This window comes from Rhinolophus sinicus, linkage group LG04 (assembly GCF_036562045.2).
Source record: "Rhinolophus sinicus isolate RSC01 linkage group LG04, ASM3656204v1, whole genome shotgun sequence".
NCBI classification, from domain to species: Eukaryota; Metazoa; Chordata; class Mammalia; order Chiroptera; family Rhinolophidae; genus Rhinolophus; species Rhinolophus sinicus.
Window position 1 is genome coordinate 144,163,275 of NC_133754.1, and position 72,089 is coordinate 144,235,363.

A 72,089-nucleotide genomic window follows, 5' to 3' on the forward strand; every position below is an offset into this window, starting at 1 on the left:
GTGACCATGCTTCCTCTGACTCTTTTGTTAGTGAAGATTGACTGAGCCCTTACTGTAGGACAGACATCATATTAAACACTTGACATGAGTAACTCGAGGCTCAGCCTTTCTATCTTTCAAGAATCATCTTTCTCTAATTTATTTTTTGAGGTAATGGGGATGTGTCATATTCTGCTCTTGAGCTGGTCTGTGCTACTGCCTGCTTCACCTTTCCCACCAGCACCTAAAGGTAGTGAAATCTGAGTACAGCTAGATCCCACTTTGGTGGGTCCCAAAATTTGTAAATCAGTTATTTGGAGATTTTTTGGGGGGTTGGGGTGGGTAATGGATGTGGGAAATGGTAGCCAGGTCCTTATAATTGCACACAAAAGACAATTTCACTTATAACAAAATCGATCCATAATACTGTAGAGTCCAGCCACACTTAAAACAGCTTCCCTGTGAAAACTCATTTATAAAGATTTGAGGGATGTACGGATGAGTATGTAGAGTTTATTCTTACATGTTAAGATGTTGTCCTTTCTTCATTGAATTTCTGCTTAGAGACAAAAAAGCAAAAAAAAACAAAACAAAAAAGCCCCCCTCTCCTCATGTTACAAGGACAAGCTCTTTTCTTAATGGGGAACCAGGTAATGAAAGCTTAGGTGGGAGGTTTGAGTAGCCCGTCTTGGGTCACTACACTACCCAGAAAGGGAGAGGACACAAATGCCCTTAGGGATGTGCTCAGTCCATGGGAGAAAATCCCATGCTGTAGGTGTTAGAACCCCTTCTACTCCCCCCACTCAATTCTTATTATTCTTTGTTACCTCAACTGTCCTCTTTAACAATGATTCCAATGTACCCCAGGCCTCGGATAAAGTGTCTGTTCCTTTGGAGCAGAAGAAGTAATTATGCCGTCATAGAAATGGGGGGTGATGTGAGAGAACCAGGTTTTGACACTGGTCTCCTCTCCTTCCAGCTTCTCCGTCCTTTCATTCCTTGCAAAGAGATTATTCTTGCTTTTCAATGTCTCTAGAGTCAGACTTTAAATGTAAGGGAGCAGTTGGGGAGAGATTGTTAACATGCTCAGAAATGGCTTACCCCTGGTCAGAATTCTAATGGAATCCCTATATATATATATATATCAATGTAGGGAATCTGGATTCCATGGAATATACAGAGGGTGCCAAAAAAATGTATACAGGGGCAGCCAGATGGCTCAGTTGGTTAGAGCGTGAGCTCTGAACAACAGGGTTGCTGGTTCGATTCTCACATGGGCCAGTGAGCTGCACCCTCCACAACTAGATTGAAGACAACAAGCTGCTGCTGAGCTTCCAGAGGGGCGGCCAGATGGTTCAGTTGGTTAGAGCGTGAGCTCTCAACAAGGTTGCCAGTTCAATTCCTGCATGGGATGGTGGGCTGTGCCCCCTGCAACTAAGATTGGAAATGGCGACTGGACTTGGAGTTGAGCTGCACCCTCCACTACTAGATTGAAGGACAATGACTTGGAGCTGATGTGCCCTGGAAAAACACACTGTTCCCCAAAATTCCCAGTAAAATTTTTTTAAAAAGGATACACTTTTAAGAAAGGAAAAACCTCTATTAAAATTGTAATATTCGATATATACCGATAACAAAAGATGAATACAAGTCATGTTTGACTTCTGCAATTATAGGAGGTGCTCAAAGTGGTTACCATCAACGTCCAGACACTTCTGATTATGGCAAACTATTGCTTGAGCAATGTTGATCGAAGTGTCCACTTGTATACATTTTTTGGCACCCCCGGTATATATTTTCCATCATTACCATTATGCAAAGCCACATGAAGGAGAACCGGTGTCACTATTATTCAAAGCCAAATAAAAGCTCATTCTCCTCTATTTGGTCTTTTACAACTCTTCTCCCACCTCATCCCAGCCCCCAAATTCAAATGTGAGGGCTTTTACCTTAGTGCATTGTGATTTAGTCCAGACATCAACCCAGGTTAAGTGTTTTTCTGCGTTCAAAATTCCTTTCACTCTGAACTAACCACTCTGAGCTAACAATCTGCCTCTGTTCATACTTGGAAACATCTTAACTCTCATTCTCCTTAAATGATTGATGATAAACAACAAATGAAAAAACAAAAACAAAACAGCGTTTTGCCCCATGGATAATTTGTCTTTTGGCTTCTTTGTCATTTATTGATTAAGGCTGGAAGCTACTACTCTCTGCTTTGCTCCAACACCTAGTACAAGTACTCTCACTCATTAAATCACAACCCTCTTTGGCTGAACTTGTTCAAAGAATGAAACAGATGCTTCATCTGGATATAAACCTGTGATTTCTTAGCCAGTGTAAGATTTTAAAAGTTTTTTAGTCACTTGTATAGTGCCTGTTTATCAATGTTAAAAAATTAATTTTAGTGTTGTATTTTATTTAGTCTTTTTCATCTGTAAAAATATCAACAAATTGCCCTAAAGGACAGCTTTTTTGGATTTGTTTACTGGATAAGCCTTAATAGCCCCATTCTCTTATTTATTGCCAGGGCTCAAACACAGTCAAGTTATCATGAAATACAAGGAGCAAGGCACTCACAGAAGCATAAATAAAACAAAACGAAGAGGGCATCCTCAACTTAGTATTTTCCAAGGTGGGTTAGCTTAAAAGGAAAGGCATGTTCTCTATCTTGAAGATCAGAAAGGAGAAGCTTTTTCTACTTGGTTGAATGCGAGGAAATATGAAGCTACCGATTTTACAAGAGAAAGGTCTCTTTCAAGCCTCTCTGAGGATTAACTTCATGACAAAATAAAAGATTATCCTCTGCCATCTGTCACTGAAACCTAGTCTCCATTCTATATCCAAGCCTCAGAGCAGAGAGAACACAAAGGAAATTGAGAGACATAAATGTACTAGGAGCTGTTTCACAACAAGTATATTTCTCATTTGTCTTCATCAGAAGGCTATCAAGATGGGAACATTTAATAGATCTCTCACTGACAGCTGATGGAAGATTCGTGATCAAGGGTTGGAGATATTTGGAAGAGGAATACATTCTGCTGTGGGGACTGATGAGAAAATGAGGAGGAGAGAGAACTCTAGGCCCTGAAATGGAGATTGATTAAACTAAAAGCCCAAGAAGCTGCTGTGGAGGGAGAACAATGGATTCCGCCTCTTTGTGGAGGGAGCATCTGCATCTATCCAGGGAAAGACAGGCGGTTCTGTTCAGAGAAATGTGTAGTAGGCAAGCAGTGTTCTTGAGCAAGCCAATTGTGAGAGGCTTCTCACGTGTTAGGGGCTCAGCGCTGTCTGAGGAGAGAGAACATTTGTCAGTGAAACAGTGTGAGGAAGTCACAGCCCTAATGAAGAAACAGCATATTCAAAATAATGATTCCTCTGTTTCTGTTTCCCAGTTCACTTGGTGGGTATGTTTTTTTCTAGACTCGATGAATCCAGGCACTCCTACAGAATTGCAGTGGAGAAATGGGGACTAGGAAGATTTTTGCTTTTTCAGTTCATGGACTACTTATAAGGTCGATGAAGCTATCGATTCCACTCACATGCATTTACCACTCCCTCCCCTCCTCACAAGCCTCATTCAAAGTTTACGGATTCATTACAGAAACAAAGGTGCAGACATTGTCAGATCACATAGTTGAATTGGAACTGACTCATAGTTAAGCATGAAGCAAAATGAAAGACCCCTTGTTGGTGGCCAATGCAAGGAAGTATAAACAGCCTGTGGCCAGGAAAAAGGCCTTGTGGTGACGCAAGACCAGTAAATGCTCACACAAAAGGAGGAGAGGCTGGCTGGACTTTCTCCTCCACAAGGAGGGTGGACTCCATTATTCTTCCCCCACAGTGGCTTGTTGGGCTTTAGCTTACTCAGGCTCCATTTCAGGACCTAGAGTTCTTCTCCTCCTCATTTTCCCATCAGTCCCCACAGCAGAACACATTCCTTTTCCAAGTACCGTGGTACCTCGGTTTTCTAATGTAATCCATTCCGGAAGACTGTTGGAGTTCTGAAATGTTCAAAAACAGAGGCATGGTTTCCCCATAGAAAGTGATGCAAAATGGACTAATCCATTCCAGACCTTTAAAATCAACCCTTAAAACAACAAATTTAGCATGAATTTTACTATCTAATGATACCCTATGAAATTTACGGCATTCGTAAACCGAAATGTTCAATGTAGATGTTCAAAAATCAAGATGCTACTGTATCTCCAACCCGTGATCACTGATCTTCCATCCACTGTCAGTGAGAGATGAGTCTCTATCTTCCTCCGAATTCTAACTCTGTGCTCCTATTTAAGAGGAAATGAGTCTCTGAAAAAGAGTCTTTCTTTCTCCTCTTCTGGAATCCCCAGATGTTACAGAAGGAAAGGACCTGAATACCATCTAAAGCAGACCATTCATTTTACAGGTGAGGAAAACTGAGGATCCCAGAAATAAAGAGACTTTTCTGTGGTCACAGAGCTGCTTCACAACAGACCCAGAAGCAGCCTGTGATTTTCCTGAGGCCCAGTTCACTTCTGACTGGGGACAAAGATTCTCTCCTTGACCAAACTGACTCAGGTTCCTCTAAACTCTTTTCTCAACTATGCCTTGACTTTTGGGCTTCCGTGTTCACCTCTGCATTTCCCAATTTCAGCAAGAAGTCCTGCTAAGTCAGTTTAGCCAGAAACCTGTACTCTTGATATCTGATTGCTCTCTGTACCTGATCAATCCCTCACCCTCCACCTTCCTCCAGATGAAGTCTGATCACCCTGGCCTAACTTCAGCAGGAATCTTGTTAAGTTGGTTTAGCCAGAATCCTCCCTTACCTCTAATGTTTCCTCTTAGTCATTTTTTATCCACTGACCGCCACCCTGCTTCTTGGCTATAAATTCCCACTTTTCTTGTATTTCAAGTTAAGCCATGGCAATGGTCCCTATACCTAACGTGATGGTTCTGAATAAAGTGTCCCTTAACATTCTTTAATAAGTGTCATGAATAATTTTCTCTTTAACACTTGTCTGGAGAGCCATTTATTTTCTAATCATCATGGAGGGAAAATAAAGATTCTTCACTCTGTTCATACAGTTATGGGGTGGGGGGGGGGAGGAGGAAGAGAACTAAAATCCTTAAATAAAAATGAAGAATTTTAGATTTCTAACAAAAATGTATCTTATTGACTGTGGGTTTCTTTTAAATAAAATCTTCTCTTATTTGTAGAGGATGGCCAGACATGGGACATAAACCTTCAGAGGGTTCACCCCTGGCCCCACTCCCATGATCCACATTATTCTCATTGCCACCCCCAGTTGCCCTCTGAAATTCCCAATTCTCTGGTAACATTACTTTTGAATGCTAGGGACATGCAAATTAATTTTTTTATATTTCTGTACACACTTAGCAAAAAATTAAAACCAAAATTATTAAAAACTCATCAATTTATTTAAATAGAAAAAAGACAACCCTGAATTATAAAATATTTTGAAAAATTAAGTTGACTTTATAGTAACAAATGAGTTTACTAGATTAAAAAAAAGATGATGAGGGGGCTGGATAAGAAGGAACTTTACTTAGCATAGGTGTTATTTTGTATTTTTCCAAAGAAATTTGAAAAATTTGATTGCAGATGGAGCTGTCTTTGAAACCTTTGCTACATTGTCATGCTTAGCAATCACAAACCATTCTCACCTGCCCCAACTCCGGACGTAGACTAGGATGATTTACTGAGCCCTAAAGAAGTACTTTGTGGGCAGAATATGAAAATGAGGTTTTATTTTTATCAGCAATTTATTGAAGCATTTGAAAGTTAAAATATACATAAAACAATCATTTGCTAAATGCATCAACCCCTTGGGGGCTCTAATTAACAGTTGTGCTGCTCTAGATGCAGAAAGCTTTCAATTCGTTGTCACTTTCAAAATTCTTGTCTAAGTTGTCATCAAACTGAAGGTCTGACTCATTTTTAGCTTATTTCAGCAGGCTGTTCAGATCTGTCTCTTATAATTGTTTTTCTTACTCCTCTAGCCATTTTGGTTAAAATTCCTCTGTCTGCACAGCCCACCAAACCTCCTTCCCCAGTTGTTGCACCTGTCCCAACTCGATTTGCTAAGATGTCCAGTTGTAAACTCTCCTTCTGCATTCTGATCAGGCTAGTATAAAATGGCTGTTGCTCTCCATCAGGTGAGAGTGGGGCAGCTGAAGCCTTTCCCTTCTTTTAAGAATATTTTATGAATTGATGAGGTTTCTTCTAGATGATTTTTTTCTGTATATTGCTGAGTTTTTCATGAATAAAATATCTCATAACTGGTGGACAGTGCAGGATGCTTTGCTAACTTTATTCACTAGTTTCCGAAGCCTGGAATGCATTGTCACTATCTTTTCCTCTAACATAAATGTGTTCTACTATTTAACAACAGAGTGTGACACACAGGAGGCAATCATGTTTTTTGCTTTTGTTGTTGTTGTTGCTTATTTTTCTCTTTCTTTTAAGTAGTTAAAAAACCTTAGATATCAAATAATGAGTTTTCATTACAAGTAGTATGACGGCTGAAAAAAAATACGTATACTGATTTTTGAAGGAGATCGATTCCTGATCTAAAGAAAAGCAAATATGATAAACCAGGCACTGTGAAAAATGCTGGAAATATAAAGATGACTATGACACAGTCAGACTGTATTCCAGGGGCTTTCAATACACATAACTCTGTGTATTGAGATGATATAAACTTGCATGATCCATAGCTTGCATTAGCGAGCTAGGGCATGAGGCAGTAGCACAGTACAACTTCATTCATTATTCTCTTGACACTGTGGTATGGCCAGGTAGCCCGCCTCCATCTGACAATTATGCCACTGGAAAATGTGGTCCCAAAGTCATCCTAGCAGGGAAAGGGGAGGAAGGAGGCTCAAGCAGGATGTTTTTAAGGGCCAAACTTAGAAGTGGTTCTACCCACAGTTCATTGGTCAGACTCTGACACACGGCTAAGTGCCAGGAACATGGGGAAAAACTGACCTGTGTGCCAGGGAAGAGTAAGTGGGTAGTGAGCATGCAGCATTTTTTGTTTGTTTGTTTGTTTGTTTGTTGTTGTTTTTTGCCACAGAGATCATTTTAGCCAGAGATCATTTCCCTCTGAATCTTTCAAAATACATATCAACATTGAAAATACATGCCAATATTTCTCACAACCACAAGGAAATAAATGTTTTTAGAATCGTCGTTTTTGAAAGATGATTATTATCTCTTTCAGAATCATTATTTCTGAAAGAGAGCTATTGATTTCTTTATTGAATCTGTCATGTCAAGGAAATGGTATTCCATCAACATAATTTTTATCTGTGGCAAGATGGTAAGTAAAGTCTCGTTAACTAATATTAATGTAAAAACATCTAGATCATAGTCAATATATTTGTTCTGTCTGAATCATATTATAATAGTTAAAGCAAGACTCCTTTGGTATATATTCCAGTCTTCATTATATCTTTTACTTGGTGGGTTGAATTGTGTCTCCCCAAGATACATTCAAGTCCTAATGCCTGGTACCTGTGAATGTGATCTTATTTGGAAACAGGGTCTTTGCAGATGTAATCAAGTCAAGATTAAGCCATACTGGATTAGGATGGGCTCTAAATCTAATGACTATTGTCTTTATGAGAGAAACGAGAGGGAAATTTGGATACAAAAACACACAGACACACAGGATGAAGGGCACGTGGAGTCAGAGGCAGAGATTAGATTGACACAGCTACAAACCAAGAGAAGTCATGGATTTCTGGTAATTACCAGAAACTAGGAGAGAGGCCTGGAATGGGCTGTTCCTCTCAGTGCTTCCAGAAGGAACCAATCCTGCTGACAGTTTGATTTTAGACATCTAGCCTTAAGAACTACAAGAGAATACATTTCTGTTGTTTTAAGGCCCTGACTTGGAGGTTAATTTGTTATGGAAGCCCTAGGAGATTTGTACACTTGATTTACAAAAGAAATCTGGTCTTTGAGAGGTACCATCTTTAGTCTCCTATTATGTACAAGGCATTATTAGTTGTTAGTGATACAAAGGTACAAGAAGCTTGCAAATTAGTGGAGGTGACAGTCATGTAAATAGATATATTTGAATTCAACTGTGGGAAAACATTTTTGTCCTTTAGAATCTCAAACTCAAAAACAGAACATATGCATAATGTCAAAAATTATGTTTTATATTGTGACTTCTTATTCTTTCTCTACTAGTGAAAATATCCAGTTCATTTCAACAAGTACCTAGGCTTAATAATGGTCTTTCAAGACATTAAGTACATTACTGATATTATACAACACTATAGTACAGGAAATGTTCCATTTGTTTTTTCCTGAAGTCTTAAAGAAAAGATCATTGATGTTTTAGTGTTTAAGATCTTTATATTTTATAATGTTGCTATATGCAAAAAAGTACAACGGTCCATAATTCTTGGAAATCATTTAAAAATATTTTTATTAAAATATAGCTAACATACAATATTATATTAGTTTCATGTGTACACCATAGTTATTCAATATTTATATACCTAAAGAAGTGATCACCATGATAAGTCCAGCAACCATCTGAAACTGTACTATGCTATCACAATATTATTGACTGTATTCCCTATGCTGTATATTACATCCCATGACATATTTGTTTTATACTTGAAAATTTGAACCTCTTATTCCCTTCACCTCCTCACCCCCAATTTTTAAATTTTTCAATTACAGTTGACATTCAATATTATTTTATATTAATTTCAGCTGTACAGCATAGTGGTTAGACATTTAGATAATTTAAGAAGTGATTCCCCCTGTCTAGTCTAGTACCCACCTGGCACTATATGTAGTTATTACCATATCATTGACTATATTCCCTGTGCTTTACTTTACATCCCCATGATTATTTTGTAACTACTAATTTGTACTTCTTAATCCCTTCACCTTTTTCACCCTGCTCCCCAACCCCCTTCCATCTATCACCCTGATAAATCTAGTACCCATCTGACTCCATGCGTAGTTATTACAATATTATTGACTACATTCCTTATGCTATGCCCTACATTCCGATGACTACTTTGTAACAACCAATTTGTACTTCTTAATTCCTTACCCTTTTTCACCTATCTCCACCCCCACCCCCCCATCCCTCGCATCTGGCAACCATCAAAATGTTCTCTGCATCTAGGAGTTTGTTTCTGTTTTATTTTGTTCTTTAGATTCCACATATAAATGAAATCACACTGCATCTGTCTTTCTCTGTCTGACATACTTTATTCAGCACAACACCCTCCAGGTCCATCCAATCCACTACACATGGCAAGAACTCATTCCCTTCCATGGCTGAGCAATATTCCATTGTATATATGTACCACCTATTCTTTATCCATTTATCCATTGATGGACACTCAGGCTGCCTCCACATCTTGGCCATTATAAACAGTGCTGCAATGAGCATATGGATGCACATGTCCCCTCAAAGTAGCATTTTGGGTTTCTTCAGATAAATAAATACCCAGGAGTGGGACTACTGGGTCCTTCTTTGTCTCACTACAGCCTCTGTTTTAAAGTCTATTTTATCTGGTATATGTATTGCTATGCCAGCTTTTATTTTTTGTTTCCATTTCCATGAAATATATATTTCCATCCCTTTACTTTCAATCTGTGTGTGTCTTTTGGTGTGAAGTGAGTCTCTTGTAGGTAGCATATAAAAGGGTCTTGTTTTCTTATCCATTCAGCCACCCTATGTGTTGATTGGAGCTTTTAATCCGTTTACACTTAAAGTGATTGTTGATAGATATGTAGTTATTGCCATTTTATTATTCATAAATTTGATTTTTTCTTTTTCTTCTTCTAAAGAAGTCCCTCTAACATTCCTTGTAACACTGCTTTGGTGGTGATGAACTCCTTTAGCTTTTTCTTGTCTGGGAATCTCTTTATCTCTCTTTCAATTTTAAATGACAGCTTTGCTGATAGAGCAATCTTGGTTGTAGGTCCTTGCTTTTCATCACTTTGAATATTTCCTGCCAATCCCTTCTTGCCTGCCAAGTTTCTATTGAGAAATCAGCTGACAGTCTTATGGGATCACCCTTGTAGGTAGCTAACTGCTTTTCTCTTGCTGCTTTTAAGATTCTCTCTTTGTCTTTAACCTTTGGCATTTTAATTATGATGTGTCTTGGTGTGGGCCTCTTTGGGTTCATCCTGTTTGGGACTCTGCACTTCCTGGGCTTGTATGTCCATTTCCTTTACCAGGTTAGGGTAGTTTTCCATGATTATTTCCTCAAATAGGTCTTCAAGTCACTGGTCTTTCTCTTCTCCTTCTGATACCCCTGTGATGCGAATGTTGGTATGTTTGATGTTGTTTCAGAGACCCCTTAAACTATTTTCTTTTTTTTTTGGATTCTTTTTTTACCTGTTCAGTTTGGGTGTTTTCTGATACCTTATCTTCTAAATTGCTGACTCTATTCTCTGCTTCATCTAACCTACTGTTAATTCTTCCTAATGTATTCTTCATTTCAGTTATTATATTCTTTATTTCTCACTGGTTCTGTTTTATGCTTTATATCTCCATTTTTATGTATCCTATATTTTTGTTGAAGTTCCACCTGAGATCACTGAGCATCCTTATATCCAGTGTTTGAAACTCTGCATCTTATAGATTGCTTGTCTCCATTTTGTTTAATTCATTTTCTGGAGCTTTGTTCTGTTCACTTGGGACATGTTTGTCTCCCCATTTTGACTGCCTCCCTGTCCTTGTTTCTATTTCTTAGGTAGGGCTGTTATGCCTTCCAGTCTTAGTAGTGTCCTTATGTGGTAGGTGTCCTGTGGAACCCAGTGGTGCAGTCGCCCTGGTCACCTGAGCTGGGTACTCCTTGTGTGGGTTGTGTGTGCCCTCCTGTTGTAGTTAAGTCTTGGTTGCTGTTTGCACATCAATAGGAGGGATTTACCTGTGGGCCTATTGGTTGTGAGGACTGGGCATGACTGCAGTGGATGAGTGTGCAGGGGCTGACCCTATGGAGCAGGATTCACTTTAGCAGGGCTCTGATGCCTGTTGTTTGCCCTTTGGGTGTGTCTTCCTTGGAGATGGCTGGGGAATGCTCCAGCTCCCTATGAAGCTGACCACTGGGCGTGCCAGCCCTGGGGCCTCATGGGAGGGTCCCTGCCACAGGCCAAGTTGAGTCACAGTCTGTGCCCTGCCCAGGTCCACCTTGCATGAACTGCAAAGAAATCTGCAGATGGCCACCACCATGCTGGGCTTGCAGGTGACTTGAGAGGCCAAGCTGCAAACCAAGGCTGGAAACAACATTTGCTGGGGTTAGGGCTGCTCAGCCAGAGATACAGGACATGTCAAAGCAAGATGCTGCTTGTTTGGGTTTTGTGAACCTTTGAGAGATTTTAGGAAAGTCTGAAACATTAGCCAAAATAGACCATTTGTATGGAAAAGCCACTGGAAGAGGCTTGGGTGTGCCCAAAAATTGGTTGGGGTGGGGGTCTCAGGGAATCATCAAGGTGGGGCAGATGAACAGTGTTAGCCAGGTTTATGGAGACTCAGATATGGTGGCCACTTGCGTTTGCATGTCAGGAGCCAGAGGTCTCAACAAAGAAACAATGGATTCTGCCAGCACTTCTGTCTAGGAGAAAGCTTCCCCTCCAGCCCTTGCTCTGGAGCCACACAACTTAGTTCCTCCCTGTATGTCCCTGGAGCCTTTTTAGCTGCTGCTCCAGTGCTGGAGCTCAGAGTGAGTGAGTTTGTCAGTGAAGAATCCCTGTGTGGGCCCTTTAAGAGTAGTGCCTGGAACTGCAGTTGCTCTCATCTCACTCAGTCACAATCTCCACTGGTTTTCACAGCCAGAAGTTATGGGGACTTATCTCCCAGGCACTAGAACCTTGGGCTGGGAGCATGGTGTGAGGCTGGGACATCTTGCTCCTCTGAGAAAGGGGGACCTCCACAGTTGAGATATCCCTTCCAATATTTAATGGTCACACACGAGTGTAGGACCAGCCTGTTCCATGTCTCTGCCCCTCCTCCCAGGTTCAAGTTGGCTTCTTCTGTATGTCCTTAGTTGTAGGACTTTGGTTCAGCTAGACTTCAGATGATTCTCAATGATGGTTGTTCTGTAGTTTAGTTGTAACTAAATTTTGATGTGGTCATGAGAAGAGGCAAGCACAGCATTTACCTACTCCGCCATCTTGACCAGAAATGGAAATCATTTCATATCAGGAAAACAAGGGCAGTTGAAAAACAATTCTTCATGATGGATGTGGTTTTTCATGGCAAAAAAAAAACACAAACTTTTTTTGTGTTTGACATGAAATGTCTAACTTGGAATACTAGCAATTAGAAGCCATTTCACGAGGAACGTGAGTGTCAGCAAAGCGCTGTGTATGTGCTGGGAAATAATCATATAAATAATAGTACTGATAATCATCTCACTGCTTTTGGAATTATCCTTTTTGTTCCATCTGCTAAATGTGAGACCAGATTAGTGTAAGTTCATTACAGAAGAACAATTATATTATAATTGGGTCCTGACTCCATGATGGTATAACCCATGGGTTTGTAAGGTTTTCTTATCAACCCAACTTTGCAAAAGAAATAATTTACTGCTGGTTTAAAATCTTAGGATTCTCATAATGGACTAAATAAAATGAACTTAATGCATCTCATTGGCTCAATTTTGGTAGTACAGGTAGAAAATGCCACACATTTTTCATCTTCAAATATTTATGTACTGTGGTGCATTTCCCTAAGAGAGAAAAGGTAAAAATTTTAACAAGTTGGGCCTGGTTTGGCACATAAAGTCAATTCCATCCATGGGAGTGTGGGAAGACAGTTACAGATAATTTACAAGAGGTTATACTGAAGTTCATTTGTAGCCCATGTAACTCAGGTCACCATGGAGGTGCTGTAAACCCAAATTATAGGATAGCCCAGCCCACAGCAGATACTCATGTCAAAAGGTACCAAAAGGACAAAACTGCATTGAGCCAATAGGTTACTATCTGCTGGCAGCTACATCAACTTCCCAATAGAGCATCCCCTCCTCCCCTCAGGAGGTCCCTAAAGTCATTCCACTTCTCATCTCAAAGAGGACTCTGTTGCCCTATCATATATGGTCATTCACCCTACTGTCTGCACTTGCCACTATGTGGACTATTTCCCGAAGTCGGCTGCTCTCTGCAGGAGGGTCCTCATGGATCCTTCTAAACACTTTGCTGAGATCTGCATTTCCCCTAGACCCCCTAACTCCACCCATCTTGGGCTATAGTTGATGACCTGTTCTTGCAACACAGGTAATCTGGCTTAGATAAGTATTAATCTGAGAGGCTTCACTACTAGAGTTCATCTCAATGCTTATAGCCCTTACCTTTCCACAGCAGGGAGATGAACCATCCTGCTTTATGCAATAATCAGTGAGAGCTGGACATTAATGTCTCCTCCACTCCTTTCCAGCTCAAGTCTTTCTTAACTCTACCAAGATGGCTTCAGTCCCAGATGGGGGGCAGAGTGAAGGTGAAATGGCAAAAAACATGTGCAAATAGTTTTAAGCACCATCATCAACTCTGTGCCAAACACTGGGCTCACCTCTTTGGAGGTTCTTTCACTTAACTGGAACAAGAATCCTGTAAAGTTGTCTTGTTAGGCCCACTTCCCAGTTCAGGTAACAGAGGCGTTAAATATCTTGCTCCAAACAACATCTCTACTAAGAACTGAAGCAAAGACTTGAGCCCAGGTCTATCCAATTTCAAGGTCTCTGATCTTTTCTACTATATTCCTCTTTGAGACACAGTTTCTCAAGGATGCCCAGCTCTTCACCTAAGGTCACTTCTGCCTCACTCTCGCCTTTGGAGCCCTTCCTCTGTTCCTGGGAAGATCATGAAGCTCACTTCTCTGAATGACTCTGTCCCATCTCTCTTGGGACCAAAAAGCCATCCCAATAATTATGTATTCCTTAAAATACACTCATGTGGCCCTGGATTGCATTTAGAGAAATGAGGGCATGACCATGGTGTTAACCACATATTCACACCTACCTTCTGATTTTGTACTTACATTTAAATAAATGGGTGTCTCCTGTTCTGAAAACACTTTTGAACAAGATCCTGAAGTTGTGCCAGGGAGCCCTGACAGTGGGTACGCTGTGAGCTGTTTAATTTCATCATCCTGGGTTCTTGCTCCCCTTTTCTAGGCAACTCACACAAGGAAGAGGGAAAATGACCCTTTATTTGCATTGCCTTTCCTTAACCCTTCTCTAGAGCTGGGCAAGTAAAACTACAGCTTTAAATAGCTTACTTTCCAGGCTGATAAATAAAAGGGTATCAATGTACAAGTAAAATGGGTGGAGTACCCAGGTAGAGAAGTTGTAGAAAAGTGAGTAGCAAATGCCATCAAAGAATTTGAAAGTGAGATTGGTAGATAGGCTCCAAAACTTAAAGTAACAATATTTATTGTTGAGTTTCACTGAAATTCAAAGAACAAGGTGATTAAGAGATTACTTTTTGGGAATACTTTCTAGGTGAAATGTCTGAGCTACAGACTGAGGAACCATGGGATTAAAACTAAAATGGATTTTCTCCTATATCAGCATTTTGCAAAATACTCTTATGTAGTATTAGAAACCATGGATAAAAAATAAATACAAGAGTTCTAACAAGAGACCACATATACCAGCTCTTCTAAATGGGGATAATAGACACAGAAAGCTACACAGAAAGAGGCACTGGATTGTGCATGATCACCTTTTTATACTGTATGTAGTTTGTGGGAAAGGAGACATAAACATTGTTTTCCAAATCTGGTTAATAGAATCACTTAAGAGAGAGCTGTCAAAAATACAGATTCTGTGATATTGAGTCAGTAGAAATGAATTAAGATCCAAGTATGTGTTGTCTGTTTTGTCTTAATTCTCCAGTTGATTTTGGTGATTCACGGGTTTGGGATTGACCCTACTGAAAGATTTAGGCTACCTTGCTCCTCTTAGGCATGATTTAGGCAAATCTCATCCATTTTCAGTGTCTGGATCAATGAATCAGGAGGGATTATAAGCATTTGAAGAGTTGCAAAGATTGATTCTAAGACATCCCTCCAGCAATAGCATGCTGGGATGCAGAAGAAAAAAAAGTGTACACCAAAGAGGGATCACTCAGTAATTTAAGCTGTTGTCCCGAATTGACTCAGAGTGAATGTCAACTTCTCTACCATTTAGCCTTGGAAATTACAGTATAGAGGTGGTTTAGTTTCTCTCCATCACACAGAATAGTACCCTGAGAATTCTGGCAGGGCTATGAGAGGACATCTGGACTTACAAGGTTTGAGACAACTACTATATAAAACTCTTGAAACACATTTCTTGGCTTGCAAGCACATGTACCACGCAAAGCACCCATGTCTTGGGACTCTTCGTCTGGGTTTGAGAGGAGGAGTAGAAGGTACTAGGGAAAAGCAAACTGAAATAGCAAGGCAAGATTACTGTTAGAAGGACAGGACTACGTCTGCGACCTATCGATTCATTTCCTCCTTCAGTCCATGGAGCCACTGCTGCTGCCTCTAACAAGAGGAGGAAGGTACTACTTTTCTTCTAATATTACCTCAGAGGCAGCAGCTGAATAACGCAGATTCGTATTCCTCGCTTATACAACAGCTAGCTCCCTCTTAAAATACTCAATATCTCCCCAGGAAGGCCGTTTAGATCTTGCCTCTTGAGTCATGGATTAATTTGAAAATGCTACCAAGAAACAGACACCAAATGTTGCATGCAATTTCAGGGACTCATAGATCCCAGCTTTAAGGACTAGGCTTGCAGAGAGAAACTAGTGATGGGATTTTGTTTCCATTCCAGCAAATGAATTTTAGTTGATTGCAAAATGACTGATTCCTACACTATACAGATCAGAATCTGGCCTCTTAAACATCTTGGAAGGTAGCCTTTTCCAGGGGTTATCAGCCACGTTAGTAACGTTAAAACACCTAACCTGTGTCAAGCACTCACAATGTGCTTGCAACTACTGTGCTACATGCAACATCATTTTAACCCTTGAAGTCTGCATAGGTGAAGGCACTCAGGTACTCAAGATTTTAAGTAACTTTTCCACAGTTTTTGAGTCACGAGCCCAAACTGACTTTGAAGCTAGTATCTAACTGCCATCTACTCCACTGCTTTCCCACTCTGGAATGAAAAATTTCCTTACTGCTTATATGTGACAAATTGTGTAAGGTGTATTGTTCCTGGGAGATGAGGCTGGCTTCAAGTAATGATACATATCTGATAATATCGACATTAATTCTGACCACCCAACCTTATACAACTCAAATTTCTGTTCTAGAATCAACGTGGCTAATTGACTAATTCAGGTCATTCTTACGCATTGTACTAGCTCATGATCTTGGAAACTGAAACCACATATGCTTTACTTATCCTGCTCACAGCATGCCTAGGCCCCAGGCAGCTGTGTCACATGCAAGAGTGTTTGCTTCTCTGTTTTCAGAGGAGGATGACAGCCTCTCAGATGCAAACCATGAGAATCCAATTGTAACTTTAAAAGGTCCATTTCCCGTGGTTTCTACTATGTATCATACACCTAGCTCATTTTAAAAATCAACCACTGATCCTGTTTTACTAACGCATGCCACTGAACATTTGAAATGCTATAATTCAATACTATCATCATGTTCAGTCCAAGTTGGGTCTTCTCTGTAATGGCTGTACATCATTGGGGAGATTTGTCACTAGTTAGCTGGGATAATTGTCTAGGGTCCTTAAAGATGCTTAAGAGTCTAGAAAATTCTTGGTCCCAATTTACCAAGTAAAAACTGCTACCCTTAATTCAGTTTAAAAGCCCGTTTCTTTTAATTGAAGATCCAAATAAGCATGCTTATTACTTGAATGCTAAAGGGTCATGTCTGAAGATGAATGCATGCTATTTTGATACCTACAGATTGCACTTTCTTCCAACAGGTATTCCTTTATTAAATCTCTAAAGTCTCATTATATTTGTCATCTGATGTAATGTAGCCATTGAAAAAACTGATTATTCTATCCCAGATATGCAAAACGATCTAATTTTCATACCAACCAAATAAGCCACAGAATAGGTAAAAATGCAACTTGTTTAAACATAGGTAATTTTAGCAGGCATTTTTAACAGAGATGATAAAAGCTAGAGGGTGGGGTTGCAGGTTAACCATTCATATTAAAGTATTATAATTTATACAGAATTACTTTTACAATAGCAATTAGTGCAAGACATTAGAAGCCAAATATGCTTAGTACGTGGGTGATATTTCTAAGCATATGGTGTATGTCTAGGGGAAAGGTTACTAAAGAAGCATTACCCTAGTAAGGTACTACTTTTCTTAGGGTGGACATAACATCAACACCAGAAATGTTTTCTTTGAAGAGATGCTTTAAAAATAGTGTATCAATTCTTGAGGTTCTATAAATGAGCAGATGTAGTGCCACACAACAGAAAATCGAATCTTATTTGTCTGCTTGGTATTCTAATTTGCATGCTTGTGAATACATTTTTAGTGATGGGGAAGGGAGGGCATAAACACATTACATAGCAAGGATCAGATACCATCTTTTAATTTGCAATGGATTATACACGCAGGATCAGAAAAATTTACTGACACTAGTATTTAAATTGAGCTCATATAGGATAGTTTATATGTATTTTTTTTCTGCCTGATTCTTGAGCTCTAAAGGTAGGTGTTTAAGGCTATTTTCTGAACAATTCCTGCACTCAGCAAACATTTAACAATGTGTTAAAAGATTTTCTGTTAACTTCTGAATAGAGCGATAGATTATTCTAATTCCTGAACAACCTTAGTTATGTTATCAGTCATTTCAGATAGATATAATCTAAGGTTCTATGGTGATAGTTTCAATCAAAATTCAAACTCAACAAAATACAAAAATATATTTATCAACTAAAAAAACCTGTAACATCTGTCATCTTGCTGTTGACTTAGGTATCACGTGTGAGATATGACTTAGCAACATCAGTACCTATACTAAAAAGGAAAGTAGTCCTTAGTTGCAGACAAAATGGAGTCCTATTTATGCCACAAAATGGTATTCCTTTTACTTCTAGGACTAGAACAGAAACACACTCTGGGAGAAAACACAAAACAGTGCCCTTTGCTTCTATATGAATTAAAAACCAGTGTCTGTGTGTGCAAATAGCTAAAGTATTAAATGGCACTTTTGTATTAGTTGTCTGTTTTTAAAGCAGATTGTACAAGAAACTACTTTTCATAAACTGCCTGCTGCTTCACCCACGGAAAACCTTCTATGTAGTTTAAGGCTACATAACCTAATTGCTAATCAACCAGCAACCACACCCATCATTCTTTCCAAACTGTAACCTAATATTTATGGACAAAAATCACTATTAACTTTGTAGTAAAACAATTACACAAACTAGAGTCAAATTTCAAACATTTACATGATGTGGAGAGATAAAATAACCTTTCCGAGTCATGGTGCTTACTTAAAATTTATGTGTTTTTGGAGCAGAGGTTATGGGACAGGATGGGAGAGGTTTTGCTTCTCAATGTGTACCAATAATTTTTTGAACCCTGTGAATATTACCACCAACTCAGAAATTTACAACAGTAATATGCTTAACATGTTGCTTTTACATTACTTAGACATTTGCTCATTTTCAGTTACTTGAGAAGAACTTCATTTAACAGACAGGTACAAAGAAAGTCTTACTGAAAATAATGATTCTAATCAATTTAAACTGAAAAATCTTGAGTTACAGATCTTTACCTTTTCACTGTACAACTTAATGTAACCAACCTCATTCATTCTCAAATAATTCTTTCCAAGTTTTGGAAATCATTACTCTAGGACATTAAAATTAATAGCTCAATAGAATGAAGAGACATCACAGACTGGGAGAAAATATCTGCAAAACAAATATGATAAAAGATTATTGTCCAAAGATATAGAAAGCACTCTTAAAATTCAAATAACAAATCCGATTAAAAAATGGGCCAGACTTTTCTAGACACTTCACCAAAGATACACAGATGGCAAATAGGAGTATGAAAAGATGTTCCACATTATGTCATCAGGGGAATATAAATTAACACAAGATACCATTGCACACGTTAGAATGTCCCAAATCCAGAACACTGACAACAAATGCTGGTGAAGATGAGGAGAAATAGGAACTCGCATACATAGCTGGTAGGAATTATTAGTGCAAAATGGTACAGCCATTTGGAAGTTTGGCAGTGTTACAAAACTAAACACATTCTTACCACACAATCAAGCCATCACCCTTGGTATTTACCCTAAGAGCTGCACATTTATGTCCACACAAAACCTACACACTAATGTTTATAGCAATTTTATTCACAACTGCCGAATCTTGGAAGCAACCAAGATGTCCTTCAGTAGGTGAACAATTAAACTCTGGCACATCCAATGGACTCTCGAGCACTAAAAGAGAAATGAGCTATTAAACCATAAAGACATGGAAGAAACTTGAGAATAAGTACTAAGACTCCAGCCTTTAACAGCTACATATCGTGATTCCAACTATATGACATTGTGGAATAGACAAAATTATGGACAATAAAGAGCTGTGGTTGCCAGGAGTCAGGGTGAAGCTGTGGTGTAGGCAGAGCAGATTTTTAAGACAGTGAAAATACTGTATGGTACCTTACTGATGGATACATCACACATTTGTCCAAACCTATAGAATGTGTAACACCAACACTGAAATCTAAAAAGTGGACTTTGGCAGATGATTATGAGTCAATGTAGGTTCATCATTTTTAACGAAAGTACCCCCTTGTGAGGGATGTTGCTAGTAAGGGAGGCTCTATCTCTGTGGGGAGGGAGGGCATATGAGCAATCTGTCCTTTCCTCTCATTTTTGCTGTGAATCTAAAACTGCTCTAGTCTAATAAATTTAATAGGGAATACTTACCATGAGCCAGGCACTGTTACATCCTTTTACAGAAGCCTAGTTCCAGGGTGCATTACCCTCTTAACCACTATGCCACGCTGCTCAACAGTTCTTTCCTTTACAAGTTAATTCACACTGTGGGAAGCCCACCTCATGCTAAAACCTGAGGCTCATTTTACAGATTAAAGCCCATTGTAGAATAGATAAAAGGAGTAGCCCAAAGTCACACAGTGAATTCGTATCACTGTGTCCTGGCAAAACATTTTTGGAGGGTGTGCAAGGATATCTATAAGGACAAACATGGTATATTCTTAAAATGCTTAGTGTATTTCAATGCACATTCCAAAGTTAAAGCCCATTTTTAGTCTTGCCAGAGACACATTCAAGTTTGAATGCAAAAGTCTAGGTAGAATTGAATCTTCCTGCTTCCTTTCTCCCTAGTTGATGCTCCTGACAAATTAAATCCTTTCCAAATCTGTTCTCAATGTTACGTATAGTAAGTGATTACAGAGATATTACAAGCCCATGTTCTCAAAGACATTTACAGACCAATGATCTCCAAGGGCCCATCATCTTCCCATCTGTCTTCTTTATCCCCCACACACCACTGATTTCAAAACCTTAAGATTTAAAATTTATCAAGCAAATGTTTTGACAGAAGCAGCACCTTGAGAAGGGAAGTAAGTCTTATTCTTGAATAAAAATTAAGTTTACTTTCTCAATACTATAATTATCAATTGTGAAGATATTCTTCAATTTCCTTCGTATTTCAGGAGATACTGTCCATATCTCATCATATGGACTTTTACACATACATATTTTCCCCATTTGAAGCAAAAGCAGCAATATCCAAAGACCTGGGACATATGACAGTGAACTAGTGTTAAGTATTTCCATTTCAAACTCTATCACTTGAGAAGCCATAGTTGTGTTCTTGGCTTCAGCTACCCTCTGGGCAAAGTCAGAACGTCACTGTTACTCCTTACTATTTATTCCACATGGCACCTGCCAAGACCAAGCCCGGGCACCCATCTCTACACAACACACAAAAAAACAAAACTATGCCTGTTTTTGTACACAAATTGTCATGCCTAAAGTATCATCTAGACAGCAAAGAAGAAAAAAGGCAGATAAGCCATAATTGTTCAAATTTCATTTTTCTCTTAAGTGCTAAGATTGTCTCGATCCTAAAAGTGTCTATTCATTTATTCAAAAACAAATTACCTAGTATGTACCGTACTTGAAGATGTTTCACGAAACTCACCTCATGGTTCTCACTTGAACACACTTCAGGGATGGCAATGGAAAAAAAAATTACAAAATAGCCATGCAGCCTACATATGCAACTAGAAAGTTTTCTTTGTATCCATTTTCTAATTATCCCCCTGTAGGATTTCTAACTATGGTTTAAAAACCCAATGAACAAGTGGAAGTTTCCCTCTGTACATGGCTTTTATTATTTACATAATACAATATAGCATCAATGCTGGATAGCATGATTATGTGCAATACATAAATATGAACTATCTGTACACATCTGCAGATCTAACTCCGAACTAAGGTACATAAAATTGAAAGCAAAACTGTGAATGCTTTAATAAAAGTAAAAACTAGGACTGAACACTGCAATAAATCAGAAGTAGTGCCTCGTGTACATACTTATTTACAGATGAAAACAGGCATTACCACAACACTAATCTAACTATACTCATTTATATATAAAAAACACAAGTTTCATACAGCACAGAAAACCTTCCATTATAACACAGAAGTGATATTACCAGACAAGCATCAGTGAAGTATACTGCCTCTTCTAGTTGTTATTGTACAATGCTGTAGATAATGCAGCCCATGCAATACACCCAAGAACACTAGAGTCCTACATCCAAGTACAATTAATGATAAAGCAGCCCTCTGCAAGTGGTGCTGGATACCACTAAGAAGTCTACTGCAGCCATGTTGATTATGATTTTCCATGCAGAAGGGTAGTTACATTAAGAACTGAAGTCTTTTAAAAAAAAAAAGCTTTAAACATTCTTTCTTCAACCAAAACATTCAAAAGATGCACATGAAAAATTAACTGTTCAGATACCTTTGCAACTTAAAATTCAGATGCATGTTATTCAATAGAGCCGCTGTATGTGAAAACCAAACGTAGAGTTTTAATTTCTTCTTGTAAACAAATTAATCCTAGTGCAGTTCTGTGCTACACAACATTTTTAGCAATGAGAGTAATGCAGACGTCTTCTGGTGCAGGCCAGCACAATAAGCTTCAATGGTAGCTCAAGACCCTGTTGCTTGATGGTTTTACTCTTATGATAACCAGTTGCGATGTTTACCTTTCATAGAATGTCTTATTTGACAGATTTTAGGAGAGCAATGAGCCAGGCTTACATATGGCACCAAATACTGGTTTCACGGAAAGGTCTGATCCTCTTTATAGCCTTCTTCCTGCTTCCAAAGAACATGTTGTGGAAATTAACAGGGTGAAGTTTAACTATGGTAGAAGTAGACTGCCAGTCCTTTTCTGGTGTACCATTTTTTAAAAAAATACAGGCACATAACACTAGCCAAAGATTATACCTTGATTACATTCCCAAAAGGCAGATATGCTGCAAACATGCAGAGATTTCATGTATTTTGTTTGGCACGTGGGAACTAAATTTTGTCCCATTTATCTGTATAACTCAATTTCCTGTGCAGATTTTCATCCAATTTTATTCAAGGGAGGGCATATACATTTTGTAGGGCTGTATCTATCCAATTCTGCCTGTAACAAACACCCAAACATCCTAAAATATCAATTATAAGACAGACAAGTATAAAGTAAAACTCTGGAGAACATCAAAGGAAAATGGCCATGCATCTGCTCTTTAATGTTTTCCTACGATATATTAAAATAAAAACAAAGTTTCAGTCTCTTCACAAGTAGTAATTTATATTCTCTGGATTTTTTCAGCCACAACAACTGGATTCTCTTTTCTGATTTTTGCTGCAGCTTCTGCTTTGTAATCATATGGACAGTTGTGCTTGTCAGAGTAACGGTGAAGTCCACAAAACAAATTTCCACATCGGCAGTCAAACCCTGCACACACGAGAGGAAGTAGAGTCACTTGGGAACTTGTAGTAGTTAAAACGGAAAAAAAAAAAAGCTTTAGTCACTATAGAAAAGGAACCAGACTTTCATGGCTCTTTGCAACATGAGACAAGAGTCTATCACTTTAAATTGTGAAAGAGCTTTTAAACATCCTCTGACATGTGAGAAATTCAAATAACTGTCCTTCCGTAAACTGCTGCAGATATAATACAGGGCAGAAACTCCAGGCTCTGGAATCAGACTGATCTAGAGTCAAATCCTACTCCTACCATGTTAACTGGGTAATGTTTCCTCAAGTGAAACCCAGGGAAACACAACCGTAAAGTTCTGAGATTTAAAGGAAACAAAAGGTATCTAGATTATTTTGTGCCTGGCTCAAAGTAGGTGCTTACTGTTCAGGTTCAGCTACCTTTTCCCCAGGAGAACAAAGGAAAGAATCAAAAGGGATGAATTTTTATCAGTCCAATAAAGGAAAGGAATTCACAAGGCCTGAAGTTAATAAAGGGTTTCATGTGATTAGGGAGACAAACGGAAATCAAATTCAGCTTCTTCCCCCTATCCCCCTTTCTAGTCCACACTAGAAATAGAAACTTTCTTTTCCTGAAAATCGGGCATGTTTTATGTTTAAGACCCACCAGCCCCTTAGGGAGTAACCAGGAGATCCTTGTTGAACCCTAGCCATAAAACATACATGTATAATGTGTTCTGTAATACCTGTAAGGCCAACTTTCTTTCTGCACATGAAACATCTGTTCTTCTTTGGTTTAGGTAACTCAGGAGCTTTTTCTTCACTTTGAGAAGTACTGGGCTGAGAAACTGAGGGACTGGGCTGAGTGACAACTGAAAAACAAGGGTAAAAATTAGAAATTTGTCAGAGTTCGCTGGCTGACAATTATCTAAGTAAAAAAAAATTTTTTTTTAAGAACAGTAAGAGTCTTTGTGAAAATGTTTAAGAAGCCTTTCTTAAAAACATGTACTTTAAATAGAATCTTATACTTTAATATCAGCACTTTCAAGTCTGAGAATTTCTTGCCAATTAATACCATTCGCTCCTCTAAGTTTTATAAAATGATCACTGTACTCAAATTCCTTTGAACTCATTCTTAACAGATTGTACTGAGAAACAAGATCCTAATTCTAAGTTTTTACAGAGATGTTCATATGCTCAGTTTTTCCATATTGCAAGTACCTAAATGTTAACGTCTTAATTAGGAGGGCTGTTCAAATTCATTACTACTCAGCAAATAAAGTTGCCAACTTATAAGGTACTTGACTATAAAAAAAGAAATCATTTTCGTTTTACACTGACAGAAAAGACTGTTTAGATAAAACCGGCAGATTTTGACAAGTAAAACCCAAATCATTAATCACTAGTTTCAAATCCTAAAAAATTCACAATAATTATTTTGCCATTTTAAAAAGTACTTTATATTGTCTTACATAGAAAATCTAAAAGATTTTTTTAAACAGTGTCTTTTCAAAGATTAGCAAATATCTTTAGGACAATGTAAGTACTTGGGAAGTTTTGATTTTAAACTACTAAGGATTCTAAAGGCAAAACAAGAATTTTTAAAGCACAGCTTTCATTTACTTTGTGATACTTATCTAAAATGGGTATGGAATTCAGAGATATGATTTACATTAAAAAGTCTGTTTCACCTCCTTAGGACTTAAAAGTTTTAGTTCACACAAGACAGCAACAAAATTTATCACTATGAAGGTAAAATTACAGACTACTGGATTAAAACCTATGTTACTACTAGTTATTTAAAAACGAAACACCAAATTTAATTGTTTTTATAAAATTCAGCTATACCAGAAGCACTATAAACTGAGTTTTAATATTAATCCACACCCCAAGAACAGCAAACTAATGTATGCAATGCTAAAATTACTGCCTAAATAGGCCAGCAACATTCACATAAACCCAAACTTTAAAAGCAAGCCAATTTACTCTTAAAATTCTCCCCAAATTTATAACTCATTTGCATTAGTAATATATCCAGACTAACAGAATATTCCACCTATTACTTATGCTAAAAATCTACTATGACAACCTCAATATAATTTTTTCCTGATGGTATAAGGGTAAAGAATAATCTTTGGGAATAGCTGAGGAGCGGGGAGGGGTGACAGCCATTTCCTCGGCCACACCTGAAAACCCAACAGTGGTTCTTAAGAAGGGGTTAAGAAAAGAAAAACGATACAGAAAAGGCAAAGAAGCAGTGAACTACAGAATGCCTACTAAGAAATAATAAATGTGAGGACTAGCTACAGATCTAACCCAAAAGGTACTGTTCCAAGGTCAGAGTAATTTTGTGTAAAAAACAAAGAATAGAACAAAAGTCTCACATACATACATACTAATTTGGTCAGTTTTTTTCAGAAGGATGAACTCATTTCAAAATACCAAAAATGGATTCACCTGCCCAACTTAAAAATTTTCACCTAAACTTCACAAGTTAGGATTGATATAGTTCACCTATGCTTGGCTCTAAGATGTTAGCAAAAGCAAGCCTCCAAAGCAGATGACACTTATTTCCTCACAATAAAGTTTCATATTGTGTTCCATTCAGGAAATAATGAATTGATAAAAAATAAACGATATGCACCACAGAGTACATGGCTCCTTGTTGTAGGCCTAGCACAGGTCATTCAAACAAGTCCATTTTCTGGCACATTAGAGCACCTCTGGTTGCACTGCGTAAGTTAAGCAAAGACTCAAAGTCACTATCTAATGAAAACCAAAAATATCTTCCCATATTGAGTTTTAAGCTCCCATAAAATATGGGTTCCTACAGTTCAACTTGAAAGTTTATTTTAATGTTCAATATGTTCTGTTGCTTGAATATTTTCTGCAATATTGACAACATCAAGACTGAACAGTTACTGCTTTTGATTATAAGATGGTTCTTCATAGCTTTGAAATTTAATCTATAGAATTTCTAAGTTTGTGAACGATAGCTTCTCTAATGATTTAGACACCTTTAACATATGATGGTAAACCTTTTAAGTTCATTGAATTCTTAACACTTCCAGCCTCCAACTTATAAACTTTGTTGATTTGTAGGTGTGGAGTATTGGGGGGCTGGGGAGGGGAGAAAAGAAAGGAGAGAGTAAAGAGTGACTATTTTACACTCTTTAAAGATAGTGGTTCTTTCTTGGCCTGCATTTTATAGCTCTCTCTCTCTCTCTCTCTCTCTGGTCCTTCAATGGGAAGGAAAGAATCCCCCCACCAACCCTTTCTCATACTACCAAGTCCAGAACTGAACTAGTATGAAACAAAAAGCATACCTGGCTCTGACACCTCTGTTTTCGGGGTAGTTATTTTGTCCTCTCTTGAAATGCTCATTTCTGTCATTTGCTGAGTTACAGGCAAGGCAGCCACAGGCACATTTCTATTTGAGTTCAAGCAAACATTTTTAAAGATGTTAAGGGTACTTCTTCGTGAGATAAGTTGTCAGTTCAACTTTATATATTATTTCCAACATGATGAAATGGAGCTAAATAATCTAAAATTTTAAAAAGATATTGGATGCCCAGCACAAATGGTTGAGAATGAAGAAAGCAATGTAATAAATGGCTCATCAATTCAAGGCTGCATATCTGTATAGGTCACTTTTTTTATAGCCAACTAGGATTTTTAAGCTGTGCCTGTAATTTGTTTAAGGGCAAAAGGGGTCAGTTTTGCCAAAATGCCTGTGTGGCATTACAGTACAGTCTGTGGAGCCGCTCTCTTTACAATCCCTAAACCTCAATTATAAGTAAATAAAAGCACAGCATTCTCAACACAGCATCTTTGGGGGTGTTATGGAGCGCATTACGGTATGTATCTTTACTCAATGACCTACAAGATCATATATGAAGATACTGAAATCCCTGACTATGCAACTCATACAAAACCAAGGGCATCTGATATATTAATATCCTTATTATATAGTAACATTCATAATTATAATTGTATAGGTAGCACAGATATTTTTATTTCCTTCTTGTGTTATCATAAAAACCCTGAAATGCTCAATCTTACCTTGATTTTTCAGATGTGCTGCCAGCAGCACCTTCACAGTTGTTTAAACTAGCTTCTGCTCTTTGTACAGATGCAGAATCTGAGGTAGGACTGTTGGAACCACTAGTTGTCCCTATTTAAAAAAAGGATTTGTGAGAAACAAAGCAATACTACACTCAGTATCAAGACCAGTAAGTAACAAATACTTGCATTTAACTAGGTTAGTGATCTAAGCACTTGCACTGTGCTGCAGAATCCTATACTTAAGCGAGTATCCAAACAAAAATATGCATTAAAAAGTCATATCCAGTGAATATAAGTATGAAACAAAACCTCAAAAAGTAAAATGAAAAAGCTAAAAGATGTTTGTAGATAGTCATTCATTTCTGATGTAGTTATGCCAAGTACTTGGGCTGTTGCTTTAATTTCAAGCTTTTCTCAGGTCTTCTCTCCTTGGGCTTTCAGCATTGATTCTCTCAGTCTTAGCCCCCAATTCTTGGCTCTATGTTTTCTGTTCACCAGTTCTTCAAACCGGTTTTTCCTTGGAAACAACTTACCCATTGGGCTCATTCTGCCACTATTCTGCTGCCTCTGAAGATGTTCTTTATAGCAAACAGAACACATTCCATTTGTTCTAGGATTTCCATAAAAGCCACATCCTGTACTACACAGCATGGGCCCTGGGGTCTGGTTAGTCTCCTGAGCCATATTTTTCTGCTATAAAAAAAAACAAAAAACAAAATTTTAGAAACTAACATGCAACGAAAATAAAACCACTAAATTAGTATGATGGTCACCAGCATACCTTTGTTACTCTAAACACCAAGTCTGTTTCTAAACAAAGGCCCATTATGACTATTTCGTTGCCTTTATAAAACAAAGGCGATGAAAGGAATTGTTTTAGCTCGACAAAACATTCTTTAGGACAAAAAATTCTACCATTAAACACTAAAATGTATTATTGCACCTGTCACTATTGTTTTAATTTCTGAACAGGTCACTCTGCCTGATATCAGAATTATGTTTAAATAAATTTGGGCAATTGATATCTTTAAAGTCACTTTCTGCTCTCCTGCACATTAGTTACAAATATATTAAACGGAACTTGCAAATGGAAAAAAACCCTACAATAATCATAATTAGTGACTCTGGAGCTCTATTAGTGGTTCTTTTAACTGAATGTATATTTGATGTAGCTCTAAAACTTTCTTAAAACTAATACCCAAACATACTTGGGTCCCACTAGTAATTCAACAATTCTGTTATGGGGCAGAGCATCTGTGCTTTTAAAACGTTGCAACACCTTTATAGCCCACTGAAGAGAGAGGGCTGGTATAGATCATCTAGCCTTTCCTGTTACCTTGGTACCAACAAGTGAAGCTCTTTAAGAATTCAGGGGTCAGCTGCTTAAGCTTTTATGTTCTACATTTGAGGGGTGAAATCTGGGTCTGAGAACTTTCAAGTCAGTGTCTAGAAACCTGTAAAGCAAAAATTATCAGCCATAGATTTCTCACCCAAAGGCTCTCTCTATTAAACTTTTAACAAGCGCTTCTCTTCCTCATACCAGAAAATGAAACCATTTTAAGCTCTATTTCAATACAAGAAAGCAAAGCAATATAAATCCACAACCTTTAGTAATGGTTAATATTTAATGCTAGGCTACCAGAAAGAACTTCATACAGCAAGAATACTCTTCCTTTTCCAGAGCCTTGTTAAAATTAGCACAAACATAGTAATAGGTTGCTAAATTTCTAAATTTTCCTCTGAGTTAAGAGAAAATACACATTTAAGAAAAATGTGAGGGTTTCCATGTCATCTTAAAATATGTATGAATGTACAAAAGCATATTTGAGAGTATTTTATCAAAATATCATTTGCTCTAACTTGTGGTCACTGTCATTTAAATGTACCTTAATTTTGATAATGGAGGTCAGTTACGATTTATTAAGTTGTTAACATTTCAAGTAAGTGCAGGAAAAGTACTTCAAGCTAGAGCTTGTCATCTTCTGGAATTTTATATAGCCTTTTCCAGCTACCACACATAGAATACACTCTTTAGTGAGTTATTAAAAACAATGTTGTAGCAAGTATTAGCAATTTTTATTAATAAAATTATAAAAAGGATGGAAGAAGACTAATCAATTTTGACCTGGCCAGAATCCTGACAATTATTCCCCAGTTAAATGACAGTAATCTTTACTTTTGTTAGCAAAAAAGGCACCATTTTCAAGCTTATCGAGCTTGTATGGAATGACCAAGATCCACAACCTCAAACAGTACTAATTTAGCTGACACTGTCTCTTTAAATAGTAAGTGGAATTTAGCTGACTCATTTTAGAGCAGAGTAGTGTAAACATTTCAAAATCACTTACAAAGTTTATTAATAAACACTTTCAGCTGGGTTTTTAAAAATTTGAGCATACGTGCAAAAAGCGCTTCAAATAATACATTATGTATTTATTTGCATACCCACAAAGCAAAGTATGTAAATCTTTACCCTGAACAAAAAGTTGGGCCATTCCCTGATTGAACCCTGCTTAAGAATTATGCTAGCTCACACTTTCTATACCAACTTCCAGTGTCATTTGACAGTAACTTTAAAAGCAAATGAGCCAACCAACATTATTAACATTAACCAAATTCTTAAAATCTTGTTTTATGTAAATTAAATGGGCGAGTTCTTTCTCTTCCAATGATTCACCCACTTCGACATGCACAGTACTCCTTCCTTCTTCAGAAAACACATCTACCTTCAAATCACTATCAACAGCCTTCAACTGAGACACCAGGCCTTTATTCTTTTACATCGCTTCTCATCTTGCAGATTGCCTTGCACCCTAGAAAGCCAGCTTTTAAATGCCATTACATGTGCACAGCTTGCCTTAATATTTCTCAGAAGCTTAGATCACATGGGCCAGGGCTTCAGCCTGTCACAAGGCTGCAATGTGACAGGCTGAGCTGGATGGAGGCTCTCACATAAAGCCTAGTCAACAGGGGCCTCTGAAATCAGCTTCTATTTATATCCCAGAGCTTGCCAACTCCTACACAACCACAAGAACGAAGGATGCGGCCTTCATGCATTTAATATATGAAGAAAATAAGACAGAAAGATGCCATTAAAGCTGTTACAGTTTTTTCAAATGTAGGGAGGGTTAGAGAACAATCTCAAATTCAATCTAGAAGATGCAAGCTTCATTAATTACTCATAAAGGCAAAATGGTCAGGGCTGTTTATAAAAACCAAGCACAGTAGAGAGCATCAAGACAGGAAGAATCCTCATGTTTAGTGGCAATTTTTTTTTTTGGGGGGGGGGTACGGGTGGGAGTTGCCTGTAGGTACTGTGGTTCTTTACTACTTGGCAGTATTTTGGAAACATGCAGTACCATTACTATTCAGCACTTTTAAAGTTGATAGAAACTTGAGCATTCAAGTGCCAGCTCTATCAGGTATAGGTGAAATGTTTATTTTTATAGTTTTGGTTTCCTAATTCATAGCTTAAAAAACAAAACCCTGGGCATGCACTGAAAAATTCTCCAGCCTCAAATATAATAAAAAAAGGCTTTTTACGCCTATGGGATTTAGTTATTCCAGGTGTACACAATGTTTAAAGATATTTAGAATGCCCACTCACCTGGAGTTGATACCCGAGTTCTAGCCTCTAATCTACCTCTAACTAAACGAGTGACCTTGGGTAAGTCCTTACTCTCCATATCTCAGTTCCCCCTGCCAAATGGAGATTAGTGTGATTTTTCAAAAGCTCCTTTCCAGGCTTAATAACAGGCCTGATGGAAAATAGGGAAAAACAAAACAACAAATCCCTCTTGGTGTACCTTTAAGAAAAAACTTAAAAGATAAAATTGCAATTATTTTTACTAATTCAAATTGTTCTGAAATCCTACTTTTTAGAAATGAGTAAAATGAAAATCATTTAGTTTTTTTTAAAGCCTGTAAATTACCTGAAAACCAGGTTTAGAAAGAGGGGCTCTGTAACCTATATACTAGTTTACACTAGTGTGTCCTTAGACCAGATTCTCAGGACGTATTCAATCAATAAAGATAACCCGGGCCTTTCCCCCAAACAGCTCCAAGGAATGAGCTGAAAGAGGGCAAAGAATTTCACGTTCATCAGCCTAAATGCACGAAACAAAGGGCAAGGTGTTCCATTTCTTTTATGAAAGAGATCTTGGGCAAGAAAAGCAGCGACATTGGGAAAACTAAAACATGACGACAGAGAAGCACCCCTCACCCACGTCCCAGGTAATTTTAGAACAAGTCCGGGTCCCACTGGTCCCCCAATCCTATTCTCGTGCCCCGCGCCAAGCACAGGCCTCACTCTGGAAAGCCCAACAGGGCCTTCTCCAAAAACCACTGAGTCATGCATAACAGCAGATCCGCAGGACAGGCCAGCCCCTCACTCTGCCGTCCCTGCGTCGACCCCCGGCCCTGAACGGCTCCCGGAGGAGGAGGTGGGAGAGCTGGGGGGTGCGGCAGGCGGGGGCCGGGGGTGCGGCCGCCGCCACCGCCTCTTTGTCTCTATGGGTTGAGCTGCCCACGCCGGGCACCGCCGCCGAGGGCGGGCGGGACCAACGCGAGGCAGACCCGGGGCCCGAAGCCCGGAGGCCGCACGAGGGGTATTGTTTCCCTGACTGTGCTTGAGCGAGTGAGCCGGGGCGCAGGGAGCCGGGCCTCGGGCCACGACGACAGGATGACGCCTCCGTCTTTGTGCTTCCTGAGCTGGCGGGCTGGCTCCCCTCCCCCGGACGCTGCCATCCGCGGCCCGCTCGGGCTTCGCCTAAGTTCCCTGCCGATCAGGTCCCCCCCCCATTCCCACCCCCCGACCCAGCACGAGCAGTCAGGCACCCGCCCCCAGCTTCCCACCACTTACCGTGCGTGGGCTGGAGTGCAGAAGTCAGGCTTGCGCGCGACGCCGGCGCGGTGGGACCGAGCCGAGGCCTGGGGATGAGCTAGCCCGACGCCCTGGAGTCGCCGCCGCGGGCGGGAAGCAGGTAGGAGCCTCGGGCGAGGGTGGTGCTACCTCCGCCGCCGCGGGGTACTTCTTTGTTCCTGCAGCAGCACCAAGCGTGGCCTGGACACGCCGGAGCTCGGGAAGTGGGAGGAGGGAAGCGAGGGGGGGCAGAGGAGGAGGCGGAGGGAGGACCGGAGGCCGCGGAGGCTAACGCTGCTTGGGGCGCTTGCCGTCGTCGCCTCACGTCTCCGCCGGCGGCGGGTAAGGCCGAGTCCGAGGGCAAATGGGGCGCGCGCAGCGAGGGCTGGGCGCCGCGAGGACCCGCTGATGGCGCTCTCCGTCGCTTCTGCCACCGCTGATGAGGCTGCGTGGCTCCCAGGAACGAGCGAGCTCCTAATAGAAAAGCAGACAGGTCCGCGGTCCGCCGACTGACGCTTCCTCTCCGCTCGGCGCCTGGACAGTGAAGGAGGAGAGGGGGCGGGGTCTGTGCGTCAGCGAAAACCCCTACGGCGGCGGTGGGGAGCGCGGTGACGTCCCCTGCCCGACGCCCCGCCCCCGCCCCCAGTCACCAGGTCCGAGAGGCGGGGCGGAGTGTGACCGCGCTGCCATCTCACGGAGCCGAGTCACTGGCCCGGCTCCGGCCCTAGGGTGGAGCTGGAAAGAGCGAGTCTTGCGGAGGATGCGTTTCTATTTTTAACCTGATTGTGGGCCCTCGGCCTCCCTCCTTCCGATTTTCTCACTCATGCTCGCTTTTCGCCATCTGAGTTCTCACGCTTTGTCTGGAGCCCTTTCATCCTTACTCTTCTAACCACCCCGTTCCCACCTCTCAAGAATGACAAGGATTCGCCTCGAGTAGAAGAAAAAGAACTTCCTTATAGCTTCTGGGTGTTTTAGTCTGCTTATGAGGCCTCCCCCTTCCCCGCCCCCCACCCCACTCCCTTCCACCCCGTTTCGGTTCCAAAGTCTAGCCTGAGCATTGCCCTGAAGCCACCCGGAAGGAGCTGGGCAGGCGGCGCTCGCTCAAGGTCACGGGTGGTGATGCAGTCTGGAAACTCTGCTCTAGCTGCTAGTCCCTCGGCCCAGGCGTCGCTGTTCTGAACAAACTGTTTTTTTGGCCAGCCTGTAAAATCCCTAGAAATTGACTATTCCAGCAAAGCGTCGTAAACTGGGAAAGCACCAAATGTTCTACTCAAGAAATGGAGTTAAGGGACAAACAAGCTAGACCTGAGGCGGATATCAGAAAGGAGACGTTGCAGGAGGAAGTTCAACAGAGGGAAGGTATTACTATGTAGGCAGGCAATTCAGAAATGAAGCACAGGGCTCGACTAGTTTGTAATAGTTAACTCGAAACACTGAATCTTTTCAAAGCACCCCGCAAAAAACAACAACAAAAAAAAAACAAACCCACTTCCAGCTGACCTCTCCACGTGATTTTAGTTTAACTCAAACGAACAAAATTACTAAGAAAGGAATTACGAAATTTTCTAGTAAACAATGGCCTAATGAATAAATGGAAATGATATTTAGGGCTTATATTAGCCACCATTAAGAATGGAGTGAGAGGTCCCTTCCGTGTTTCCCAAACTTGCTGATCAGAAAAATCACCTGTGATAATTTAAACGATCCCTAGGCCTCTCCCTTGAAGATGGTTTTTGTATGGGGGTGGAGCTCAGGAACTTGTATTTTAAGTAATGCTTTATAATTTTGTGTATTTGAGAGACCCTGTCCTCATTCCCTGTGCTAAAATTTCCAAATCAAACAGTTCCCTGCCACAGTAAGCAGAATACTTAGAACATAACTGACCATTTAGGGTTATTGCTGTGGTCAATTAATGTATTAGAAATGGTAAGTAGTTTCATTTCTAGGTCCTAGGACCATTGGGATTTATTTCCTTAAATGAGTAGACAAATAGTAAAAACAAAGTAGCTACCTTTGCAGACCATTTTTGGTGCTAAGTATTTTCCATTTAGGGTCTCATTTAATCCTCATAGCAATTCACTGAGATAGGTACTATTATATCCATTTTTACAAATACGGGAATAACGACTAAGGAAGATAAATTACTTGCTTGAGGACTGAAGGACAGGAAAGCTATGGAAGTGATTCTTTCTGAGGACAAAAATAACTTGGAGATTTTCCCCCACAGAATTTTAAAAAGTTATACAAGATAATTCCTGAAGAAGCATAATTGAAAAAAAAAAAAAACAAAAACTAAGAGTAACAAGGCAAGCTGATTATTTAATAATGTACTGCATAAAATATGTTATGTAGCACCTTCTGATACTTTATCTTCTCTACCAACCATTTATAATTTCCTCAATGAGACTGTTACAACCAAGAATGTGGTTGGCAGTGAACCTGGTTTTAGAAAGATTCCAGTCCAGCAACTACCCTAATCATTCTCCAAGGGTAGGCCCCAGACCAGCAACATCAGCATCACCTGGGTACCTGTTAGAAATACAAATTCTCAGTTCCCCACACCAGACATATGGAATCACAAACTCTGAAGGTTGGTCAAGCTATAAGTTTTAATAAGTCTTCCATGTGATTCTGATGCATGCTTATGTTTGAGAACCACTGACTTACCCTTACCATGCCATAAGGCAATCTCTCTCTCAGATGCTCACACCGTGTAAAGTGAAAAGGTTAGGGGCGGCCAGTTAGCTCAGCTGTTAAGAGCGCGGTGCTCTTAACAACAAGGTTGCAGGTCCAATCCCTGTATGGGCTACTATGAGCGGCACTCTCCACAACTAGATTGAAACAACTACTTGACTTGGAGCTGATGGGTCCTGGAAAAAAACACTTTAAAAAAAAGGTGAAAAGGTTAAAAAAAATTTTCTCATATTAATGGTTAACAGATTATGGGATAAGCTTCTATGGAGTTTTTTGTTTTTGTTTTTGTTTTGCTTTTTGGTGTTCTAAATTTTCAGTTGGACTCTAAAGACAAACTATAAAACACAAAATAATACTAGGATGCTTTTAATATAATATGCAAAAGAACTGTCATTCTATGATCATCTGAGAAGGTCGAAACCAGCCTCTGTAAAAAAAAAAAAAATAACGGAAAGTGGGGCATACTTAAATGTGGTGTTCTCAATTAATTGTTCAAAAACACTGTTTGTAGAATTTCATCATGTGGATGAAAAAAAGAGTTCTATGGAAAGTAAAACCACAGGGTGATCTGATCTTAAATTCCTAATGGGGCAGGTTATAGTGGGTAGTCACGTGCCAGGCATGTAACTTTTTAAATAAAAGGTTTATCTTTGCCTTAAAAAAGCTGTCCATTGTTTTTCTGCATCTAGGTTAACACACCTTTGAAATAAGGGTAACCACCCTCAAAAAAGCGTGTAATCTTGTTAACTACTCTATTGTCCAATCCCCGTTTTGCTTTCCCCACCTTCATATAATCTTATGTTCCTTCCTAAATTCAAATGTGTAAAAGAAACTGCAAAAGTGTCATTTTCTGAAGCATTTGAAATCTTATATTCCAGGTATTGTTGTCAGTTTGGCTCAAATAAAATCTTATAAAATTTTTTTACAGGTTTGGATGTTCTTACATCGACAATTCCCTGGGACATACCAAGTAGTTGATACTGATCCATTCCTAAGTACTCCTTGAAAATAATGATAACTCATTATTATTATTATTATTATTATTTTCCATAAAAGTGTTTTGCACACTTAATTACATTCTAGGCACCCACTGAACTGGGTGTTAAAATATACATTGGTGGGAAAAATTGATCTTACCCTTATTCTCATGGATCTTACTGTCGTGTTGGGGAGAAAGACATTAATATTATTGTACAAATATATAATTGTGAACTGGTAAATATTTGAAAGAAAGGTACAGAATGCTATGGAAACATGTACTAATGCTAATGGATACTGAAAACTCACCCAGGTCTGAGTTCCATGACCAGTCATCCCCATTGCCAGTGGAACCAGGCTTGTTTCTTTAAAGCAGTGAACTGTAGTAAACTGGCATGTCTTTTGAGAAAGGTGGAACAGTTTATATTCTGTTTAAGAATTCAGGCAAAGTCATTACAGGTTCACTTACATTTTTCTTTGTAATCTAGGGATGGGCCAAAAAGGGTACTAACGGTTGGAGAAGAACAAATAGAGTTAAATTTCTTAGAAAGTAGAAACTGACATCCTTGAAAAATAGCAATAAAAGTTATTAGTCCACTGTAAAATATAAAAGACCTGGAGTTATTTTAACTTAGCATTTAACTTTCCATTATAGAGACAAGAATTGCTGCTATGGCATTATTGTAATCCCCTGTCATGGGTAACTTCATTTTCTCCAAGTGCTTGAGTAGATCTATGTGAAGCACAAAGTCTTTACTGGGGTTTAAAAAACTATTGGGTGTCATGTGTTGTTCACATACTGCCCTTCCTCCGTTTCCTTCTTCAGTGTCTTCCCCCAGATCAAGGTAAAGAGACTCAACTGTATTTTTTTTTTTTTTTTTTTTTCCTAAGGAGGGCACAGCTATCAGTGGCCCAGGCGAGGATTGAACCCACAACCTTGGTGTTATTAGCACCACGCTCTAACCAACTGAGCTAACCAGCCATCGCTCAACTGTATTTTTATTATTTTCAAAATGACTGACTGAAAGGATTACACTATTGTATTTAAAGCAAATCATAATTAAAAAATTAAAAAATAACATACCATTATTTATTTTTTCTTTTTAATAATTAAATAATAATTAAACTATAAGGGAATCCAATAATAGGTTGTTTATAGTCCCAGATCAAAAAGTGGTTGGCTGAATTTTTTTTCCCCAAAGAATTAATAAAGGAAGTAGCAATTTAATTACTGTGTAAACCTTATGGTAATTCTAAAGCCATACTTGTTTTCAATGAAAACAATTTGGTTAAAGAGTCTTCAAATAAAATGGCATGGATATTTCACCTGATTAGAGAAGACTTTCAGACAAAATCCAGATACTGTCAATATAGCCATAAGCAATTTTTAAGACTATTTAAATGAACAAAAACCTTTATTATTTTATGTAAATCAAATACTTATAAAGTGAAGGAAATTGGTGAATTAATATGTATATATATTTTGCTGTCGATATTACCTTTTAAGACACAAGGTACTATGTGTTCAAGAACTTTAAGAAATCTTTGTGACTGAACAAACCAGGTGTAAATGTTAAGTATGTATTTTCTGAATCCCAGTGATTAGCTCTGGGATTGACTCGGAAACACCACTTTGTAGTATATCATTATTTGGGTGCATGGTGGTGAGCAGGCCAGAAAGAATAAGGAACGAGGTCCGTGATTCGGCAAGAGCCCAGCAACTGAAGTCCAATGCTCTCTTGCGCGGATAGAAGGATGGATGGTCCAAACCAGTCTCCCCCAGTTTTCCCAATATCAGAGAAGAGGAGATAATTGCTTTGTTAGTTGCTGCAGGTGGAGACCTGGAGATCACCTGGTGCAGTGATCCTAATAGAGAGAGGTGCTGATACGCCAGGTGCATCTGGCTTCTCTTCTAGTATAGTTCCTTTCAAAAAGACTTCCCTTTCCCCACTCTTTTCTGGCTAAGAGGTTAAGAAGCAGCCTTCAAAAAGGAGAGGATGCAATAAAGGATTCCTGAAATGGGAGTTACATTCTACTAAACGACTCCTTCAGCCCTGGCAATTGTAAGACCCCATGATTTCTTTGAGTGCTTATCTGAATGAGTAAAGTTTTGCTTAGTTAATGTTTTAAAAAGTTTCATTCTTTTGTTAAGTACTTCACCTTATAGTTATGGTCGAGTTTTTAAAGAGAGTACAAAGCTAGAAATGCATAACAAATTTGCTTTAAAAACTAAAACCAACAGGAGTGCAGAGACACAAGGGTTAAAGGAACTATGGAAGTTTCATGCAAATAATACTTAGTATTTATTTTGTGGTTTGTGCTTTTATATGCCTTATTTCTGATCTTTAAAATAGTTCTTTGAAGTAGTGATGGTTATGCTCTTTGACAGAAATAGAGCTGAAGTACAAGGAGGTAAATAATATACCTAAAATTATACAGCTGGTATTGAAGAGTGAAATCAAACCCAGGTCAGTCTGACTCTGAAACTTGAGTTCTTTCCAAAGTAGCAAGTGCCTTTCCTAAACTAGTTATAATTAGAAAATTTTGGACTTGGAATGAAACCTAGAGGGTCTCCTTCAGCTCTCCACCCAGCATAGAAGTCTTCTAGACAACATTCCCATTCTGTGCTAATACCACTAATATGGTGAAAGGATGTGCTCATAAGTTAACCCATTCCTACTTCCCTAAAGTCGTGATTCAAGATTTCATCCAGATTATTACCATTATCTAGTTTGCAAAGACCTCAGAAAAATGTAACTTTAGTGTTGTCCCATTTAACTGTATTCCATGACTAGTAAGATGCCATTGATTAAAAATAGCTAACGAATTTTATTTTTTAAGAACTCATTGCTAAATCATGTTCAACAGTGTGTCTATTTGTTTTGACTTGTGCTTAGGTATAATTTGGTAGACTCTTTGCTATGGTCAACTCTCATTATCAGTTTGTGAATTATATGTCACACACCTTATCTGTAGTAATCTGGATACTTTGCAAATTTGTTGTTCTATTTTGGAGGAATGTTGGGAATGAGGGAGAAGGCAGTGAGAGAAAGACAATAACAAAATAATTTGGGGGTGGAATTCTTTTCTAGAGCTGTTTTATTATGCTATTTAAAAAATTATAAAATAATAATATATGAATATATTCTTTGTATAAATTTCACATAGCATTTAACTTCAACATAGAAGTGAGTCTCCTGTTCAAGTCATCCCAAACCCATTCTCCTCTTCCCAAACATAATCCTTAGGTACTTATGTGTCTATCCCTTCAAACCTTGTTTTTTGTTTTTGTTTTTCATTCATGTACTTATACATAATAGAGGCATCTTTGTGATTTGTTTGTTTACATACATGAAATTATGCTATGTGTATTCTGCAACAGTATGCCTTGGGGATCTTTCCATGTCAGTGCATAAAAAGCTACCTATTCATTTTAGCAAACTGCAGCGTATGGGAATAACATAGTTGTTAATCATTATCCTACTGGTGGATATTTGATAAAAATTGTTAAGAGCAGTTACTTACTCTGAAAATGCAGTCTACTCATATCAATTATTTTCATTTTAAAAACATTTCTTCATATGGGCTTTGACCACGCTCAAATGTCAGTTCTTGTGAGTAGAATTATTTTTTAAGACAGATAAATCTTACTGATTTAACTGACCATCATCTTTTTTTCTTTCTTTCTTTCTTTCTTTCTTTCTCTCTCTCTCTCTCTCTCTCTCTCTCTCTCTCTCTCTCTCTCTCTCTCTCCTTTCCTCCTTCCCTCCCCTCTTTCCTTCCCTTCTCCTTTTAACTTAGTAAAATTAAATTAATTGGGGTGACATTGGTTAATAACATATGTTTCAAGTGTACAATTCTATAATACATCATCTGTATATTGCATTGTGTGCTCATCACCCATAGTCTAGTCTCCCTCTGTCACCATATGTTTGACCCCCTTAACCCTCTTTTTATCTTTTGAAAAGATAATACCTATGTGCAAGGTTCGCTAGGAGAGAATCAACTACAGTGTGAAGTGCATCATTTCTCCCCCATCCATAAGCTAATGATTACAATAGGTAACATTTGTTAGATCCTGATTAAGTGCCAGGCTGTGTTGTAAACACTTTACACATGTTAATATTAACTTAATTCTCACAGAAGAATTAGGAAGGAGGCACAATTATTATCCCCATTTTGCTAGTGTGGAATTGTCAGAGGTTGTCTGGTACTGGACAGATGAGAAGACTTCCACATGTACCTCGAAGGCCTGGGCAGTGGGGCCTTACTCCGTATGTGGTGAGAGGGAGCAGGGCAGCTCCATGCAGACCCAGGGCCACAGCTCCCAGTCAAGAGCTGCTCCATGCTTCTGTGTCCTGGTAAACACCTCCATCCTGGGCGAGCCTAGATGATTGGTAACCCTAGTTCAAACAGTGTTTGTTTTGAGGAAGGGTGGGGAGAACATACCTGGAGAAGGTAGATGATAGTCCTGTCTCATGGTCGTTAAGGAGTTTGGTAGGACCTTCCTAGTGAACTTCTGGTAGTGAATATCTTTTCATAAACTCAGCTGTATAAATGATAAAGTCAAGGCTGCTAATTTCCCCTCTTCCCCTAGGGTTCCCCCTTATGATATAGGAAAAGATGAAAGGAAGAAAAGCCCTAGCACTTGGGTTGCATTCTAATATATCAGAACAAGAAAGAGGCTGAAGAGTGATCAAACCACACAAACTTCCTGACAGCAAAAGTTCTTTTTTTTTTTTTTTTGACTTTTAATGTCAGGCAATTTAAGTGCAATGTCCTGCCTTTACCCATAATAGGTCTACATAATATCCTACTGTTCCTTGATTCAACGGCATCAACAGTCCAAGCTACTGAATTATCTATGTTGGGCTTTTCGTTTCTTTTTTTTTGGTGCGTGACCTGGAATTCACCTCATTACAACAAAGATGAAATGTCCCTTTAAGAAAATTTTAGAAAGCAAAGATTGCATTTTTGTTTCTTGAACTGTGTGACAATCTTGATATATTTAGTGTGGTAACTAGAACAACTTTTTTGTTGTTGTTGTTGACTCAGTCATAAATTGCAAAGGGGATCAGAAAACTGGGAGCCAGTCGTGTTTCTCGGCAGATGGTTGGTGCCAAGAGACGGAACAATGAGACCATGGCCATCCTTATTAAAAAAAAAAAAAAAAAAATTACAAGACATAGGCCTATTTGGTAAGATTTTATAAAGCCTGCCATAAAAACCACCTCATTTGAAAATTGCTTCACCTAACAAAGTTATGCTAAAAATGCCTGCTCCCAGAAGTACAAATAAAAGAGTCAACCAATTCTCACCTCCTAAGACCAGTTTAGCTCTGAAATTGTGTTTTAACACAGCACTAGGTGGCTGAGTGAATGACATCATCGACCAAAACAACACTTGACAGAAATGCTGTTAAGCTCAGGGCCACAGTGCGGGGCCACGGATTTTGCAACAATTTGTTTCTTTTCTGATTTTTTTTTTTTAAGTGATTTTTATGTTCCAGGGGATCTAATTTATTAACAGTGTTCATCCTTTACCAGTCATCATTTTCATTGGAACATGCTCTACTATGTAATCTGTGCTATAAGAACATCAGAAACTGACTTTGGGGATGTAGCAAGAGATGTGGCCTTGAAAACGCTGGGGGCCCTTTGTCCCCAGTGCAAGCGTCACTAAGGAGGGAGACAGTGCTCTCCATAGAGACTGGATGTTTTGAACTCTAATCAGACAAATACATTACAAAAGTTGCTTCTCACTTTCTGATGGAAGAACTGAGAAATTAGATATACCCTTTAATGTGATCTTTTTACTAAAACAATGGACTTTCTGATTCTCTCCAACACATATTTACTGAACATCTACTCCATAACTCAAAGCTGGCTCCCACAGAGCAAAACTGAGGCTCATCTGGCCTATTTCCCAGAGGAGCTGATGTCTTCCTGACCTCATCTGCTGCTTCACTCTTCATGACTTTGTTCCTGCCACTGGCTTTCTTGCTTTTCCTCAGACATGCTGAGCTCTCGCTTGGTTCAATGCTTTTCCTGTTTCTTCCACCTGAACAACTCTTGTTCCAGTTATCTTACTTTATTAACTTCCTGATTAAAGATCCTCCCCTTGTGAGGGAGGCCCTTCCTGACTCACCATGTAAAAGAATGCATGCGTGTGCGTACACACACACACACATCCTTTTACTATTCCTTTCTCCTATTTTACTTTTCTTTATATCCCTTTTCTTACCACAGTGAACATAAACACTTTTATTTGTTTATGTCTTTATTAAGTGACTTTCCCCACTATCATGTGAGTTCCATGAAAGCAGAAAATTAGTCTCTTTTGTTTACTGCTATTTTCCTGGTGCCCAGAACAAATGCCTGGCCCCTCAGAACTATTCAGTGAATAATTGTGGGAAGAGTGAATAAGTGAAGTGGTCAAGTTGACTGCTCTGTTGTCACACCCAGGAGTTGGTTTAACTGTGTGTTTATGTTCCTACATCATGAATCATGAACTTGATCATGAATCAAGTTCTAAGTTACCTCAGAAATCCTCAAGGTCAATAGTTTTATTACGTGTCCAACCAAAGACTCAGGGCATGGGAAAGGGTAAATGATAAGATCTCCATTTCTTCCCACCTCTTTTCCTCTTGTCTTCTGCAACTACAACAACTTTGCTTTCAGCGGTTTTGTATAGTGTACTTCCACAATACAAAGTAGGATTTCCTAAGTTAAATGCAACAAACAAACAAAACTAGAAAATAGGTAAAAGAAAACCACTTTTTGAGGGAACTAGGGTGAGGGATATTAATTCATTGTTTCATCATGTCTGTCAACATCCCTTAGGAACCCAGGAGAAGAGTCTGAACTAGGGGAGTGAGTCAGCCCTGGAGTCTTATGAAGACTCAACTTACTCCAAGACAGAATTGGAGGGGGCCATGAAAGAAAAATGGAATTTAATGTATTAACTATTTTAGAAAATAACCTTTCAAGGTAATACAATGTTAGACAATTTTCCTCTTAATCACTTTTTATTTCAGTGTTAGAGAAGTGGAATCAAATGCACGTTTTTGTTAACACACGCAAAATCTTTCCTGAAAAATCCTTAGTTTGAGAGATCAAATTTGCATCATTAGCAGAGAAGCTATTAAAAAAAACAACAGCACCTGAGACTCAAACAATACAAAATTGTTTGGATTCTTACCAGTTGTCCACTGTTGACTGTTGAAATGAACAGCTGTGAACTCTTTGCTCACAGTTTTCACATGGCCCATATGTCCTTGGGGGAATCCTACAGTTGTCATTTAAACAAACACAGCTTTGTCATGTTGGAGAGGCGTCTGATTTCATACTGTTGGAGTGATGTGGTCCTGGGTCTGCACTAGGCAATTGGGGGCATTTAGTACAGCTCAGAACGCTTTAGGGACCAAGGTTCCCCCCATCCTTAGTCATGTCAGTGCCTGGCAGAGAGGAATAAATACATCAGTCACCTATCCGGCAATGCCATGGATCTAGCTCAGTGCTCAGTACCATGGGGGAATTTTAAAGAAATAAGAGATTATGCCCCTAAATCCTGTTCCTGCTGCTTTCATGTTAGCATCAATCTTTCTATTACAGAAGAGAAGAAGCCTGTTCATTTGTTTTTTATTACTTTGCTAAACACTGGTTCCTGAACTCCCCCTGTTTCAGCAGTTCCTGAATTCTTCAGGAGCTGCCCACTGCCTTCAGGATCTCCTCACTTGGGTGTATTTTGTACACACCTTCAACTCATCAGTCTTCCTATGACAGAAGTAGATTTGGAATTGGAAAGACCTGGACTCCAGGTTTGGGTTAAGCCTGATTCTACTCCCAAAGAGTACTAACATCCCCATCATACAGTTCTGGCAGGAAGTAAATGAGATCATGTATATAAAAGCGATGTCTAAAGAGTAAAGATCCATACAAAACTAAAATATTATTGCTAGTAAGCCTTATTTTATTACATACCGCCACTCAAAAATAGAAACCTTCAAAGGCTACCTGTTGCCGACACAATAAAGTTCACATGCGTTTGCCTGTTATAAGAGGCCCTCGCCGTTATGGCCTCTGCCCCATAGCCTCTATGGAACCCATTCTTCAGATAACCCAAGGTTTTCATTATTCCCTGAACAAAGCCTCACTGTTCCATATCTGTAACCTTTGTCAACACCTTTCCCTTTTCTTGGAATGCCCTTGCATTTATCTTAGCCAACTCAGTTTTTAAGGCTCAACTCAAGTATTGTTTCTTATTAGTCTGTATCAGGCTTGTGTCACTTGTTATACCCAATATCGTATTGTGGACGTGTGGGTACATGCATGATCTCCTCTGAAATAGGAAGCTGAATGAGTGAAAGTACTAGTACTAATTAATGTTTTTTAATTCTTTGAAGTACTTTGAATATTATTGGCATTCAAAGCATATTTGCTGAAAGAGAGGATAAATGAATCAACCAGAATTAGGAACTTGTTCTATTTCTTTTTTAGATTCCATGATTATGTTTGTAGTCATCTGTTTATCTATTTGGTGGAACCCTTGGAAAATTCAAGGGATTTCCCCCCCACCTTATCTGGGAAAAGATGGTCACAGAGATATAAACTGTCCCCCCCCACCACCCCCCAAGGATTCTGCGGAATTCTACATAAAACCTGTGGTATTCTACATAAAACCTGCTTTGGAGAATGTAGTCACTTGGAGAATATATTTTGTTTTCTATTTACTTTGCAGTGTATAAAGTTCTGTCGTGTCTGTTGTTTTCAGTCTCACAACAGTAGTGAGACATATATTATTATTATGCTCATAGATGAGAAACTTGTGACTCACAGAAGTTGAGTAACTCAAAATAATGGAGACAACAAAGGCAGAACCAGGCCTCAAACCCAGGTCTTCTGGTGCCAAAGCTAATATTTTGCTTTCTGTACCACAGCTGCCATCTGGACCCTCACAAGAGTATATACTTTATTTTTTGTGTTTCTCTTTAGAGAGGAACAACTTTGAACATGTATTTTTAAAATAACATCATTTAGGTTAATTTTTCTTTTTAATACATCATAACTTGATACTTTGTATGTGTAATATGACAAAGGAAGAAGTATCATTTAAGACTCTATAAGTATACATCTCCTAAAATGTTCTTGTCCCAAATTGTGTAACTTAGGCTCAGGGAATACTTTCATTGCTGAGTCTCATGCCACTGATGTGGTCACAGGAAACATATTGTGACAAAAATAAAGAGAGAAAAAGTAAATAAAAAGCCACCTGTCTTAAAAAAAACCCTTCAAATTCATAAAGGTAGCTTCTAGTTCAAGATGTCAACATGAGCACCCTTATTTATTCCTCTCTCACAAGACTAATTTAAAATGATATTAGAAGAATAAGAAAAGATATAGGCCACAAAAATGGAGAGAATTGTAGATGGTCATGAGCAGATGAGAAGAGGAAAAGGAGATGCTTAAAGAGGTTTATAAATGGAGCAGAGAGGAGGAAAAGGAGGAAACATCACTCTAGAATATGAGAGAATGGAACTGCAAGAATAGAAGTCACCAAGTTTCCCTGCAGAACCCTGGAGAAGCTTTGAATTCAGAATTGGAGCATCAGTCCAAGATGTCCAATAGCCAACTGCAGGAGTTCTAGAAAGACAAAACACTCATGATAGAGGAAAGGAAATTATTAAAGAAACAATATATCCAGAGCTAAAAGGAGATCTTCAAATTCAAAAGGTCCATAAGATAAATGAAAAAAGGCCCATGTTTAGGCATATGGTGAAATCTCAGAACACTAAAGATTTAAAGTGAGAATTTACATGCATATATGTTTACTTGAGGATGTACCACAGTAAAAAGAGGGTGAAAACTAAGAGAAAGAAGTGGAATTCATAGTAAAGAATTTAACCTTGCCCCACAAAAGGTCTGGCCTTTTTTTAAACTTCTGGGAGGTATTCTCTAAGCTCCTGGAATGTCATGCCTGATAGGAGTGACTTTGTTTGCATGAGGGCTTTGGACCAGCCAAACAGAAACAGTGTGATTCAAGGTGGGGCTTAGGGTCACACTTTCAGGGTCTGGAGACTAAAATTAGCCATGCAGGCAAACAATCATGCCTGCCTAATGGAGCCTCAATAAAAACTCTGAACACCAAAGCTCTGATGAGCTTCCCTGCTTGGCAGAAGTCTGTGCTTGTTGCCACATATCAATGCTGGAAAAGCAATGTGTCCACACTCTATGGAGAGAGGACAATGGAAGCCCTGAATTGAGTACTAACGTAGACTCTGCTCTATGTACTGCCTTCGTTGGCTGACTTTAATCTGTAGTCTTTCTCTACAATAAATCTTGACCATGACTATAATAGTTTTCATTGAGTTCTGTAAGTCCTTCTAAGTGAATTATCAAACCCGAGCCTGATTTAGAGAATCTCTCCAACTTGCTATTGATGTCACAAGTGAGCGTGACTTTGTGTGGGCTGTGTTTCCTCTAACCTTGCAGTTGGTCCACTGCTTCTCAGGGATACCAAACAGAACTCCTTTCAGGAAATAATGAATCGGCGTTGAAGGATGACAATTGTGCAGTGGGCCATGGGAGGAAATTGGTCCAAATGAGAAGAGAGATCATCAGGCTTTCAGAAAAATATTTTCAAGAAAAAAAAATGGAATCTATTTCAGATAATAGCTACTATTAGTGGGAAGTTGCAAGATATAAGGATATAGTGGGAAATGCCTATGAATCTTAACAAAGTAAAAAAGAATAACTAGAAACTCTAGGTAGATCAAAATACTGTAACTGAATGTCACAGTCCAAGTAGGAAAAAATTTAAAACATGATTATTTTTTAGCATTCGTAAAATGCAAGAGAGGAGTCTTTATTTAACCTTGGCACTAGGGTACTTCCCTTTGAGTGACACAAGGATTGTGACATCAGTAATTATTAGCACTTTCTGGCTTTGTGATGAATAAATAATGTGATGAATAGTCATAATAATGTAAAATGTGTTTATTCGTTATCAGCTTTTAAAATAAACCTATGCACAAAGCATGGAGGAGTTAATCATGATTAAGAACAACATAAACACTCTGCTTTCATGATGCAAAAATAAAGCTCTAGCTGACAGCTGTTGGGAGATGAAAGGTACCATGTTTCCCCGAAAATAAGACCTAACTGGAAAATAAGCCCCAGCATGATTTTTCAGGACAACATCCCCTGAACATAAGCCCTAATGCGTCTTTTGGAACAAAACTTAATATAAGACCTGGTCTTATTTTCTGGGAAACATGGTAGGTAGAGGAGAGAGTAGGAATGGTAAGAGTACAAACACCATCATTTTACAAAGTGAGGAGTGAAGAGGATCTGTTGAAAATTGATGAAAAAATTAAATAGTGGTGACAAAAATGACCCTGCAGAGCAGTGGATAAAATAATATTTTATCTGGAAGCAAGTAAACACACAAAAATGTCAATTCTAGGTAAATTGTAGACCCTTTAACTATGAAAGGCAAAACAGTAAGGCTTTAGAAGATAATATAGGAAAATAGATTCATAATCTCAATATGAGGAAATGATTTTTAAACATACTGAAATTAAGAAGTACCAACCTTAAAGGTAAGGACTAATAAATTTAATTATAGTAAAATTAAAAATAGTAAAATGGTAAAAAGGCAAGCCATAGATTTGGAGATTTTTGGAATATATACAATCAACAAAGTGCCTATATACAGAATATATGAAGAACTCATACAACCCAATAAGAAAATACAATTCAATAGAAAAATGGACAAGTAAAATATGTCACACGTTCCTGTACTGCCCCTTCAAAACAGGGTATAGCTAATTGTGGTCAATACACATATGATAAGGTACTCAATCTCATTAATCATCAGAGAAATGCAAATTAAAACTATAAAGAGATGCTGCTACGAACCCATCAGAATGGTGGGAATGGAAACTAGTTTAACCAATTTGGAAAGCAGTTTGCCTTATCTACTAAAATTTAAGATACCTTTCCTTATGACCTAGCAATTCCTCTCTTAGTTATATATACAATGGAAATACGTGCCTATGTGAACAAGGAGACAGATAAAATTTATAACAGCTTTATTCATAAGCCTAAACACAGGAACAACCTAAATGTTCATCGACAGAAGAATTAATTGAAAAATTGTGGTATAGTTCCACAATGGAATTCTATATAGCAATGAAAATAAACTACAATTGAATGTGCAAACTGCTACAATCTTAATGAACTTACAAACATAATATTGAGCTAGAAAAGGCTGATGCAAAAGAATATATACTGCATGATTCTGTTTACATAAAATTCAAGCCAGGCAAAATTGCAATGTTGGGTGATACATTCCTGGATGGCAAAACTATAAAGAAAAGCAAAGAAGTGAATACCACAAAAGTCAGGAGAGGAAAGGGAGTGAGTTATGAGTTAGAAAGACATGTAGGGTTGTAGGGGGCTTCCTGGGGGCTGGCACTGCTCTGTGTGATCTGGGTAGCCAGTGTATGAATGTGTGACATATTTTACACACGCACGTGCACACGCGCACACACACACACACACTTAAATAAAAAGAATGGTGTAAGGAAATTATAAAGATAAAGTTATCTTTAAACCTTTAGTCTCTCCTTTACTAGAGAAACTAAAAATAGAGCTATAACTGCTAAAAATTGAGAGGTGTAGCAGAATCATGTAATGAGCTAAATTCTCCTCTACAGTCACAGGCAGTTAGTAAGAAAATCACCAAATTGATAGACATGTTATTTAGAAATAAGAACTAAAACAAACTGTAAAAGTATTGTTTTCTGTTCTGTATTTTCCATTTTAAAACTATGTATACATATTAATTTTATAATTAAGAAAAACCATCACTTTATAGTAACGTTATTATATTTTTAAAAAATGTGTATTTTTGGGACACCCAGATTATAAATAAAAGTGTGGGCAGAATTAACTTAGTTTGAAGAATTTTAATTTTTAAGTATTTTGCATTGCCCTATAAATGTATTTAAAAATTTTTATGTATTGAATAAGATGTTAAAAATCTTTTCTCTGTGTAACTTTTCATATAATTTGTGAGAACTCTGAGAAGGATAGAAATAGAATCAAGGATTTTTTGTTTTAATAGCAAAATCTCATTTTGTACAGTTATTTAGAAGTGTGATAGTGAGAGCAGTTAAGTGTATTGTTATAAGTTGACCTTTTATCTTTCCTGACTTCACTGCATTTTAAAGGCATTTGTACTAATGAATAACAATGTGCAATGGCTTTCATCAACAGTCACTACCACCATCACCAGTCAAAACAAACAAATAAACAGAAGAACATCTCTACACCTCTACAAAAGCCCGGCATTATGGATGCTCCTAAACACTAACCGAAGAAAACGATTCCCCCATCACCTACCATTTCATGGGTTTTGCAGTGTATTTAGGTGGAAGCATAGCTCTTAGTATCAGACATTCTCATTATTTTATCCCAGGACTTTTTAACAGTGAGCACAGGACACTTATACATCATTTAAATTATCAGTGTAAGTGTGTTCTGAGTACACTGATGAACAGCACAAGAGAGAAGTTGCTTTTCAATTACTGTGTTTCTCCGAAAATATGACCTAGCCGAACAATCAGCTTCAATGCGTCTTTTGGAGCAAAAATTAATATAAGACCCAATCTTATATAAGACCTGGTATTTTATTATATTGTATTGTATTATATTATATTATACCCAGTCTTATATTAATTTTTGCTTCAAATGGCGCATGAGAACTGATTGTCCGGTGAGGTCTTATTTTCGTGGAAACATGGTACGGACGGTATCTATTTTTTAATGCTTTGTCTGCATTTTTTTCAATGATAGTTTTTTTTTTTTTTTAAAGGTAGATTTAGCCTGAAAAAGGTAGGCAAATTTTCTTTCCTACAGTGCTTTATTTATTTTTTTTAAAGACTTTAACAAAAAGCAGTATAAAATATTCTTTCACTATTAAAGGGAAAGAAATTTGAAAGTAAAGCTTCTATGTATTAAATTAACTTCGAAAAATATGATGGATTAAACTCAGATTCTTGGACATTTATGTTATTATAACATTTATGATGAAATAAGAAATTTTTATAAGGGGTAAAAAGTTCTTGTTCCCCACTCAGTCTTGTTCCAAAAAGTTCTTGTTCCAGTTCTTTTTGACTTTCTAGCTAACAGAGAAAAATAAATATCACTGATTGTTCTGAGGAATCTGTTGTCCCAAGGCAATTAAGAAACGACTCAATTAATTATTCTTATAAAACAAAGCAGTTTTCTTTCTATATTTTATTGTGTGCTTTCAATTCACTTTTTAGGGAAGCATGCTGAGACATCTGGATTTTTCTGCCTTTATAGATTTTGGAACTGTGTTTTGGTCTTGTTTCAATTGTAAACTATACATCTGATCATAATGTTTCAGTACTGTTCAGTATTGACAATGAAAAGAATAAGGACACCCACTGCACTCATTTAGGATGTGAATGGGAGCCACTCAAATGCCCACTCTCAGTTCTGGCAGGTCACCTTGCCTCGGGTTTTTTGTTGTGTTTCAGCTTGGTAGGCTCACCTCTGTCCTCGTTCCAACTTTCAATCCACATTTCCAAAGAATGATTATCTTGGTCATCCTATGCTAAAAGCATGGATTAGGTCCTCTTTTCTCTAAGAAGGATGCATTTCAGGTATAGGATTTAGAAAATAACTAGTCGTAGGCATAAAAGTCAATCAGTCTGTTTTTAAAACAGCATTGACAAATAACCAGCTGCAGGTGCTAAATTCAACCTACAAGCGTGTGCTCTCCAACAGTTTGAGTCATCTGCTCTGTCTGTTTGGCACCCCTGTTTACAGCCCATCTTGAGCCTTCTCATGTCGCAATGCTCTTGGTAAATAACTTACCCTTTCTGACAGAGTGGATGCGTAAAGGACAACCCGATCTTGGTTGATAAAATGTGTATCTTATGTGTGGTAAAGGGATATTTTGGAAAGTTTTGAGCAGTTATTTAAAATGCTTCTGTGTGTGTACAGTCGCTTTATGTGATATGTAATGATTCATGTTCTAAGAGGGTATGTTTTTCTCTCTTAAAGAGCTGGCAACCAGCCTGCCCTTTCAGAACTGGGAAATTTCTTGAGCTAATTTGGACATGCAGACTATGTTTTTACACCACAAAGCTGTAACTCTTTGTCCAGACAGCACTGCCAATTATCTGTGATTATCCCTATTCAGTACAGACTTTTAAAAAATAACAAAAAAGCCAGATCTTTTTATTAGCCTGCTTTGCATATAAGCTTTTAGGGTAATCATATATTAATATCACTTCTAAAGCAGAAATGAGTTATTTAAAGGGATGACCTGATTATCTTGAAAAAAGACAATAATATAGCTGCAATCCGTTTTTTGAAAATATGGCCTTTGGTTTGAGTGCAGGCTGGAAGTCAGAACTTTGGATTAAATTCCAAACTCTAGGACAATAGGCTTTGTGCCAAATAATTTACTCTTTCTGTATCTTAGGTTTCCAATCTGTTAAACAGGACTCAAAACATTTACCTATCTCCTCACAGGAAAATAAAGGTTGGTAATTGATTTGCAGATACAGATCAGTGCAAATGCATTTGCTCTGTTCGAAGGGCTAAGCCATACACTGTTTTTCCATGTTCTCTGTCCTGCTGATACCCGTATACGTGTATGTACTCTCTTGCGGTCATCTCCTTTCTCACTGACAAGAAAAAGGCTGATCACTGTGATGAAAATCTAGAGAGAATTTTGTGCCATGTTAACAGCTCAGTTAACCAGGAAACAGGCAAAATTAAGACATATTTTGTGAAAATTCCATTTTGTATTTTCTGAAATATGAGAGGTAGAATTCTCTCAGAGGGCAGAAACGTGCACGGGTGAGGCTAGAATAACCTGTTAGAAGGAATCGCAAATAGAGAAAGTGGAGAGGTAGTAGCAACCTCTCTTTTGAGGGTCTTTCAAACAGATAAATAAAAACAAGCAAATAAAAAATGTGGCGCCTAAACAGCAGCGGGAGCATTGGTTTTGCCCCCTTTTCAGAGGTGCTTTCAAATGGACAGCATGCTGGTGTGTTATTTGGTCTGCCACTAATTAGTGTCGACCTTTGTGTTATTTGTTGAGAACTAAAAGTGAAGAAGAAACAAATTTTGCTTTCAAGGTCTTCTTAACTTCCAGGGAAGAGAAATACATATACATAATTACAATACTGTGTGATAAGTGCTAGATTACTAGCAAAAACACATACTGTGACTGCAAATTTTGCCTGGGGTAGTTGGGACTGAAGAAGTAATATCTGCCCTTGACCTTGAGGACTGAGTGGGAGTTAGGCTGGGTACGTCATCCTAGGCAGAGGGCAGAACATGAACAAAGGCCTGGAGAACTGGATGTTAGTGCTGTACATGGGGGATATTTTAGAGAGGAGAAACTAAGTATTTGAGAGTCAGGTTGGTAATCCTGCTAGGTGGCCATTCACTGGCTGTGTGATTTGGGGCATATTATTTGGCATCTCTGAGCCTGTTTCTGCATCCGTAATGTGGGGACATTATTATCTATCCTGCAGGGTTGTTGTGAGAATTAAATGAAACAATAAATGTCAAGGGCCTGCAACAGTGCAAGGACAGAGCTTGTTCAGTAAATGGTTACTGTTATTCCATCTGCTTGAATGGGCTGCAGCTCTGGACCTGCAAATTGCTTAGACTATCATGGTCTTCCCCGGGGAGGAGCTTCTCAACATAAATCATCTGTAAAATGGAAATAACACCTACTTGCAAGGTTGTTTTGTAGATTAAATATTAAACACAGGCCTAATAATAGTGCTAAAGGAAAAGTAGCTATTATCATTAAAATTATAATAACACTTCTCTTTCAAAGGCCACGATATATGTGTATTTTCTTTATGCTCATATTGTGTTTTCTATGTGTACAGAACTGCACCTTCAGCTAAACCAGAGGCAGAAAGTCCCCTTTAAAAGTATTATATTTTCCCAGAAAGTAATGTGCCATATTGATGAACATGTTTTCTGTGTGAGCTGGTATAAAGTCATCCAAACACGTTTGTTTTTCTATTTCTGTGTCCCTGTGCCAGGTACTGTACCAGGCACCCAGTAGATGCTTAAAGAAATACCTGCTACATGAATTTGTGGAGAACTCTCTAGCTGATTCTCTCAAACACATTTTTTTTAAGTAGAAGAAAACAACTTTAGATCCTAAAATTGCCTTTTGAAAACCAAGTTTCCAAACCCTTTGAACAGTTGAGTGTGTACAAATGCATACGGTATCAGCTTGTGGAGAAGATCATGCTGCTTCAAAATCTTTATTTGCCTGGAGGATGTATTGGTTCAACCTGTAATCATCATTGTAAATAGTTATTATAGCCACAATTATTATTATGACATTTCTAGTATCATTGTAGAGGTCAAACTAATGTATATCAGTAAACCAGGACTAGAGTATCTTATGTGTCTACTTCACGTTTTTGTTTTTTTCCTAGAACTTTATTTAGATACCAGAAATGGTAGAAAATCCAGAATTTTTTGTTTCCCAAGGACCCCGCCTTACCTTTTACTCTGCCCAATTGCATAATGCTTCTGAGAAGTCATATCTCCACTACTCTTTGACGTTTTAATTATGAGCATTAATAATAATGGAAATAGTTACACGCAGGCTGGCTGAAGCTTGTGAAAATGACACACTCTCTGACTTAAAAATGCTGGATTGCAAAGGTAAAAATCATCATGGATACACTTGAACTTCCGTATCACATAATGCGGCTACAACCTCAGAGTAGCAATTACCTCTTCCACCAGCTTCTAAGCAGAACTGGACCCACGTCATGTCACAGAAACTCTCTTCTGTCTTACTTTTGAAGGGCTATGAGAAAGGGAATTTATAACTTGCCTTGAACATGTGTCTGTTCTTTAAGAACTTATTTGGGTCACATTCTAAATAAAAATTTGTAATATTACAAATTTAGCCTAGGTCCTCTTGTTTCCTCCATAGAAAAGGAAAGAAAATACATATAATCAACACTCTTTTTCTTGCAATCAGTTACTTGGCTTAGGTTCAGAATCTTTGTCTGATGGAGACTTTGAAAATCTATTCTTTATACATTTGAAAACTAGGAAGGTTAGTGGGGAATTTACACTCTGAACTTTTCAGAGGCTCCCAGGCTTGTTCCCAAGTTGTATTTACTTCAGTTGAGACACTTGATAGTTTAGGTGCTGCTTGTAGGATTCATAGCCATCATTATCCTGGGCCTTCGGGTTCAATTGGTTTTTTCACCATTGTCATTGATTCACTGAGCAGCTACAGTTAAGTTGAACATCTAAAATTGCTATTTTTGTAGGCAAAAAGTAACAACAGGGGGCAACCTGTTTAATGTCATAAATGTTTATTTAGCACTTACCATGTGAAAAACAAAGGTTTGATTATATAGGGAAAGTAATACAAGAGTCAAATACCAAACAACAGCTTTTCAAAGATTCACTCTACTGATTTGGTACAATTTTCTGTTTGTAAACAATGTTTTATGTGGGACTTAATTTTTTTCTAAGTTGTTGGTGTGTAAATTATGTGGCTCATGTGCTTGACCAAGAGAATTGAGGCAAAAATATTCTTAAAGTTTGTTGGGTTAAAAGTGAAAAAAGTTGTACATATTTATTGAAAAATGGTTAAATATATGAGTATAAAATAAAAAAAATGAAAGTTTTTTCCTTACCACCTGGAGCAAACTGTGTTAACTTTTATTTCAGGCTGCTCTTTTTCTGTATTTTACATATAAAATGAAATATGCAGATTTCTCCCCCCACTCAGAATTATAGTTCTTGTACATGCACAATACTTAACTTTTGAAATCATGAAGAGTCAACATGTCTACTCTTAAACAGTCTTTTTAATAGTCATTTCCCACATTCAATTGCTTTTTAATTGAGTACTTCACAAAATTAGTTTTGATTGTGGTAATTGCCCCAAAATGATTAAAAGAAGTCGTATAGTCTCAAACCACTTTCATTTAAAACCATCTTTTAAAGAACATAAGGTACACAGAGTAACCACATTATTTTAGCACAGTGGGTTGAAAACAAAACAAAAATAGTCATTCAAATGTTGTATCTCCGCTATACCAAATAAGAACCAACTTAGCCTCAAAAAACAAATAAACAAACAAACAACAAACAAACAAACCCAAACTAGGCTTCCAGGGGGCACAGATACACCACAGCTGACGTGGAATGATGTTGATCTCATCTTTTTTTAACTGAGATATATAATTGACATATAACATTATATTAGTTTCCGGTGTATAACATAATGATTCAATATTTGTGTGGTCTCATCCTAATTTAAAAACAGATGAACTTGAAATTTCTACATTTAAGTTCACCCTCTCTCTAAAATTTTCTGCAACTTTTGGCATTGTATACCGTTTATTTGCTGATGGTCACAGGAGACCAAATGAGTACGTAGAATATGAATGTTAATAGAAAATCTGTGAAATAACTTACTGTGTTTAGTTTAACAACCTTCCCCCTTCTGGATACAGTTGAGGTTGAATATGGTGTATATATAACAGCATCACATTTTCTGCTAGTAAAAGTTCTGGTTTCCAGGGCAGACATAAATATATCATCATTTTAATAGGTTTCCACAAAAACATGGGCTTCTAGAGGTTCCACCACCTAACAAACTGGAGAATATGGTAGCAAGAATTCTGCACTGAAATCAAAGGCTTACTGTTTCCACTGAAGTGAACTGGGTGATCTTCCAGGTTTCTTTTCAAGAATACTTAGTTTTTGTATTTATTTGCCAACCCATCAGTATCCTACCCGCCATAGGCAGAAAGAACAAAATCTACCTAACATAAATACTGGTTTACTGAGAAACCAAAGCATTGATTGCATTGCAGATAAAGTGTATTTTTGGTATCTTTTTTCATCTTTCAAACAACAAGTGTGTTCCAACTTAAGTAAAAACTTGCACATCTAAACACACAAAACTGAACCTGGTCTTTTCAACGTGAATTACAAAAACATTTACTCCCTTATTCCTTGATACTGTAAACTCTACTAGTGGACCTAAAATGTTATGGAATTTGATTTAACTGAAACAGTGACATGGCAATTTTTAAATAGCTGTGCATTTGTTCCAAATTTGTACCAAAATAATGCATTTGTGTGAAAATACTATAAATTATAAATACCATCTGCTTATAGAAATTCAATCTTTGTTTTCTTGTAGCATGGAATGTGAACATGAAAGTCTTAGAAAAATGTAAGGTTTTTGCCTTTCCCCATTTTCACCTTGTATGCTGAAATCTAAAGTAGAAATAATTCAGGACAGATTGATATCTGTTGAAAATGATCAATGAAAAGGCTTTAAAGTTACCTAAGACAAAATAATATATTTTTAAAAGTGCATAAAATATGCTCCTCCTTAATTTCTTTGGCCATATACTATTAAGAGCTGACTGTAGCCTGTCTTGTTTTACTTCTCTCTCTCTGTCTTTCTGTTATTTATTATTATTATTATTATTTGTTGTTGTTGTTGTTATTGAGAGGCGAGGTCAACAAACCAGTTACCCTTAGCATTGCTGAAGTGATCCAGTGTGGTCATGTTCTGTACTGATAGAAATCTAAGTGGAACACTGGGTGCTCAGCCTGAATTACTGTTAAGTCATTCTATTCAGATGAGTGATTTTTATACAGTAGGGCCTCAGATTGCATTGTGTCTCCATTTCTACCTCTGGAAAATATTTAGGTGATTACCTAAAATGGTAAAACACACACACACACACACACACACACACACACAAAAGAAAAGAAAACAAGCTTGTTTTTGTAGATCTGGGAAAATTAAACCAATTTCTCTGTAAAAGGTACTAGACACATTCATGTTTTATTAATATGTTATTTGTTTACACAAATATATTCATCGTGGAAGAATCTCAAACCACAAATGAACAACAATGACAAATTGCTAGTGGCACCTGAAGTGATTACTATGATAACATTTTGGAACCTAACCTTCCAGACTTCTGAGTGTAGCAGAATGCTTAGTCATAAAGTTACCTAGTAAATAACCTCTTCTCCCTTCCTAGGTAGAGGATTTATTAGCTTTGGGTTTAAGGAACTGAAAAGAGAAGTTCCAGATCTGAGCTACCACTGAGCAATCCCTAAATCCATCTGTTGTGCTTGGAAGATCAGTTTAGTTTTGGTCTTTAAATTTACTGCCTGAGAAGAAGGGTAAGTAGGATCAACTTTTTGTTCTTGGAGAGTTGAAAAGAAAGAGTAACTGAGCCCTAAGGCAGAAATAGTGGGGAAGGGAAACGGTTGAATGCTTAAGGATGTTAGAAGAGCTCTGGTTTGGTCATCAATATGGAGTTTAGATCCTAACCACTGTATGACTGTGGTTCAATTGCCAGCCTCTCTGGGCACCATTTTTTCACATTTATGAAATAAAGGGGAGATAAGGGAGAGTGACAGGTGGTAAAGAGATGCACAAATGTCTAAGACATGGTTCGAACTTAGTTGGAAAGATTAGCCTGAGAAAGAACTACATTTCTAAATTGGAGTGATGTTGGCGGTGAGGAGTGAGGAGGGAGAGGATCTTAAAAGAGGGCTCAGCTAAAAATCTGATCTCATTTGATACTTTCATTAACCTGCGCTATCCAATATGGCAGCATCTAGCCTCATGTAGCTACTGAGCACACAAAATGTGACTACTCTGAATTGAGATGTGCTGTAAGTATAAAATACATCTGGATTTTTAAAACTTAGTATAAATAAATGTAAAATATCCCCTTATTCATTTTTAAATATTGATTCAATGTTGAAATGATAGTATTTTAGATATATTTGGTTTAATAAAATATACTATGGAAGTTTATTTTACCTGTTTCTTTTTAATTTTTTTTAATATGGCAACTAGAAAATGTTAAATTATATATATTACATTCTATTTGTATTGGACAGTGCTAACCTGGGACATAACATCAGTGGAATGCACTTTGGGAAAATGTGCAATCATTAACCTGTACGTGGACATGGAAGATGTTACAACTATTAAGAATGGTCTAATAGAATGAGTGTCCTCAGAAACCCAGATATTTCATAGACATGAGAAAAGGAGGAAATGGGAATGGGAATGACTAACACACGTAGAGATAAATAATGATAACAGGTTTACAACTACATAAGGATAGGAACTTCCGTATGACAAAAAGCAATTCAAAGCTAGTCTGACTGCAAGGAAACACACCGGAGTCGCGCCCCATTTGCAGTGGTTGATTATGTTAACTGCACCTTTCTGCAGACAACCTGTAATAGCTTTAGGCAAGAAGGCAGGGGTGGGAGAGGGGGAAGAAACAGGGAACAGTTTACAAAGCATGTTTATAGACTTTATAGATTGGCCTCACTGAAAGAATGAAATAATACCTGTCAGTAAATGATTACAACTGCCCTGATAAGCAGAAGGCATTTGCTAAATAGCCACTTGTCTTCCTGGAAAATGTCCTTTACCTCATCCAGATGATTCATTTACTTCCAGAAAATAGTACCCTTACTATAGGCTCAGTTCAGTCCTAGTCATTAATTTGGTTAGCCAAGTAGGGTCAGATTTCACAGTGACATGACAGGAGAGAGAATAAAATGAAAAGGACACTGAAAATGTCCTCAACACCATATCCAATGGTTTTTCACAGTGTTCGTCCTTCTAAACTTCAGAGCGCCACTTGACGGAAATAACATTCCCTTTAGCATTTTCTTCTCGATTGCCTTCTATGATGTGGTGGCCGTGCCCTCCTCTTACTGCCTGACCTGTCTTGTCAGGGAGGCAGTATAGCATCAATTGAAGAGCCAAGGTTTATGGGTTGTCATAAAAGTTTTGATAATACCAGGGGTGCCAAAAAAATCTATACACATGACTTGTATTCATCTTTTGTTATTGGTATATATTGAGTATTACAATTTTAATACAGTTTTTCCTTTCTTAAAATGTGTATACATTTTTTTGACACCCTCTGTAGTTTATGTAACGTGTGTAGTGGGTTCTCAATAAATTATAGCTATTAGTATTTTTTAGTACTTTTTACTGAATTTTTTTTCTTTCACACAAGCCCTTTAAGTTCTTTCCTCTCCATATACTACAAAATTGTATCTACTTTTTCAGTTTCAAATGTCACCTCTTTAGTAGATAGAAGGCTGCAAATGCCACATCTGAAACCCTCTTTGGATGCAGAGTATAAGTATTTTCAGTATTTTCTAGGCCTGGGCATGCGGATAATACCCAAATGCTTTTTTCTCCCAAATCTTCCTGCCTCTAAGAGCCCTCATGACAACACACAGCTTCACTTTTGCCAGATGTATCCCCACAGATGTGTGCCCAAGTCTTCTCACAGCCTGTCCTGATAGCCTTGCACACCCCAGAGCTCTGTGAATACATACAAGCCAGGATGCTAATAATAAATTCCAACGTGAGCTCAGTTTGAGTTCATGTGGGAGTTCCAGGAGATCACGGAAGTTTTATGGTCAGGTCAAGATAACTTCCTTTTTTCCCCCCTCTTTTTATTTAACCATTTTATTGAGGTATGATTGACATACAAAATAGCTGTACATATTTAATGTATACAACTTTTTGTGATTGATGGGAAAGCAAGAGAGAATGTGTTGACAAGCTTTAGACTTGGGGCGCTGGGCAGGTCATGTCACCTCCCTGTCTCAGTACCTTGTAGTATAAGTGACGTGGACTTTATCTTTAAACGTCCCAGTACTAGGATGCTGAGCTTCTAGAAAGCGATGGGCATACAGAGGAAAACAAGGATCAGAATATTCTTCAAAGTTTTCAAGTGAAAGAGTGGATAGCCGAAAGCAGGCCAGTGGGAATGGATTGGTGTTCTCAAAAAGTTCATGTTAAGGGTCAATTTCAATAGCTGTAATAGATCCACACTGTGGAGTAAAAGCTTGCCATCCCTGAGAAGTTCCTTGTACTTGTTACTGTTTTTGTTACTGAAATGATCATTTATTGATCATAAATCATATGATGTATTAATCATAACAATCTTGCTGATTTTTAATATAGATTACAATAAATGGTTTATTTTTTAAAGATTAAGCAAATGCCAATACGTGTCCATTGTAAAAAAAAAAAATTCAAACAATAGAGAAATGAACAGAAGACAGTAAATATCACCCCATATCATGGTCATCCAAATGTTAGGTTGGTGCAAACGTAATTGCGATTTTTGCAATTATTTTTAGCCTTTTAAACTGCAATTATGTTTGCACCAACCTAATATAGTCCTTTTTGAAATCTTGGTTAGTATCTTAAAGTATGGGCTCTTGCATGAATGAGATCAAAATATAAATGCTGCTTTGCAAACTGCTTTTTAAAAAATACTCTTTAATATAGTGTAGAGATATTTCTTCGATGACGGTTGCTCTTTTGTAATGGCTGTATTCCATTGCGTGGTTGTACCTAATATGTTTATTTATTCCTTTCCCGGTGGACATGTAAGCCATTTCTAATTTCTCACTATTATGAACAGGGCTGTGGTGAATGTCAAACCATTGCCTAAGCTTACAAACATATTCAAACACATTCGGATAGAAAGAAGAACAGATTCATTTTCTTAGTCAGGTAATTAAGAGGCAGTCAGTAAGTGCATTTTGACAATCAGATGGTCGCTGCAATGCCCCAATTTCAGATTTACCAAAGATTAGTGCATTGTGACCGTTATTTTCCTGAAGGGTAGAAACTTACACTCAATCACTGTATCTAAAAATTAATTTCATGCTATTAGAGATGGGAAGGAATTATAAAGTATCCTATCTCCAGCTGAACCTATTAAAGTTATTTCTAATTAAACCATCCTGATGCACATGGAAAAGCATGTACTGGCTTCTCATCTCCTTTGAATATGAAGTTTCATTGCATGCATGTTAAAAGCTCTTTGTTTTACTCAAGTCAGTAATACCTTTGACTTCGGCTGACATCATCTCTTCTTGTTAATCATTAACTGTAGTTTTTCAGGGCATGGGTTGGATGAATAAAAACAAAAGACAAGCATTTCTGTAAATTAAAAAAGTTGAACTTAAAACAATTCCAAATCCCAACCATATTAAAGCAATGCTCTAAAGTAATTCTGAAAGGATTTTTTGGATGAATTTGTAGAATGTTTGCTCTTTTATCCTAGTACCTCATATAGTGGCTGACACTCAATAAATATTTGTTGAATGAATGAATGAATGAATGAATGAATGAATGAAGCCCCTTTCAATTTGTGACTTAAATATTGGCAATATCTGAACTGGTGGAGCCAGTTGTTTCTATAATTAAAATAATCTATATGCATTACCACAGAATTGATTTTTCTGTACTTACAGATAAGGTGACTGGCTTCCACTAAGCATAACTCACCAGTTTTATCATTCTCAAGATCTGTTGTTTATGGAAGGGTTTGGCAAACTGTGTCCCGTGGGCCAAATCTAGCCTGGTGCTTGTTTTAGTACAACCCATGAGCTAAGAACAATTTTAAAAAATATTTTCAAATGGCTGAAAAAAAATCAAAAGAAGAATAATGTTTTGTGATAGGTAAAAATTATATAAAATTTAAATTTCACTGTTTCTAAATAAAATTGTATAGGAGTATGGCCATACTCATTGTTTCACATATGATTTATGGTTATTTTTGTGCTACAATGTAGAGGTGAGCAGTGGCCTGCAAAACCTAAAATATTTACTATCTGGTATTTTACAAAAAAGGTTTGCCAAGTCCTAGTTTAGGTCTGTCTTGGGCAGTTTGGGCTGCTCTAATCGAATGCCATAGACTGGGTGGCTTTCAAACAACAAAAATGTTTCAGAGGCTGGGAAGTCCAAGATCACGGCGCAGGCAGCTACAGTGTATGGTGAGGCCCTGCTCCCCAGTTTGTAGACAGCCATCTTCTCACTGTGTCCTTTCATGATGGAAGGAGCGAGTGCCCTCTTCTATAAGGACACTGATCCTATTAATGGCAGCTCTGCTCTCATGACCTCATCACCTCCCAAATGTCCCGTTTCTCAATCCCATTACACTGGAGGTTAGGATTTCAACATCTGAATTTTGGGAGACACAAACATTCATTTCTCGGGTGTGGAGGTGTGTATTGTTCACTCAGCAGCAAGAAAGCATTTGGGTTGCCAGCCTATTGAATGCTAGGGCAGTATACTAAAATAACAGGTAACTTGGCAAAGGAAGGTCAAGGCAGTGTGCCTATTTTGTTAACAACATGAAAATAATCATGGTGGCCTATTTTCTTTTCGCTTTTGTCATCTCTAGTTTAGAGAAGATCAGTCTTATGCAATGCAAAATGTTATTTGAAAACACATCAATACAATAGTCTCTAATGCCAAATTGATTAGAACCTCCTAACACCAGGCCCAATACCAGTACTTCACTTGTGACTCCCCTGGCCTCCCCATGCTTCCCTCCAGGGCACTGCCTGCCCACTGGCCTTCAAATTCTTCTGTGTATTTTAGGTCTGAGATTTTATCTTCATTACTTTATTTTTCTTCTATCGCCAAGACACTCATTTTTACCAGGTTCCTGAGTGAAACCAAAGATTATACTAGGAAGTGAGCAATTCAATTATTGTTGCTCTTAAACAAGATAATTACAATTCTGGTTGAGAGAGGGAGAGGGAAAGGGAGACAAAAAGGGAGAGGGAGGGGGAGGGGGAGGGGAGGGGGGAGGGGAGGGGGGGGGGAGGGAGGGGAGGGGAGGGGAGGGGAGGGGAGGGGAGGAGGGAGGGAGGGGGAGGGGAGGGAGGGGAGGGGAGGGGAGGGAGGGAGGGGAGGAAGAGAGGTTCTTACTGGCACATATCCTATATCCCTGACTTTATCTCACTCATTTTTAATAATGTTAATTTCAGGCTCCCTCAATAATTTCAATATGGACCATTCTCCAGAGAAACAGCTAACAAAATTATCTGTCCATCTATCATCTACTTATTTTAAGGAATTGGCTTATGAGATTGTGGGTGCTGACAAGTGTGCTCACACACCAAGAAGTGGCTCAAAAAAGAAGCTAATGGTCATAATTTCCTTTATTCCTTGTCATCTGCAAGTCTCCCTTGGAAGTTTCTCTACCCGACCTGCCCCAGTGAACATGCCATTTCCTCCATGTCTGGTTTACAGATGAAGGATGAGAGTGGACAGCTGGAGATATGTCCAAGGAGGTTTGGTTCTTATTGGATAGTAGAGTCCATAATGAGGGAGGAGAGTCCCAGTACATTCCATAGTTGGCAATGTGTCAGCGAATGCTGTGTAAAAGGCAAAGGTGTCCAAATCCCACGGTTGTTCATGGCATTGACCATGTAACCCTGTATGCTAATGGGGCTGCCAGAGTGGACGCTTTGCCCTTTGCCTGTCTACACCATCCTCACCACTGTGTTCGCCCTGCTGTGGCCAGAGTTGATAGTAAAACATCATGACATTCTTTCCAACATGGACCTAGAGCCTCTAATGTTCTCCTACTTTAGTCATAATAATCATCATATCAGCTTATATTTGTTGAGCACTTAGTCTTTGCCAAGCACTGTTTGAAGCACTTCACATGTAATACCTCATTTATTCCTCATAACAACTAGTAGAAAATTCCACTTTACAGGTGAGGAAGTGGAGACTCGAAAAGATTAAGGATTTGCTAAGGTCACTCTGCTCATAAGTAGTATAGATGGGATTCAAACCCAAGTTTTCTTGCCCTAACCCCTCTTCTTAACCACCTCACCACTACTGCCTGCCAGGAGGCCTCATGGAAGCTGGGAGGTGTGAGAGAGTTGGAATCAAAAGCACCTCACAGCACCAGCCCCTCTCATCCCCGCTTCCAAGAAGAATCCCTTGGGTGTTATCTCTGACCAGTTGTCACTTTGCTTCTCCTCAGACGCTACTGGTGACCTGGAACTTAGTGCCACATGAGGCAGCCTAGTCCATTTTTAGATAGCTCTAATTATCACCCAGTTATTCCATATTTTGAGCATAAATAATTTCTCTCCCTAACTTCATCTACTTGCCCTAGTTCTGTTTTCTAGAGCTCCACCAAATAAGACTTTTCTTTCTTCTGATGGACAAACCTTTAAATAGTTGAAGAGCTGAGGGATTTTGGAACAGTCTCCTACTACACCTCAACCTTCTGTTCCTACTTACAGCAGAAATGTAGGATTTTATTCTCTAAATGTGGCATTCCTTTGCATTCATTTATGCAAGCAGTTTATTATTTGTGTCTATAATCCAGAAGGACAAGATTATACATATGAAAGATTAGCTCCATTTTAGGGTTTATTTGATTGGAACAGTCATCATATCTCTGTACAGTCTTCCTAGTTTATTATTCAACTACCTTCATCAGCACACCGGCTTTGTACATGGCCCTGGCTTGGCCCTGGTGTTAAACTAAGACAAATCATTTATCTCTTCACAACTTAAAAACAACAAGAGAGGAACACGTGTGAAAAAATACTTTTGTGACGATGGAGGGCTAAGATGTAAAGGAAAAAAACATGAGATAATTTTGGTGGTCGTAACAGAGGACCATGAAAGAGGGGATGTGAAGAGTGAAGTATGAAAGACTTTTAAGGATAGATTGGCTGGTGGTGGAATAACAAAGTAGAATAACTTTGGCACAACTTATGATATTTCTGGTTTCATATGAGGAAGGGTAAAGATTACAGAGTATGTACAGATTGACATTATTTTTGTTAAATTAGGCATAATAGTTGGTTATGGAAGTTATGAGTTTGGCAGTTTGTTTATTATAACATTCCATTCTTGATAGACATTTCCAGGAGGCCCAGAGCATTAAGTTTTATAAAGCATACTCCATCTTTAGGAGTGTCTTGTCATTGAAACTGACTCCCTTTTGCTTGGGGAGAAGGCTCCTCCCCTTCCTCTGGTGTGTCCCTCTGTTGTGTATTGAAAGGTGAACTGGCCAGACCTGCGACCTGCGTTGGCCACCTACCTGTCCAGGGACTGTGAGGAAGACTCTTCCTCTTTTGAGACCTCAGTTTCCTCATCTGTAAAGTGAGGGAGTTAAACTAAGATTCTTTCCAGCTTTGAGGACCATAAATACTTCTTTCATATTTTGGTGTAGTAGTTTCTGATATATAGGCCTAGTATGGACATAAATGGCCCATTTCTCCTTGTGACATCCATGGTGTTATAGATTGAATTGTTGATTGCAATTCTTCATTCCCTTTGCCAGGGGAATTATATGTTCACACCCTTGTCAGGGTCTTAGGAAAGTCAAACTCCTCTTTTCTACTTTTTGGCTTTAAGCTTGGTCGTGTGACTTGCTTTGATCAATGAGGTGTTAGTAGATGTGACATAAGCAAAGACTTGACATGTGCTTGTGCATGTCTTAGATACTGGCCCAATAAGGATGAGAGGAACTGAACCTAAACATGGAACAGTCCTAGACACAACCCAAAGCTTAGAGCTCAGCTTACATCAGTTGAATCCCAGCTGGTGCATGAGTGAAAAATAAATACTTTATGTTTTTTGCTCCTAAGATTGTGTAGTTGTTGGTTTTGCAGGGTTAATTAATCATAAAAGTAAGATATACTTAATGTATACCCTGACTTGAATCTTTGTTCTCAGTGGTTGTCATGCACTCATTCATTTAAAATCTGCTATATGTTTATATTCTCTTCTATTTACTTTTTTTTTTTTTTTTTTAAAGATTTTATTGGGGAAGGGGAACAGGACTTTATTGGGGGACAGTGTGTATTTACAGGACTTTTTTCCAAGTCAAGTTGTTGTCCTTTCAGTCTTAGTTGTGGAGGGTGCAGCTCAGCTCCAGGTCCAGTTTCCGTTGCTAGCTGCAGGGGGCACAGCCCACCATCCCTTGCGGGAGTCGAACCAGCAACCTTGTGGTTGAGAGGACGTGCTCCAACCAACTGAGCCATCTGGGAGCTCAGCAGCAGCTCAGCTCAAGGTGCCTGTTCAATCTTAGTTGCAGGGGCGGAGCCCACCATCCCTTGCGGGACTCAAGGAGTTGAACCGGCAACCTTGTGGTTGAGAGCCTATTGGCCCATGTGGGAATCAAACTGGCAGTCTTTGGAGTTAGAAGCATGGAGCTCTAACCGCCTGAGCCACCGGGCCGGCCCCTTTTATTTACATTTATATTCTGTTTTAGTTATGATATTTTAATCAAGGCCTTAATGACCTTTGTGGCCAACTATTTAGTTTGGTTTGGATTTTTATTTCATGGAGATGTTAGTCTCCATGATGACATCTCTAAGGTAAAGATGCTTTTGTCATTCAACTTATTTATTATATTTATGAGTGGAACCCCCAAAATTGGAGCTGAAATGATTCTCATTATTCTGGTCAGCTACCTGAATACAGAATTGGGGTTTAAATGCACACTAGGAGTCGGAACCTTTGAACTGTGGATTCCTTGCTCCCAATGCTGACTCCCAGTTCTCAGCCACACACTTCATCTGCAGTGCTTAAATAACTGGCATTTATTTACTGCTACCCAACAGAGGAGAAGGTTGCAGCACAGGAAAAGTGGTGTCAGCAGTCTTTGGGGGTGTAAGAGTCTTGAGAATTAACGGATTCTTTTCTACCATGCTGTGTTCCAAAATTAATCTGGTTTCTGCCTGTCATGAACTGATACAGTTTGTTGTTATATGGTTATTTAAGGCACAGCATTTATCCTCCACAATTAGGCTTTCCCCTGCTCTTCCATTATAAGATCAAACAAAGTGAAACCCTGTTTATAACCTCGAAAGCTATGAGCTAAGATACCCATTAGCCTCAAACATACCCACTCTTCTGCCCAACTGTTACTAGGTCCTTTGGAATTTGATAGATTCATACTGTGTATCCAACACATCCTTATACTTGCTTGGGAATGTGGGTAAAATTTAAAACAATCCCAAATAACCTGAAGAAAGAAAACCCATGCTGTGGTTATGCTTAGTTCTTTCAGAAGAACTGAGTTCCATTGCATCTATTATGTTGTCTGATAAATTTCCCTTGTTAATATTCCACAAGCTTTCCAAGCTTGAGCTCAGAACATTTCGTCTATAAGCTCTTTATGGTAGAGATGGAGAAAAAAAATGGGGGCTGGAAGGGACAGTAAGGTGAAACTAATCAAGGAAAAAGTATTTCAGTTAAATACAAACATAGGTTTCTAGCTTGTGTTTTCTTTGATAATAAGGAAGACGTATCCATTCCGTAGATGTTGGTGGTATAGGTCTTCCAGGAATGACACTACATTTTTGCCCGTTTGGGTAATAGTTCAAGGTAGAAGGCAGCAGAGAAGAGAGTCCCTTAATCCTTCCGGGGGGCACAGGAATACTTGCCCAAGTCACCTGGGGATTCATACATATTAAATAGACTCTTCTAACCCTACCTGTTATTGGAATGACACAGCAAATGTTTAGTCAAATAATGCAACAAAAACAGAAGACCTAGGCTGATGGAAATAGGTTATAGATGGAATCTTCAAAACTTGTTTTATAGATTATTAAGCACTCTTGCATGTATTATTGCATTTATTTCTCAAAATATTCCTGTGAATATAGTTATTGTACTCCTATATCAAGTATCATACTTTAGTTTAGATGTATCTTGCAGTTCATCTTCACTTCATGTCTATATGTCTTTTCTGCCCTCAGATCAGAAGCCACTTAGAGGACAGCGCTTTAGATTTTAAACTTTTTGATATCCCTATACAGTGCCTATAATAATACGATTCTGGCTCATAGGTTAAGGGATTTGCCAAAGATGCCCCAACTGGTGAATTGCAGACTCAGAGATTCAAACACTTGCACAGGCTAATACTATTTCCACCATGATAACTTCTTCCTTATTATTCTTATAAACCCTTATAAACTTACTGCATTTTGCCTTGTATTTTACATAATATATTTTCTATGTTATATAATGCTAATGCTATATTATTTATATTCTATTCATATGCGTATATGTAGCTATCTTAGTAATTTGACCTGAAGATGTTAGTAGTTTTCCGTTTACTCCCTGAGTGGACACTTTCTGGGTATATAAAGAAAACAAAGCAAGATTTCTCTCCCTTAAAATCTTCCCATCAGGATAATGAAAATAGGGCATACAGATAAGCAGTAGAGAAGATTTCCTGTTGATTCCTGTGTGTGTGATCTTCTGGCCTGAAATATTATGTTAGAGAGGAGTCTCAATATTATTTATTATGCTACTATGACCAAAACAAGCATCCTTGTCTTCTTCCAACTTCCCCAAAACAAGTGTTATCGCCCTGCATGCTTTTCCAAGGTCTCAGCCATTGTGTTATGAAAGGCTGAATGAAGGACCCCTCAAATGTGAACAGTTTGCCTATGAAATTCTTTTTCTAAATTTTGCAAAGAAAAACAATGGGAAAGTTTTTCTAATCTTTTGGCTCTCATTCCTCTTTTAAGGGGAGAATCATTCGAAATAGTGTATAAAATTAATTACAGTTGGAAAAATGTTGTCAAGCTTGTGGATTCCCAGGGATTTGGGGGGTGGGGTGGTTTTTGCCTCCCAGTCCCAGTCACATTTTTCCATAAATGTGTTTAGAAAGTACTCGTGAACTGTTTTTGTTTTCACTCCCCAGCATGGCCTTGGTGTGGGACTTTACATGGTCTAAATTTTCCTTTAAATAATGCAGTTGTAAATGCTGATAGATCATACCCTATGGCAATGCTGCATATGAGATTCTGATACCAGAGAATGTCTCATAAAGGCCATTTACCCTAATTAAAAAAAATCTTTTTGTGGTATTTTGAGCAGCAATTTCTTTTCATGTATTTAAGCCTTCTCTGAGAGAGACAAAGAAGGAGAGGGAGAGGGAGGTGGGGGGGGGAGAGAGAGAGAGAGAAATGCTATGGAGGAATTATCCATAATTATATGTCACTTATTTATCTGTCAGTTATCTGTCAACAAGTAAATTTAAGAATTTAGAGTCATTGTCAACAAAATATTATGTGAAAACAAAGTGAATTATGTCTGAAAATATACATGTCCAGTATGATATATGATTCAATTTATTGACATTTGATTTATACCTAACCTCTCAAGAAAACCTATCATGTATACAAATTTATTGATATAAGTTTTAGACTTTTGGGGTTGGAAGATGCTATGGAAAATCACAACATTTAAAGAGTATTTAATGTTACAGAAATAAGAACAGAGAACTTTGAATATGTGCTTCCCACTCTGTTAATATCTTCTACGTAAAGAACGTTGTGTGGTACGGTGTTTATGACCCTGGGCTCTGAGCCAGCCTGCCTAATTTGTGTTCAAGTTTTGCTCCTTTTACTATTAGCTTTGATCAACTAACTTAACTGCCCTTGCCTTGATAAAATAGGGATCCCATTAATATCTACCCCAGGCTTGGTAAAGGAGGGTTGGGTGGTGGAGAATGCCCTAAATCTAATGTCATAGGACAGGATAGTTAATACGTTGTCATCGGCATCCTCTCTACAACACACTGCCACTATCTCGGGACAATACCTCTGTGAATAGATTCTCAATTGCCCCTTTGCCTTTGCATCATTCTCAGGATTTAGAGTCCCAGGTGGGAGCATGTGCCTGACTGAGCCGAGGTCACGTGCCTGAACATAGTGATCAGTGGGTAAGCACAGGATTCCTTGACCCCTTTGGCTTCTGCAGTGAAAAGTGTGACTCACTGTCTACCATTACTTGTCTGCTTTTGAGGAGCATTCAGATGCTGGGTAGCTCCCCCCACCAAAAAAAAAAAAAAAAGACAAATGTCCTTTCTTCATTTTTCTGATTGCAATGTTAATTTTTTCTTATTTATTAGAGCACTTTTTACGTTCTCTAGGGGTATTAGCATTTCACCACATTAGCTTCATATATTTTTCCCTTTCTTTCTTTCATTTTCTTCTTTTTCAATTGTATGGAAAAGTAACCTTTTAAGAAAAATTACCCCAACCAGTTCTTTCCTGCAGAATTCCATACAATTGATATAGTGCTGTTTCTTAATGAAACAAACCCTGCTGTCTTAGCCACAGTCGGTTTAACTAAGGAGTCTGTATACGGAGGAAGGTAATTTGTTACACTGAGACATCTTTTGCCTGTTCTCTACCTAACAAGGTTACTTCATATAGAGGGATAGAAAATTCACCCAAATTCCTTTTTGGGAAGTTAAACATGTTAGTTAAACAAAAGAAGATCGGCCATTCAAGCTGGATTGCAGTCTTGCTAGTTAAATTTCTCCCCCGAAGCTCCTGGAAGCCTGCTGCATACCCAGAATTGAAAGAGCTAACACCTAGGGTAGCTGTGTGGCTAATGAGAGATTTCTCGTTGGAGCCCACATTCTTATACATCTTTGCAATAAAGTTTTGTAATAAAGATGGTTTATAAGATTTTTTTTCCTAGTGTTTAGGACTTTAATCATTACAATCCCCTTACTATTTAAATAATCAAAAGAAATTATGACATAGCTTGGACAATTTTTTGAAACATCCCCTATAGTAGGTATTCCTAGTCAGTTTCAGAATTTGTTAGGCATTGTATTTGTAAAAAAAAAAAAAAAAAAAATTCTCCCTCGACATGTATCTTCACAAGCTCTTGCTTAAACGTGTTCCCTGCTGGCTCCAAGGAAAACCCCTTATTTCTTGGTTAAAGTGACCCGCAACCCTTGCTAACCAGCCTTCCCCACATGGAGTTAAAGTTCTTTCTTCTCCAGAAAGCCTCAGTATGAGTGTTTGCAAAACTCTGGAGAGATGTAGTTGAACCTTACATATGCCTTAGATGAAGAAATGGGTATAATGCCAAAAGACATTAACTCCCATATAAAGCCAGGAAGACAGGCTGGGATCATAAAGAGAACCAGAATATATTTTCCGAAAGACTCAGTGGGCAAATAAATCCATATTTTCAAATCAATACTTTGTAAAGCTCATGGAGAAAAATAAATAATAGTTTCAGGGTAACATGGTTTTCCAAATTTACTACTTACAATTAAAGTCTGTAAGTAGTCCCCAATGATGCTTCAAAAAATTCCTGAGTGTGTTCTCATCAGTTTTATTCTAAGCTCCTAGGGCATGGTAATATTTACTTCTCTATTTTTGTCAGGAGATACACATGGGTAGAAAATTCCCCTTCTGACTTTTTTTTGGAATTGGAAAGATAGACTTAATGCTGGGTGAACAATTTGAACAGACCTTTCCTTCACCAGTGGGTTGATCTCTAGACTACTAAGCTGCAATTCCCTGCTGGGCACGATAGTGATGAAATACACAGAAAAAAGCCACCAGTGTGTACCCAATAGAAAATTTGGAAGTATGTGTTCTCATCTAAGCTAAAATTGTATTTGGCTTTTCAGCGTATTGTTAATGAAATATTGTTTTCAAGACTGAAGCTCCCAGAGGTGGTTGGTGGATGTGTAAATGTGAATGAGAGTGTGTGTGTGTGTGTGTGTGTGTGTGTAGAATTTTTTATGCCATGAATTAATTCTGAAATAATTTCTCTTCTCAGAGTTGCTGTAGTCCCCTTCTCCTACACATGGACAATAACTGGACTCCTTGTTCAATTGACTATTTCCCCCGAGAAAATGAGTCTGGGAGGGGTGGAGGAGTAACTTCAGAGAGAATTTGTAAAAGCAGGCTAGAGGAAATTTAGTTTTATCATTGAAAATAGGCAGAAATTAACTCCCTTCCATGTAATAAGTTAGAAAAGGTGACTCCTATTGCAGGTATAGTGTGTTCTCTGCTGCAGCAGCCATCTGAGGCTGTAGGTTAGCTGGAAGAAGTTGTGTATGGAAGACAATAGAGGAACGGCATATACGGTTGGTTTTGATGGAACTGTTTTACGATCAGCCAAAGCCAAAATGATTCTCCATAGACCTAGCGTGGTATGGCCCATTCTTTGCCATCTTGTCTTCTTGTCTCCTTTACCCCTTTTCAGTACATATTTTAACTTCTGTTTCCCATAAAATTGTCTGTTTGCATGGTCTTAGTTTTTGCATTTTATTTCTCCACCCACTTGTCTGGACCCCAGCCCTTTCCTTTAGTTCAATCCCTCTTCCTTCTCCCGTTGCCTTTATTATCTCCTATGTCCCCTGCCTCCTTTCCATCCCTTTTCTCTCTTTAAAGGCGGGTCTAATCTCAGGCAAACTTGTGATGTTTCAGTCTCGCAGCCTTTCAGATCTGGATTGTTTCCTCTCATCATTGGTTTCCACTTTTCTGTTATTCAGTGTTATTAGGTTGTCTGTTTCATCAAAATAAAATTAAAAAAAAGGAATTTATTTACTTCAAATGCTATTTTTCTGGGATAAATCTCAGCTTAATAGCTACTGAAGTATTTCGATAAAGGGATGAAAAACCAAAGTGGAATTTCAGGGGGAGACTGGTTGGAGTTCTGGGGGACTTCCACCTATCCCACAGTCCTGCTTCCTTTGTCCTTCGTATGATTCCTTGAAACAGTGGGACTGTAACTTTGAGAAGCACTTGACTTCCTTTTTAAGGGCTTTGGAGTGCTCAGGCCCTCCTGAGAGGAAGGAA

General features: G+C 38.3%; 1 protein-coding gene across 1 annotated transcript; it reads right to left on the reverse strand.

Moving 5' to 3' along the window:
* Positions 1-21,311: 21,311 nt before the first annotated feature.
* On the reverse strand, positions 21,312-33,046 carry ZFAND5 (zinc finger AN1-type containing 5). Its single transcript, XM_019736661.2, has 6 exons — positions 31,870-33,046; positions 27,542-27,701; positions 27,006-27,117; positions 26,270-26,373; positions 23,690-23,815; positions 21,312-22,963 (listed from the first exon to the last, which is right to left on the reverse strand). The coding sequence occupies exons 2-6, from the start codon at positions 27,690-27,692 to the stop codon at positions 22,815-22,817; spliced, it is 642 nt and encodes a 213-aa protein (XP_019592220.1). The 5' UTR covers positions 27,693-27,701; positions 31,870-33,046; the 3' UTR covers positions 21,312-22,814.
* Positions 33,047-72,089: the final 39,043 nt, after the last annotated feature.

Excerpts from the sequence above, each read along its gene's own strand:
- ZFAND5 (XM_019736661.2), bottom strand. The coding sequence starts at position 27,692 with ATGGCTCAGGAGACTAACCAGACCCCAGGGCCCATGCTGTGTAGTACA. Across the intron at positions 27,118-27,541 it reads TGGCAGAATGAGCCCAATGG|GGACAACTAGTGGTTCCAAC; the intron begins GTAAGTTGTTTC and ends TTTTTTAAATAG. Across the intron at positions 26,374-27,005 it reads AGCACATCTGAAAAATCAAG|AAATGTGCCTGTGGCTGCCT; the intron begins GTAAGATTGAGC and ends GAACTCAAATAG.